The 65820-nt window shown below is 34.7% G+C and overlaps 10 protein-coding genes across 14 annotated transcripts; 7 read left to right on the top strand and 3 right to left on the bottom strand.

The window, feature by feature from the left end:
* Positions 1–7732: 7732 nt before the first annotated feature.
* On the bottom strand, positions 7733–11146 carry LOC118032038 (probable glucan 1,3-beta-glucosidase A). 2 transcript variants are annotated; one of them, XM_035036605.2, is made up of 8 exons: positions 10896–11146; positions 10461–10580; positions 9857–10048; positions 9304–9465; positions 9016–9182; positions 8742–8891; positions 8268–8620; positions 7733–8125 (listed from the first exon to the last, which is right to left on the bottom strand). In XM_035036605.2, the coding sequence occupies exons 1-8, from the start codon at positions 11055–11057 to the stop codon at positions 7944–7946; spliced, it is 1488 nt and encodes a 495-aa protein (XP_034892496.1). In that variant the 5' UTR covers positions 11058–11146; the 3' UTR covers positions 7733–7943. The 2 variants fall into 2 exon arrangements, with proteins under 2 accessions (XP_034892496.1, XP_034892506.1); XM_035036615.2 differs by lacking the exon at positions 10896–11146 and adding an exon at positions 10705–10873.
* Positions 11147–11504: 358 nt separating this feature from the next.
* LOC118032049 (uncharacterized) lies at positions 11505–12892 on the top strand. Its single transcript, XM_035036626.2, has 3 exons — positions 11505–11660; positions 12073–12384; positions 12523–12892. Exons 1-3 carry the CDS (start codon positions 11520–11522, stop codon positions 12646–12648), a joined length of 579 nt encoding a protein of 192 aa, XP_034892517.1. The 5' UTR covers positions 11505–11519; the 3' UTR covers positions 12649–12892.
* Positions 12893–19979: 7087 nt separating this feature from the next.
* LOC118032594 (protein SOSEKI 2) lies at positions 19980–22750 on the top strand. The gene is made up of 5 exons (XM_035037333.2): positions 19980–20309; positions 20411–20480; positions 20571–20683; positions 20781–21558; positions 22395–22750. The coding sequence occupies exons 1-5, from the start codon at positions 20111–20113 to the stop codon at positions 22507–22509; spliced, it is 1275 nt and encodes a 424-aa protein (XP_034893224.1). The 5' UTR covers positions 19980–20110; the 3' UTR covers positions 22510–22750.
* A 1242-nt stretch (positions 22751–23992) lies between these two features.
* LOC118032563 (protein DOWNSTREAM OF FLC) lies at positions 23993–24928 on the top strand. The gene is made up of 2 exons (XM_035037290.2): positions 23993–24273; positions 24409–24928. The coding sequence occupies exons 1-2, from the start codon at positions 24126–24128 to the stop codon at positions 24732–24734; spliced, it is 474 nt and encodes a 157-aa protein (XP_034893181.1). The 5' UTR covers positions 23993–24125; the 3' UTR covers positions 24735–24928.
* Positions 24929–26314: 1386 nt separating this feature from the next.
* On the top strand, positions 26315–32462 carry LOC118032600 (2,3-bisphosphoglycerate-dependent phosphoglycerate mutase 1). Of its 2 annotated transcripts, XM_035037346.2 has the most exons (9): positions 26315–26467; positions 27091–27387; positions 27642–27865; positions 29018–29136; positions 29245–29401; positions 29558–29659; positions 29743–29862; positions 31782–31842; positions 31963–32462. In XM_035037346.2, exons 2-8 carry the CDS (start codon positions 27117–27119, stop codon positions 31824–31826), a joined length of 1038 nt encoding a protein of 345 aa, XP_034893237.1. In that variant the 5' UTR covers positions 26315–26467; positions 27091–27116; the 3' UTR covers positions 31827–31842; positions 31963–32462. The 2 variants fall into 2 exon arrangements, with proteins under 2 accessions (XP_034893237.1, XP_073265160.1); XM_073409059.1 differs by lacking the exon at positions 26315–26467 and having other exon boundaries at positions 26477–27387.
* Positions 32463–35390: 2928 nt separating this feature from the next.
* Positions 35391–38522, top strand: LOC118032541 (type I inositol polyphosphate 5-phosphatase 5). Its single transcript, XM_035037258.2, has 7 exons — positions 35391–35599; positions 35718–35822; positions 36027–36597; positions 36998–37191; positions 37292–37400; positions 37887–38035; positions 38120–38522. The coding sequence occupies exons 1-7, from the start codon at positions 35568–35570 to the stop codon at positions 38340–38342; spliced, it is 1383 nt and encodes a 460-aa protein (XP_034893149.1). The 5' UTR covers positions 35391–35567; the 3' UTR covers positions 38343–38522.
* Positions 38523–42290: 3768 nt separating this feature from the next.
* LOC118032474 (uncharacterized) lies at positions 42291–46545 on the top strand. Of its 3 annotated transcripts, none has more exons than XM_035037199.2 (6): positions 42291–42476; positions 43073–44219; positions 44382–44459; positions 44814–45028; positions 45366–45589; positions 45768–46545. In XM_035037199.2, the coding sequence occupies exons 2-6, from the start codon at positions 43127–43129 to the stop codon at positions 46420–46422; spliced, it is 2265 nt and encodes a 754-aa protein (XP_034893090.1). In that variant the 5' UTR covers positions 42291–42476; positions 43073–43126; the 3' UTR covers positions 46423–46545. The 3 variants fall into 3 exon arrangements, with proteins under 3 accessions (XP_034893090.1, XP_034893082.1, XP_034893074.1); XM_035037191.2 differs by having other exon boundaries at positions 42291–42914; XM_035037183.2 differs by having other exon boundaries at positions 42292–42899.
* Positions 46546–46801: 256 nt separating this feature from the next.
* Positions 46802–51089, bottom strand: LOC118032493 (acyl-coenzyme A oxidase, peroxisomal). The gene is made up of 7 exons (XM_035037209.2): positions 50555–51089; positions 49939–50054; positions 48433–49313; positions 47949–48128; positions 47682–47848; positions 47474–47597; positions 46802–47266 (listed from the first exon to the last, which is right to left on the bottom strand). The coding sequence occupies exons 1-7, from the start codon at positions 51004–51006 to the stop codon at positions 47111–47113; spliced, it is 2076 nt and encodes a 691-aa protein (XP_034893100.1). The 5' UTR covers positions 51007–51089; the 3' UTR covers positions 46802–47110.
* Positions 51090–52442: 1353 nt separating this feature from the next.
* On the bottom strand, positions 52443–56658 carry LOC118031758 (nudix hydrolase 2). The gene is made up of 10 exons (XM_035036249.2): positions 56325–56658; positions 56122–56213; positions 55678–55894; positions 55506–55571; positions 55232–55369; positions 54835–54912; positions 54709–54759; positions 54563–54597; positions 53712–53820; positions 52443–52915 (listed from the first exon to the last, which is right to left on the bottom strand). Exons 1-10 carry the CDS (start codon positions 56400–56402, stop codon positions 52730–52732), a joined length of 1050 nt encoding a protein of 349 aa, XP_034892140.1. The 5' UTR covers positions 56403–56658; the 3' UTR covers positions 52443–52729.
* Positions 56659–59636: 2978 nt separating this feature from the next.
* On the top strand, positions 59637–61772 carry LOC118031744 (uncharacterized). Its single transcript, XM_035036240.2, has 4 exons — positions 59637–60713; positions 60829–60882; positions 61010–61194; positions 61477–61772. The coding sequence occupies exons 1-4, from the start codon at positions 59981–59983 to the stop codon at positions 61564–61566; spliced, it is 1062 nt and encodes a 353-aa protein (XP_034892131.1). The 5' UTR covers positions 59637–59980; the 3' UTR covers positions 61567–61772.
* Positions 61773–65820: the final 4048 nt, after the last annotated feature.

Genomic DNA, 65820 nt, shown 5'->3' with positions numbered 1-65820 from the left:
AACGCGGTTTGCACCGCGTTCCCAAACGCCCTCTTAACTTAAAAGGATCAATATCCTTCTACAAGTCTTCATGGTCAATTATCTCCATGTCTCTATATGATCAATTATCTCCAAAAGAATCAAGGATCCTTCTTTAGGCTTTTGTGACTACTTATAAGACATTTCCCTCTAAATCCATCTTTAAAATCATACACAAGCTATAATATTTACTTTTTTATTCATCTTATTATATTATTATCATATTGCCTTTCTTACCAATTCTTACATTTAAGACACTTCCTAATAAGTTATACATGGGGGATAGATAAGTCCAGTAACATGCCATGTATAAGACACTTATACTAAAGGGATAAACAGGTTTGGTAACATGACATGTATAAGTCCCCCTTATTTCTAATAATTAATTCTTCCAAACATAATAATTTAAAATAGTTGAGGGAAAAAATGATGGTGCACTACAAAAACACTTAAAATGACCCAATCAAGGTTGTTTGTTAATGATCTAGTCAAGGCCTAAACAAGGAAAGACAAAAGGCTAGAGGACGGGAGGAAGTGGTAAGAGAAATGGGTAGCTTGAATGGCCCAACCACACCCTCTCAAATTTATCCAACCAAAGCTATGAAGATCAGGCCTAACCGAGCCAAAGTTTAGGTCCAATCGAAACCCTTCTTGGCCTAACTAAGGCTTACACATCAAAAAACAAAAAAGAAGAAGAAAGTTGACTTCCATAGGGAAGAAGAAGAAAAATGTGCATAAAAAGTAAGGCAATAAGAAAAAAAATGAGGAAAAGGAAAGGTGGAAGGAAAGCATCGTCAAAGCACCATCGTGCGTTCATTATATGTACATACCACACTATCATGAAGCTACCAATGAGATAATCCAAACAACACTAAAACAAACCATTATAGAAGCTTGTATTTCGTTACACATAACAACCTCATTTCACATGTTGTTGCGTGTGTTACACACCCCAAATATTATTATTTTTTTTTCACTTTGATCATTTATTCTTTAATAATTCTTTAATTTAGTTTTGAATTTCATCCCAACCAAGCCCAATTTTGAACCCAACCTAACCCTTTCTGTCTTAAGCCAATCCAACCCTCTCTTTTCCAAGCCCAATTTAACCCTCTTATCTCCAACAAAACTCTTTCTAAACCAAGCCTAACCGACCTTTATTTTAAACCCAATCAAAGGTGGAGAAAATAAAGAGAATGAAAAAAAAAAATTAGTCCAACCAAACTATGCACCTAACCTACATTTGCAATGACTACTCTCTTTCACTAATAACTATCCTTCTCAATCAAACTATCTTATGCCAAGTTTTTCACCAATGATTATATCTAAGCCTAACTTTGAACTAAATCTCTTGGCTTAGACATGCTTTACATCAATGACTTACTCTTAAGGACCAACCTATCATCTAATGGCAAAACTGACATAACAATCATTAACTTAATTTTTTTAAGAAATCAGGTATTCTCTATTATTTTTTCCTTTCCACTAGGTAAACTTATATGACATCTGATATTTATAAATACCATAGGTCACTACGTAAGAAAAGAGGCTTAAGCAAGTTCAATGGACTTCTTTGTGCTTTTGTTTCACATACAACATTGTTCTCCCTGACACACATTAGCTCTTTTCACATCCACATTTCACTCCTCTTACATTTATTAACTTAAGCATTTGGGTCCTTTGTCATGATAAGGCATTTATTTTACAAGTCAAACATCAATGTACCAGACAAAAAAATAAAGTCAAGACTTTATTTGAAGTTTTTCATGACTTCATAAATTATAATTTATATAGAAAAAAAACTAATTTAATATTATGATACATATTAAGTTGGTGAAATCATTGATAGAATAAAAACATATCTTTAATGTGATTTATTATAGTTTTTTATTTTAATTTAAAATAGATCTTAGTTGGATATATCTTCTATCGAGAGAATTGCATATGTTTGTTAGGTATATATCGAAGGCTACATTGTTTTCTTTTGGTGAAAAGTGGGGCTTAAAGCCCAAAAACTAAATTAGACAAGTAGTTACAGAACCAATCAAGTCATAATAAAAAAAATTAAAAATCCTAGTCATCTCTAGACAACAAGTTCCTCCTCATCCCGAAATTAGCCAACCAATCTGCCACAACATTAACTTTCCTATAAATGTGCTTTACTATCACCTCTCAGTTCCTGTTAAACAAATATCGAGCTCTAGAAATCATAGCATAATTACCATTCACTTTATCATCTTTCTTTTCAATAAAATTCACCACCAACAAAGAATCTGACTCTAAAATAATCAGGTGGATTGAAGCTTGCTTGGTCTCTTGAGTATTGTAAGATTATTTTAAAGACTAAATTATTACCGCATCTTTACACCTCCAGATCATTTTACTAATTTAATGAAAAATATTTATTTTAGCATATTCTTATTCACGATCCTCATGGTGTAATTATCAGTTGTTAAAAAAATTGACATATATTTGTGATTAAGTATATATTATTTACGCGGTGGACAAATTTCATGGCAACTCTTCACAATATATATATATATATATATATACTAGTTACAAGACCCGCGTAATGTCGCGGGTCATTTTATTTTTTTTGCATAAAAATATATAAAAAATTAAGATTTAAAAGTTTTAGATTTTTTTGCAAAGCTATACCAAAGAGTCTTGGGTTTGCTACAACACCTGACCTAAGAGTAATATTAATAATAACATTAAACTTGCATGACCCAAATTTAAGTGAGCCTAGCTGCAATACCGGAGTGTCATAAAAACTGTGATAATTAAATAGATTAATTAAAAAAAAAAACCAACATGAAAAAAAAACTAATGAAGAAAAGAAAAAAAATTGAATTAATTGGGTTAACTCTTTAAACCAGGTTATCCCGTAAAACCTGGAATTCACGCCATGAAAATTTGATAACTAAATAGAAAAAAAAAATTGACGAGTTTATCCAGAATTAACTGGATTAACCCATCAAACCAAGTTAACCCGTCAAGCCTAGAATACATGTCATGAAAGTCTAATAATTAAATAAAAAAAATTTAACATTAACAAACTAATACTAAATAAAAAAAATTAATTAAAACAAATCCGAGTTAACTCATCAAACCAGGTTAACCCATCAAATCCGGAATTCGTATTATGAAAATCTGATAACTAAATAAAAAATATTTAACATTATTAAACTAAATCAAACAAAAAAAATTCATTAAAAAAACAAAAAAATGAAAAAAAAGTTATATAATATAATATAATTATTATAATTATAATATAATAATATATTAATAAGTGAAAGGCGTGGGGAAGCTGTAGTGCTTTCCCCACGCCTTTTAGTATATTGTTAATAATATATATATATATATATATAGATATCCATCTTGCAATAATATCGTGGTTTTTCATGTGGTGTCCAAATTTCAGTGGCAATGAAGGCATGTTCTAGAAGTTGAAGAAGATTAAATTGATAGAAATTAAGAAAGAAAAGTGTAAGGAATGAACCTTGAGGGATGCATGCAATAGTGGAGAGAGGGCCGAGTGGAGCATGGACAGCCAACAAACATCTTTTCACTTTTGTGAATGTTTGGCATTTATTTATGCCACCAATCTCATGTGTTTTCTGATGTCAGGCCACCCAATACTACAAGCTTAATACGTTTTCTTTCCTTTTTTCAACATTATAGCACTAAGAACATTCGAATTAATCTTCCTTTCAGATGACTTTCCTTTAATTTTAATACAAAGTAACAAAAACATTATTTTTATGGTTTTGGAGGTAGATTTATCCTTGGATACTTTTCTTTTTTTTTACTGATATTGACACAAAATAACAAAATAACAACACCTAAAAATGACGTGGTTTGAGATGTGCTCAATTTAAATCTAAAAATTAAATTATTAGATAAAATTTCAAGAATGCATTAAAAAAAATCGTGTTTAAACATAATTATTAAAAAAGTGAGTTAGTAGCTCAACTGGTAATAATCAAGTGGTAAAAAGTCAATTAGAAAAAAAAAAACATTTTTAGTTAAATTCTACCATTTACAATTCTCAATCCACATGTAAGTATTGTGGAACTAACTAGGAAATTCGAAGCTCTCCCTTGTATTTTAACTTTTGAGAGTTGCTGTTTATTTGTAACTCGCGTCCAAAAATATATCAATGATACACACACATAACAGATATAATTATAATTATTAGGCACATTCGATGCATAATTAAAAGTGGAATACTTTTATTTTTAGGTTTAAGACTTGGTTGAAAAATGTTGTTTAATATAAGTACTATAATATGAAATATTAAAATATCTAAAACCAATTATTAATGAATAAAAAATTAATTTTAAAAAAATCTTGATGAACTTGGTAAAAAACCAAAATCCAATCAGAAAATCATCTCATATTGGATAGAGATTTTTCGAGGCTTATATATGTGTGCATAGGATTTGTTCCACGTTGAAAAGATAGAAATTATTCTACTATTTCAAGGCCAATACATGTGTGTATAGCCTTTCTCCCTGGAAAGATAGAAATTCTTCTTCTTTTTCAAGGTTTATATACAGAGGTCTTAATTTGTTAGTTTATTGAAATCAAGAAAAATAAAGTTCATAATTCTGAATTATTTTCCTCTACTTTTATCTTCTGTATATATTTTAGTTTTCGTGCAAAGAGAAGGTGAGCCAATTTTTCTAAGCTCACTTAAATTTCATGTTGAGGCACATTAAAATTAAGCAGTATGATTGTTGAATTCTCGGAAACAATTTTCATTTATTGCTTGCACAAATTGCTGGGCAAAATTTATCTTAAGAACAAAGAGTACAAATCTTGTGGCAATCACCTGCTTCTATTTTTTCAAGGTGTGCTTCAACATTAAAGCGTGATTTGATTTGATTTATATTTTATAAATTTTTAAATATCTTTATTAGTTGAGTTGTTTTGTATGTATGTCTATTTTATTTTTTGTAGTATATAATTTGTTGTTTAATCTAATATTTAGATTTAATTAATAATTAGCTTCAATTTAAATAGATTCAGTTTTATTTTCTATGAAAAACTTATTTAACTTTAGTGGAATTTAAATCCAACATAATTGTTTTATATTATTTTACAGTATATTCTCTAAAGTTAAAAAACTTTAGACTTGAAATTCATGATTACTTGATAACATTTATGAATCAATCCTAACAAAGATGAATCCCACCACTTCTTATTTTAAAAGCTATAAATTTATGGTTTTGTAATTTGTTTTATTTTTAATTATTTTCTCCTTTTTTTATTATTACTATGCATATAACAATTAACAAAATATTAAAATGCATGGAAAAAATACTATTTTTCGTGTCATTATAACTCCCCTCACAATTTACTATGTATTCCTACAATGAATTTCTTTTTATTTAGGTCATTTAAATTATTTTTTTTTATTGGTTGCATCTTTTTATGGCTGAATTGAAGGGCAATTGCTTCGATTTTAATTGGTGTAAATAAAAAATTATTGAACTTTGATTAAGTTCATGAATCGGGTTATATATTTGGCTAATTAATTTTGAAAATTTATATTTTTTTATCATGTAGTTAAATAAAAATATTTAAAAATTTTATTGAATATAATTGAATCCACAACTTTATATTATGGATTTGATTGGTTAACTTTGATTAATTAAAAATAAAGCTTATTAATTTATTTTAGGTGCACTAATAATTTTCAAATTATTTAATTAAATACTTGCTTAAATTTTTAAATTTAATACTGATTTTTATATAAGAAACACGTATAAAGTGCTGTCATGTTTATTTTTTATGATTAAAAAAAACTATCCAACCCCGAAAAAGAGAGTCAAATAGCTAGTAAAGCATTTATATTTCGTGGGCACACCCTGTGGTGGATGTGCCAATTAATCTCGTGTGTAAAGTTGTGATTGTTTTTCCATCAAATAAGGTTCGGACAACGACAATTATAAGCAATAGTTACAATCATAGTTATCGTGATTCGAATTGGAAAATGTTTAGACCGTTGGTTTCGTGAGTTAAATCAGTTGTTTATTGACAATATATTATTTTTAAATCATTTCGTTGTTGTTATTATTATTATTATTATTATTATTATTATTATTATTATTACCGAAAAGAAGTATTATGCGCAATTTCTGTCAATTGTTGGGTCCCTCGTGGGTCTATAGCCCGAGGTTTACCCGCCACTCATTTAAGAAGATAACAGGCCTGTTTTGGAAATCAGATATAAATTGTTTTTTAAAATATTTTTTATTTAAAAATAATATTTTTATATTCAAACATCAAAATAATAAAAAATATTAAAATTATTAATTTAAAATCTCTAAAAAAAAAAAAAAAAAAAACGTTTGTACAGCGATCACAATCAGGAAGCAGGAGATACCAATAATTCATTCAGAATATGGGCATTATTGTCATTTAGTGGGCCCCACCAACATCATTAACCAAACTTGTCTCCAATTTCCAACTCTCCAACCGGACATAGAGATTAGTTCCTTTTTACCCTTTATTTATTTATCTTCTTAACTTTTGTAATTCTTTAATGATCATCGTCCTGCAATTCCTTTAATTCTATATATTTAACTTTGAAACTTTCACAAATCCTTCCTTACCTTGTATTTAATTTTAGCTGTTGTGATTTAAAAAGTGCTAAAATAATATATTAGAAACTTAACTTATATTGAAGAATAAAATTGGATGAATTAAGAATATAAAAATAGTTTAATTAAATATCTCAATATATAAAATATATTAAGTCATTAACTTTATAGCCATTAAACTAAGATTGTAGCTTACTTTAAAATGCAGCTGTTAAGTCTCTTCTAAGACTCCACTAACCTAAAGGCTTGGCATATAAATATCTCAACATATAAAACAGATTGAGCCATTAATTTTATAGCCATTAAACTAAGATTGTTGCTTACTTTAAAATGTAGCTTTTAAGATTTTGTTTGGAAATGTAACTGTAGTTATTTTTTTAAAAAATGTTTTTCATTTTGAAATACATTAAAATAAATTTTTTTTTATTTTTTAAAATAAATATATTAAAACGATCAAAATATAAAATAAAAAAATTAATATCTATTCATCTCAAAAATCAACTTGTTCTCTCTTTTAAAAGCCGAATTAAATATAGACGTTGATCATCATAATTCTAGTTCCATGTCAATCGGATAGGAGAAAAGAATTGACTCAATTGAGTAAATCTCATCCAGCCCAAATGTATGGGACTCCTTAGATTCAACCATAATATCTTCAGCCTCACCAGAAATTTTCTTTTCATTAGTAATATTTGTAGCATAATAAGTTTTCTCTTTTTTTTCCTTTTATCTTTCCACTTGGGATAATTCTTTCTAAAGTACCACACTTCATAACATTTAAAGCATTTATATTTTCAAGATTTTAATTTTGATATAGACTTGACTCCATTACACGAACCCTTATTATTTATACTACCCCTCGTAATCAAATCATATGCATGATCAGCATTATAACTCTTCAACATTCATTTTTTCAACTTTCGCAGGGTTTAAAAAATCTTTAACATTTTATGAACTAAGATAATCCCTTTCATACATTTAAAGTATCAATAAAATAATTATAAAATAGAGGTAGCGAACACAATAGGTTTTTTTTCTTCTTTTTTAAATCTCACTTAGTCCTTTTTCCATCTACTAGTTTTGATCCAATTGTAAGTAGTAACTTAGAAAATATATGCAGAGGTCTATTTCAAATCCTCAGCTACCCTCGATGCTATTTGGCAATCAAGATGATAGATATAGAGGTAAATTAATCCCCATTATTAATCTTGGTTACAATTAACAGAAAAAGGAGCACTGTTGGCTTTTTCATGCATAGAAGGAGCCCAAAAGCCAGTTACTACGTCCTGATGTAATAATAGCCATTGTCGGAATCTAGAGCTTTATGTAGTTGTTCTCGATCATCCATTTTAGACTCCAGTAGTTGGCGGCACACTTGTAAGCCCAATATGCCCATCCAAATTGGGCACGCCCGTAGACTTCGATTTGAGCTTCAGCAAAGTTTTGATAATCTTGCATCGATGCTCCGTTCACTTCCCATTCTCCAGTCCATTCCCCTGCAAAAATCTCAGCACACGGTTCAGCATATTACCTTTTGAACTAGTCGGAGCATTATCTTCAATTGCAGTTAAGAGGTAGACTAGGGTTAGGAAAAACTTCAACTGGTTTTGATTGCGTAAACATTGGTTTTGGACTTACCAACAAAAATGGATGGACCATTGGCAGTGGTCAAGGTATCGAGATCACTAGACCGCTGATTATGGATAAAGTCAATGTTCTGTTGCGCATTCATATTACTGAATGAATCTGAGAATAGGTTGTAATAATGCACATCAATGGCTACGCAATGCAGACTGCTTGCAAATGAGAGGAGCTCCTTTGCATCAGCGTTCCCTAGTCGATTGGAGAGGATCACATAAGCATCTTGAGTGTACTTCCTTACGGCATCGTATCCAGCTTGATAATACTCCTTTAGGGTGTCTAGACTGATGCCTGGGGCCATTGGCTCGTTCATCAATTCGATTGCTGCAAGACTTGTATTGTTGGCATACCTGTTTAGTAGCAAACATTACATCAGAATTCAAATAATTTTTCATGTATAAGCAACCTGATTTGATTTGGAAGGTAATTCACAGTATGGAGAATGTGTAGAAAAAAAACTTAAAGTCTTACCTCTCTGCAAGGAAATCTATGACAGCCACAGTATCTTGAATGTTGGAATCTCCCCATTCTTGGTACCCATCTCGTGTCCCACTATGACCATTGCCATTTTGTGAACCTTGAATCGCATGCAGATCAACAATTACCTTCATTCCGTATTCCCTACATAAATATACATGTAAATATGTAAACCATCATCAGAGTTGTTTATAGAACCTGTACAGAAAAAGGTTCCCAAAAACAACATCAAACCTTCAATTGATTTCATTTAGTAAAGGATACTCACTGTGCCCATGTAAAAGCATTGTCTAGGGCTTTCAAAGAGCCACTAACAAAAGGTTTAGGCGGCGGATCGCATGCGATCCACCATCCAACAGGAATTCTGACAGCATTAAGACCATTTGCTGACATGAATCTGAAGTCCTCGTCAGTGATGTAAGAGTTCCAGTGATCCTGGGATGAACAGGTAATTTGCAAGTCATTCGTGGTTTAGTTATACTTATAGTTGCTAAAATGCGAGCAGCCTAGCACAAACTTCGGTTCTCTTGTTTATGCTATGAATTACAACTTTTACCTGCAAGACTTGGGGGGCTCTGTCTGGACCATAACCATTTGTGAGTTGATATTCACCTCGTATGGCGTTGGGATTGACAATAGTCATTTTGAAGACTGATGGATCACCGTCGTCCCAACCTGAGCCTACATAATCTGCAGTTACCAGTGCCTCTGATATTGCCTGAATACACAGCAGAAGCATAGTAATCCCTCATGTAATGCGGATGATATATTAAGCTAACACACACGCATATGGTAATTAAGGGTATTAAACTGATAGTTAGCTACGCCACTTATAGTACAATGATCCAAAGTGTTGATCACTAGCATGTACACTACTGCTCTTTTAACTGATAAGAGCCTGGAGTCACTAAAATGATCGTATTTTAGTCCACAAGACACTTTTCATGGTGTGATTTTCCTGTATCAGATTTATTTTGTACACCAAAGGAGAAATTTACCATCAATCTAAAACAAACTAGTTCGGTGAAAGTTCCAGAGCTCAAATGACAAAAAAATAAAAGAAATTAAAAGTACAATTGTTGAGAAAAAAAATAAAGAATAAGGAAAACCTGAAGGAATTGTCCATTTGATGCTTGGAGGCGAACTATACTCCTATCATCATTTTTCCTTATGATCTGGAACGTTTCTGGGTTTCCAGCAGTATCTGAAACTGCTGTTACTTTGTTTCCTTGATCCTCTAGCCCCACAAACTGCTTGTTGAACACCCTAAAGTTGAAATATGTCTCACTGATCCTCCACAACTGTGTAATAAAATCATCGGTAAAGTAAAGATGAGAAACGTGCAGCATGAGATTAAAATTATAAACAAAGCTTACAAGTCCAGTTAAAAGCACAGCAAAGTAAAGGTAAATACTCATAGATATTATCCAGAACAAATAAAGGTAAATAGTAGTACTAATGTACTAAGTCTAGCTAGATCATTAGTTTAAAGAATTTTATTTTTATTTTTTTGATTTATGTGAGTATTTGAATCAGTTTGCATGTACCACGACTAATCTCATGACTCACTAAAAATCCTGCAAATCCAATAAACATATAAGGCACCGCTACTGATGTACAGAAAGGTTTGAATCCTGGTGCAGAAAAAGGGAACAAGCACCTATCACCACCACTGGGCAAGAACACAAGTGCTAGTTTAAAGATTTTAGTTACTCTGAAAGTTTCCCAGTCCGAGGCTGAGGGCCGATTGGCCACAAGAATGGTTCCACCTCCATTTTCTGAGCAAAGATACTTCTGTAGCCTTGTGGAGAAGAACCGCACTTGAGTTCCATCCTACAGTAAATTTAAAACACAAATTAGTAAAACGACAATAAGATATACGTGGGTGTGAGAGAGAGAGAGAGAGATTATCAGCTTAATTCAAAACTAGTAGTAAATACGACTAAAACAATTATACCTGGTAGTAAGGGAAAATAAAGTAAAGAAGTTGCATGGTCTTTCAAGGACTAAGACGTCGAGAGAGGTCTTAATCAATGAAGTGAGGGCTTGGGATAGATATAATGATGTTGTGGTGGATAGTTCACACATGAGACCTGAGTGATATGTTGATGATCAGGAATCAGGATGATAGAGTAAAGCTAAAATTACCAGGAGATCATTGTTGGGCATCCCATCATAGAGAGAAGGTTCCATCCATCCTTCATTAACGAGCCAATTTCCTAAATTCACAGCTTTAAACGGCTGTGCAAGAGATGGAGATGGAGCACAGAAAAGCAAGAGTAAAGGAAAGACTAGTAAATAGTAAGCCATTTTTTATTCGCACCCTTTGTCTGTGAATGGAAGGATTTTGAGGTTGGACAGCGTTTCAGAAGCTAGAAGCATATGTACCCTGGGCCCTTCCTTTTCTTTTCTTTTTTTCTTTCTTTTTGTGGGGGTAGCCTTGCCCCAAAGACATTGCAAAAGGAGGGGAATTTCTACACCAAGCTTTTGGATAATCAAAGGGTATTTCTCTTCGATCATAAAATGCCTCTTATGGTTATTAATCAATAGAAAAACAAGGAGGTCTACAATCTGCTTTGCTTGCATGGCAGGAGTCCTGAAGCCAGTTCCTTCTAAAGTAGCAGTTTTTATATTTATTATAAGAAAAAATATTTATAATTTTGAGTTTTATCAATCAGGTTATCTTACAGGGAAAAAAATGAAATTGTCGCGAGGAGAAAATACCAAGAGGGCAATGTAAGAACTTAGCTATTAGAAAAATGGGCCGGATCGATGAAGCCCACATTAAAACCCTTGCACATTAAGCAGTTATTTATTTCCCTTGTCTCCTCACTTGGCCTTGGGTTTGAAACTAGAGCGTTTCCAGTTACGAGCAGAGTGTCCTGTTCTCTTCTTGGATCCCCACAGCCTCAGGTACTCTCTCTTTCCCCCTCTCTCTGTCTCAGAGCCTTATCGATTACTGTTACTGGATGCCTGTTGGAAATGAAGAAGCAAGCAAGCTGTAAAATCTAATGATTGCTCATATGGTTTAAGTTTTGATTGCCAAAACTAAATGAAATAAACAATTTTTGAATTCTCACTCAATTTTGCTTAATCAGTTGGTATGTTATAGCTTATCCCATAATTTTATCATGTTATTAGTTACTGAATTTGTAGTCCGTAGCTGTTTGCATCGTATTTTTTTGCTTTCATTTTAGATTTTTAGTTTCTGTTATATGTGAGCGAAAATAGGGAATTTAGGATTTGTGGAGCTTTATTGCTGTCAAAGTGGACTTTGTATTCTTTTTTCATCTTTTAGGTTAAGGGTTTTTAATTTTGTGTCCAGTTCAATCCTGGCACTGCAGGAATCGGCCAAGTTTTGATTTGGGAATTGAAGGTGAAGATTGAAACAGTGCAGCAGCAGAAGGATTTAAAAAAAATGGCGGCAGCAGGTGGTAAGGCAAGTAGAAGTTTGAAGAAAGCAGTAGTGAAGCACCCAGCCTATGCTTCTTGGGGGAGTGTTGTTAATGCCCAAGTCAAAGCCAAGCTGACACCATCCTCTAAGTGCAACTTGGGTAAATTTCTCGGGATTCGTGATCCTCCTGCCTCTGATATCTCCCAACTCATCACCAGGTTCATCAAGCTCAACAATCGTCAGGTTTCTATCTATTGTCACTACCCTCTTTTAGTATTACTAGAAATAGCAATAGGAATGTTGCCGGGAAAATGTTCTCTTTGATGGACTTGCATACATTTCTTGCAAGTGATTGACGAATAATGGATGAATGGCTTGCAGAACCCTGGCATGAAGAAAGATGTTCTTTCAGAGGAGAAGTTAAGGACCATGTTGGAAGGCAAAGAGAGAGTTGGAGTTTCAGAGATTGCTAAATTGCTTGCCCAACAATTTCCTAAACGTCGCTGAGATTTCTCTTACCTTCTCATTTTGTTCTTGCCCAAGCTTTCCAACCTCATACGCATTATTATGAGATTTTCTCCATTTCTTTGTTTGATAGATTCTTAAGACTTGTTGGAATTATCGGGTGTAGAATTGGTAACATCTTTTGAAGACCTGATATTTTATGACACTTCAATCAGTGGTCTTGTGCTGTGACTTTTCAAGTTTTTCTATTGTGAATAAAATGTTACCATCACCAGTTTCTGTCTTTTTTTATTGTGTCAAATGATGCTGTGCTTTTGGGGTTATTACAATTTTTATATATCATGAGTGCTATGGTAAAACCAAAGAAAGATTTCAAAATTTCTGGTACACACCATTCAGCCTTGTATTATGTGTGTGCTATCTATATAGTGAAGGTTCGTTAATAAAGACATTTGTTGACAGCGGTTATGTTATACTGATCATGTTTGATTTAAACAAGGCTAGCAATTCATCTTAATCCCTATGCATTAATTGCACTAACAGGTTTGAAACCCTGCACTTTCAGAGAATCCATCTCTGACAGGCTTACATGTAATTTGCAAGGTTGGGGATAGATCAGGGTCTAGGTGCTTTTGCGGTCTGAGCCTATATAGGAGTCTCCTCTAAAATTCATTTAGTAGTGATCATCCTGCACATCAACTAAATGTAGCTGTAATTGACTTTAAGGATTCTGGTTTCTGAATGAAACTTCATTTAATGGTGTGTGCTGTTTTTTCTAGCTGTTTATGTTGACATTCTTGGCCCTGGCATGTTTATAATATGTTTTTGCATTGTGCTTCTACTAGATTTTTGGTACACTGCTTCCATCTGGGACATGAAGTGTCTAGTTTTGTTCCATTTATTCCTTATCATGGCACGTCAGGGTTCTTTAGTGGTGTTAGTAGTCACATTAACCAATATAGTTTTTAATCGGGATAGGATCTGTTATGTTACAACCTGTAGGTGAGGCATTTGTAGCGTTGGCCAACCAGATATGCGAACTCACAAGATGCCCGGTCCTCTAGAGTGAGAGGCTTGCATGTTTACTGGTAGGAAAGAAGCTGGTGAATCCCAGACTGAAGTTCAGTCCTGAGTTTCAATATAGTGTGCTATATGAAAGAAAATACACGATTCATGCAGCCATTGTCAATATCCGTCCATATTCAACAGCTAATTAGCAAAGTAGTGGTGAATCTATTCAGTGGGGGCTTGCAAAGAGTTTTGTTGTCCTTCTGCCTTAGAAAGTTACGTGTTTTAAATTTTCATCTGTTTTGGCAAAATAAAGATATGTCTGGATTTGTATTCTTTCTGCTTTAATGCACTCTGTCAAGTTTGTAATAGGTTTATTTTTGTTCACTTTTTGGCTTCCTTGAAAATAGACTTGTGGACAGAACCGGTTTTCTCATGGTGTCTTGGATTGAAGGTGGTTAGAGAATTTTGTGCGTGGTTGGTCAATACTAGTGTCCCATAGAATTTGTAGTGAAAATTTTCAATCATTGATTTTGTTTTACATTTCTTCTGCTTTTTTCCCCAATTTTTCTTGCAATAAAGTTAGCATTGTCATCTAATTAATTGGTGAATATGACATTGTGCCATTTCCCTTTGAACCTCTGTTTGGATTTGTTGTGCAACAAGAAATATAAGTTTCTGACTGCAAGAATCACTGGAATGTTTCTTGGGTTGTTCGACTATTTTTGCATTTTCTTATGTTAGTCCAAGCTCCAACTAATGTAGATTGCTTAAAGTAGTCCAATGCATTAAATTATTTGGTGTTAAAATGCTATTAACAATTCCATCTCCTGATTTATTTATTCATTAGTGCAACTCATATAATGGTCTTTAGAGATATCTACGTGTGTTGATGCTCTGGCTCTGGTCATGTCACTTAGTAATGGAGTGGTAATTTAGTTATGCACTTGGTGATATCACAGCAAGTTTTACCTGAATATCTCGCTGTTGCATAAGATATTCATTTTTTCCCTACATTTTACAATTCCATTCTCGCTCACACCCCCAAACTTATTAGCGGCCAAGAATGGACAGGCTGTGCTCAAGGAAAGGAGCTGAAAGCTCTGAGTCAACGGCCATATTACTGCCCAAATACTCTTGTAACTTTGACAGATTAATGTTGGTTCAATCATTCTCTCCTGCAAATCTTTTGATACATGTGTTACAGATCTTTCTCGACCACACCCAAGTATTGGCTGGAGTCTCCACTTTATTTGGTGTTTGCTAGTTACAAGCTGAGAGATGATTGCTGATTAAACTACTGTGTTTGAGACTTTCAGTTTCATGCGTTCTCGTGTCTGTTAAAGGAGAAGAGTAAACCAGGGCCAACGCGCTGAAGAATTTGAAGTGCATCCACAAAACCTTCGCCCCCTTTCATGTCTGTCTTTGTCCTAGTCTCTGTATTTTAGACCCATACGTTGAGCCCGTAGACTGTGTTCTCGGCAATGCCTGTGCGATTAATGAAGACGTCGTTTTTTCTATGTCAAACGAGAGATGGAAAAGGGAAATGAAAAGGATAGGCTTCACGTGTAGAGGCTCCCCCATGGAGGACTCTTCACACAAAGTGAAAGAGAGTAAAGGAACAGGTTTGAGTCACATCTGTCTAATGGCAGACTTAGAAAAGAAATCGACCATTCAATTTGATGCAACCTTCTAAAGTTGCCCTTTGGAGGGAGACCTACGATGCCTAAAGGTCCCTCGCCAGAACGAGTAGTCAGCGGTTCAAACAGGTAAAACGGACTCACAAATCCAGGGCAGCAGCATCTAGACATCATGTAGGCGTACCGCAGCCGAGGCTTATTGTACTGGGTGATTTTTTAAAGTATATTTTATATAAATAATCACCGAATTTTAAGTTTGTAATTCGGAATAAAAAATAAAAAAAGTTCGATCATCGGAGCCCAAGTGCATGCACTCGACAATAAATGTCTATCTCTGCAAATGAAAGAATCGAATTCAACAATATGTGAGCTACGCAGGCCAGAGGTGGTGGCCACGACTTGACAAGTCCACTGCACCCCAAAAAGGAATGGCCTTAGCTCTATCCACGAGGTCTTCTCTGTTCTCTCTCGCCCTTTGCTCTTTTTATCTCCACTCGTACTATTTATTCCATCGTCACTCTCTCAAGTTACTTAAATTGTGCTTGTTTTTAAAATTTAAATTGTGTTTGCCCGATCTAATATTAAATTGATATTTTTTTTATAAATTTCATTTTTTTTATATATCTCAATGAAGAATGGTTTTTTGAGTAAATATAATTATTATTAATTGATCTTTAGAATATTAAAAATAATTAAATAATCTCTTGACCGACATTGACCATCCCTGTTTAGGGATTAAATTGAATATATTTTTCCTGAGAAACCATAAACTAGGAGGATTAATGTGTAAAATCACATGTAGAATTATTCAAGACACCCTTCCATACACATACGGCTAAGTGTCTGTCAAGCAGAGTAGTACTTGCTACCATATTACACCCATGCATGCAAAGCTTTTTCATGCATCCGAGCAAGTACTTTTGCTCGATATTTGGCAGGAAAGAGGACAGCAAGAGCCACTGAATAATTGAATGTTGCCTGCATCACGACAAATCTAGCCTTGCGCAAGAGCCAGGAGGTCAAGTCGTAGTTTTTTTTTTTTTTTTTTTTCAAAATATGGAACTAAATTGTGGAAGATCTATCTCTGCTACATCAAGAAACTAATATTAGATTTGAAATTTAAAAATGAATAGTGCTGTGAGGGCTACTATGATGAAAATGTGAAGTGATTGGAAGAATATGTCACAATATTTCTGGGCTATGATCATGTTAAATAATTTGTGGGATTTTGGGTCATGGTGAACCAATTAGATTGAGATGATTAATTTAGGATCTTGGGTCTACAAACATTCCCTTTTGCCTCGGCTACATTATTGTAAAAAGGGAATTTAGGCCCATTCCCTTTGTTCATTGTTTGATATTTACCATTGTTTTGTGTTGGTGTGGGGCAGATCATGTGAAATAATGGAGGTTCTCATCTTTTTCCTTTCGATTTGATCTGTTTCAACCAAGCTGACGTACGGTCGAATATCATATTTGATTGGACATCTACTCTACTCTTTCTTCTTCTTCTGTATGATATTGGACTGGCATTTACACCATGCCTCCTAAAAAAAAGATTAATGTTCCTCCAATTAATAAATAAAAATAATTATCAGCAAACAATCAATACAATATATACATGAACATGCGGTTATGTATTGCAGTGATTGTGTTGAACATATTCCTTGATGGTAGATGACATCAAACGACGATCTTTGCAGCATAGGACTGTTCGTGAGTGGTGATAAGTTTGTCTCTTGTTATAAGTATGTCTCTTTTATTGATTTCAGCCAAAAAAAAAAAAATGGTGAGGTTTGCGATAATTTTTTTATTAATTGATTCAAATATCAACAATATTTGAATAAAAAAATTGTATTTTATATTATATAATATCACAATTTCATAACTTCTTAATTTTAACTTGTCATAGTAATTAATATTAAATTCATTAAAAATTGATCTCTTAATATAAATTTCATTGTTATAAGTATTTCTACCCTCGTAGCCATAATCTTTAGCATGGAAGACATATCCATTAAAAAAATACTTATTATAACATTATTGATATTTTTGTTCTAGACCAAAGAAAGTAATTTTAAACTTTCAGCATTGTCTTTCATATTATACACCTAGTTAAAAATAACAATAGTTACCATTAAAGAAAAAAGAAATAAATGTATTCTTATGTTAGTTATAAATAATTACAAACATACTTGTGTGTTTTTAAATCTATGTTGTGAATTGTTCATCTTATATTAGAAAGTTTGAGTTCAGTAGGATTTAGATTTTAGAATGATAAGAATTGATAATGTCGCCTAAAAAAAATTTAATGCAAATTTAGCATAAACAGGAAAACAAGAGAAAATAACTCAATACATAAAATTGTAAAATTGATGATGTCACCTTCCCCCCTTATTTTTCTCTCTCCTCCCTTGAAAATTATTAATTGACTCTCTTGGTTGTTAGTACTTCAACTTGAGTTTTTATTCATTTGATTGTTTAATTTTTTGTTTTAGTTATTTTATATAAATTTTATTTGTTTTCAATTTTATTATTTCAATCTTAATTTATCAAATATTATATTCTTCAATTCGATACTCATTATTTGGATTTTTAATTTTTTTTTCTTGTCCTCTTGTAAGAGTTTTATTGTTTTCAATTTTATTTTTCAATTCAAATTAATGATATTATGCTTTCCTAATTTCTTCCTCTTTGTTTTGATTATTTTTTTTTTGACACTTTTGTAAAAGTTATTATTTTTTTTTCAATTTCACACTCGAATCAAAAACATTCTTTTTATTTTTATGTCAATTTTGATTTTTGATTCTTTTTTTTTGTCATTTTACTAAATTGATTTTTCTTTTCAATTTTACCCTTTAATTCAAATATAAAATTTATTTTGTTTTTCTAATTTTTTATCCTCATTATTTTAATTGATATTTTTTTGGGAATTCTTTTATATATATATATATATTTTAAAATTTTTATCATTCAATATTTGATTGGTTGAGAATTGGAATTTTATGGTTTTTTCATGTTAGGTGTTTTAGGTCTAATGACCGGGTTATAAGTTTAAGAAGCTAACATGGTTTTTTTTTTTTTAAAATAAAACTTTATAATCTTCTTTATTTTTTTATAGGGTTATTTTCAATTTTATGATCTGGGCACTTGTTTGACGAGATATGCCAAGTTAGCTGAGCTCTAATTACCTTGATTAACTTAATTACATGTTTTCTATTCTAACTTGGATTAATTGAAACTAATTTTTTTAAAATTAATTTTATTTTATTTCAATATTTGAATATTATTTTTTTTTAATAAAAAAAAAACCTTCAGGACAAAACACAGCTACCAAGGCTGTGTATAACAATACATTTTTATGCGGCATTCCAGTTTTTTTCTTTTTTAAAATAAAAAAGCTAATGAATTCTCTGTGTCATGAAGTCCAAACTATAGAATATTTCATGATCATTGCGCTTGGAAACCATGATTATTTTGACACAACAAACAAATAGCACATTAATTTGTTGTAATATAAAAGCTGAAAGGGCATTGAAGCTATATGAAAATCACTCTCAAGTATACAGGCTCATTGACACCCAAACCATGTAAATTTGAAATTGGATTCAAAATCTCTGCCTTGGGAGTCGCAAAAGCACCACTTATTAAAAAAAAAAAAAAAAACGGATAAGTAATCCTATAACTATTTGATGCAATATTAGTGCTTAGTTAAGAAATTGCAGAGCTAGCAGACAGAGAAAAGAAAGCCTCATGAAACCCTAACTTGGCCAGCCAGGCAACAGGGGGTTTCTTTTGTAAAGTGGTCGTTGCTGGTGGCACAGGCTACAACATTAGCTAGCTAGGATCATTGTGATGCAACGCCTAGGCAATAAAGTCAGTATATATGGAAAGGTGCTAGCGTTCTACAATCCAGGGATGGCAGAAAAAGCTCACAGTCATAGCTTCGGTGCACAGTGACTGGTTTTTCACCCTTTCTTTCCCCTTAGTCAGGGATAGATTAATGGCAGAAACAAACCCAAGTAAAAAAAAAAAAAAAAAAAAAACAGGGATCATGCATTGCAATTGACCCTACACATCCACTTGAACATTCTCTTGCAGTTTAACTGTATTTTTTTTTTTTTAAATAAGTATGTTTTGTATTTTTAAATAATTTTAATAGGTTGGTGTAAAAAGTAAGTTTTCAAAAATAAAAATAAAATATTATTTTAATAGATTAGAAAGATAAAAAAAAAAAAAAAAACTCTGCGAATGTCTGTTTCCATTCACGACACTTCTCTGTTCAAAAGCATCCAAAGTCAAGATCAGGATCCAGATATTTGTTCAGTGGACTTCGTTGTTACCCTTGTAGACTAGCCAACATTACATTTCCACATCTAATGTTTATAATCTTCCTTTTCCATCCTTTTAGTCTCTAAAATGTTACCTCTAATTTACCATTAAATAGCGTACTTTTCTAGTTTAATTGTTGATTTATTTTAAATTTATTTTCTGAAAACAATAAGAGAAAGTAAGAAAACAATTAAAAAAGGGGCCAGTTTTTCATTAATTAGTAGTTATTAGTAAGAGGACAAAACTAAAGCTTCTTAAGACTATGGTGGTAAAATTGGAAAAGAAAAACTTTCAGGATAGAAATAGAACATTGGTGAATCTATAAGGGTAGAATATAGTTCGGCCTTATTTGTACTTATTGTGCCTTTTGATTCTTCTCCTCCTCTCTGTATTTCTTGTTACCTTTCCTTTTCACTCTATCATCTCTAACTCCGTGTCCTCATAAAAGGAGCTGGCCTCTGCGTGTGCATGTATTAGACTTCGAGACCAGAAAGAAAGTGATCTAAAAGGAAGTGTTGAAGAATATGGATCCTCGTTCTAGAAGAGGCAGAGGAGAAAGATCAGAAATGAGCCCAGACAGGGTCAAAGTGTGCATGCAGCAACCAAGGGTCAAACCCATAAAAAAGGTTCAAGTTGTTTACTACCTATCCAGAAATGGCCAACTTGAGCACCCACATTACATGGAAGTTTCCCATTTGGCCAATCAACACCTTCGTTTGAGAGGTTGATCATAACAAGCCAATTGAATTCTTGCTTCTTTCCTTCGTTTTTCAATGTTATTCTTGCCTGTGACTTTCCTTTGTTTTTCGTCCTGTACATGATAGATTTCACGGATAGGCTCACAGTTCTCAGAGGAAAAGGCATGCCCTCTCTATATTCCTGGTCTTGCAAAAGGTAAATGCTGGTGTTACATGTTGACAATCTCTGATTGCTTATGCTAAACTTTCCTTATGGTCTCCATTTACTGTTTTGATTTTCATTTAGGAGCTACAAGAATGGGTATGTTTGGAATGACTTGGCAGAAAATGATATCATCCATCCATCTGATGGAGCTGAATACGTTCTCAAAGGGTCCGAACTCGTTGAAGGATGCCCTGGTCAGTCCCTCTCCATTAATAAATGATTGTTACAACTTACAAGTTGCGCACAGCACTGTATTGGTGGGCTCATTTGTAACATGCATTTCTTTTGCAGAAAGGCTTCAACAACTTCATGTAAGCAATAATAGACAACTAATTCAGGAACCTAATCTCCATGCAAAGAGAAAACAACTTCTGGAACCTATTCAACAGCCCAGACAGCTCGAAGAAACGCATGGAACCAAGTACTATCAAGAATATGATGATGAAGAATCACAAGAATCACAAGAAGAATATGAAGATGAAGAGAAAACAAGCTATACAAGCTCCACAACACCCCACTCTCGTTGTTCAAGAGGGGTATCCACAGACGAACTTGAAGAGCAAGTACCCCGCAAAAACCCCACCACTGAGTCAACCCAACATCACACCCCCCCAGAATCAACACCCTCAATACTCTCCGAGAAACCCCGTCAAAGCACCAACAATACCTCCAAACGTTTTGAAGACGGTGACCCCGTTGCCATCGAGTCAGTACCGGGTCGTAACTCGGTCTTACTCCAACTCATTTCATGCGGAAACTTGACTGTGGCCAAAGCAAAAAACAATGTGCCTAGTTTAAAGCAACCGGCTGCAGCTGTGACAGTGAACGGTCCCAGTGCTAATGTGGTTAAAAGGAGTGTAAGCGATCTTCATAGAGGGGTCTTGTATAAAACTGCAGTTAAGGTTGCTGAGGAAGAGATGATTAGTTACATGTCCGAGAATCCTAGGTTTGGAAATCTACAGTCTGAAGAGAAGGAGTATTTTAGTGGCAGCATTATCGAGTCAATGAGTGAGAACCGAGTTGTGGACGAACCTGCTCTGAAGAGATCAAATTCCTATAATGAAGAAAGGTTAGTCACCAGTCATTAGTGATCCTATCCTGTTACGTTTTTGCAATTATTTCAAGTCTAGTCGAGTTGACTCAGTTCAGGTTGATTCTGACCCTCAAACAGTTTGCATGTTGACCATCCATGTTAGATGAGACCTTGGTAGCATAGTGGACCAGCTGATATGGATTCTAATTCCTTGACGAGCCAATTATAAATTGGTCCCTATACTTATAATAATAATAATAATGTAATCCCCATAGCTCTTAAAATATCTTAATCCGTTGACCTTATCTGGTTGTCAAGTCTGTAACAAAAATCGACGGAGGGACTAGCTAAATGAAATGAAATTATGGAAACACAGGGATTGATTTATTAGTTTTCAAGGCTAGAGGACTGTTATTTCTTTATTTATTAAGACTACAAGGACTGGTTTATAATTTAAACTTCTGTCTTGACCTTTCGAAAATTACCAAAAAAAAGGTCAAATTAGAGCGGTTGTAGTGGAGGCTTTAATTATTAAAGTTAAAGATTCCTATCTTCGACTTTTTGAGGAAAAGAAAGCATAATAACTCCCATGGTGAACGCCCTGTAACAAATTGAGAATCCTCACCTTTTTACTTTAATTAATTGCCACCAAGTGATGATTATCTGGTTGATCATGGCTAGAAACGGTACCTTCGAAAAGAACGAGCAAAGTTGCTTTAATTTTTCGAACCAACTTTTTGGGTTGCCTGTGTTAGTTTTTGCAAGCTTGTCGATCCGCAATGCTTTGTTTTCCTGTAGTAATGTATTATGCTGGCCATTTCTAATCGTAGAATTAAATTTAACGTTTTCCCTTTGTTAAAAAACTAACCCAGGTGCACCAAGGCTGGAATGGAGGATGTTCAGGAAGAAGTGAAGGAGAAAGCAGCAAGAGGCAAATGCATCCCTCTCAAAAAATCTTCATCATCTTCGAAACAAACCAAGAAATGAGTACTGATGCGTCCCATTGAGTGGAAGTGGTTGCAGCATTAATTATTACTAGCAGTAATTAGGGTTTTACCTAGCAGGGTAACTGTGGTGCTGTGGAAATTAATTTGACAAGGATGTTGTAAATCTTGGAGTTGGAGAACGTTGAGAAATGGAAACCATGGTGCTAGCTGGTGTGATTCCATTTATTACTTACTGTTTGTCTTCGTGTGCTTTAATGAGATTTCGATCATTTTCATCATGACTTCTGCCCTTCAATCTGTTTTTCTCATCATTCAACCATCTTTGTTTGCTTTCGCTCTACTGATGCATCTTTGATTGGATTCGATGTTGGAAAATTGTTGAGTGGAGACAGGTAATGCCTAGAATTTCCTATCCTTTGTGTGTTATTATCACTGTAATCATCATACCAAAGTATCCAACCAAATTTGATGTCTTTGGCACTTGTCAAAAGGCAAATTCATGCAATTAAAGGTCCTCAACGTGATCCATGCTGCCTGCCAAAGGATATCAACAGACAATCGTATTCTTTGACCAATACATCTAACCACCATTTGCACCTTCCCTGGCGGGTATTCTTTGACCAACGAGTTCAGCGTCTGCCATTTTCTTCTTTCTCTGCAGAATTCCAGATGAGCTTTTTTTTTTTTTTTAACTGAGATCCGATGTGTGTAGGCCCGAATGGAGTTGATACAATTTAATCGGGCCTGAGTTAAAGAAGTCCAGGACCCAGTATCATTCTGTGTTTTCTCCTGATTAGATCCTTGGGATTCTTCTAATCTCCTTGTCCGATAGACGTAACAAAACAAGTCTGAACTAAACTCAGAAAGATCATGAGGCATCAAGCCTAGAATACATGGGTCCGTAAGGACCTAGCAAGCTTGGGATCTACTAGGCCCAGCAACTATCTTCATCTTGCTGATTGGACTTCCAGAGGCAGTCTGGCTAAACCCAAAATCCAAGTAACTTCGTAAGAAAATAATCAAGCTTTTAATTAAGAAAAATAAACATGAATTGCTGGTCACAGACTACTGCTCATGGCTCATGCAAAGAAGCAGTTTCAATGCACGTGATTTGATTCGATGTGAGCTTAAAGATCTCCCCAAGACAAGGTACTTGATAAAAGCACCCAAGATTTCCAGGGCGTTGCCGAAAACAATGGTATTTCCCCTTAGGATCCACCATAACACATTAAACTATAATTTTTTTTGGGGGAAATTTAGGTCTACCCCTCTTTGTTTTCCCTTGGATCTGCTTTAATTGCACCAGAAATCTTTTAATATTTCCTCATCCATGAGGTCAGCTTCGATTTTTCATAAAATAGAACTTTGATAGAGAATTCTTGGCGCGACTTGAGGAATATTGAAGCAAGCCAACCGACACCAATTAATTCCTAGAGATAGTAATGCCGCAAGACTTGCTGTCCATCTTCTTTTTTTCGTGCACGTGACAGTACTCTTCCCCTCCTCAATATTAGAGCCACTGCTTACTTAGTTTCTCACCCTAAAACGAGCAAGCTCTCACTATAACATAATCACACTCGTTTTACCCTTCACCTTTGTTTCTCATCTTCTCAACTTCTGCTTTCTTAGTTCCTCACTCGATCTTGCCACTAAACCATGGCTAGGCTGTTACTATTTGCCTTGTGTGTGCTCCCTTCACTTGTTAGCGCATGGGGAATGGGAAACCCTTTCCATGTCCGAGGGCGCGTCTACTGTGACACTTGCCAGTGTGGCTTCGAGACCAAAAAAACTACTTACATATCAGGTACGCACGCACGCACTCCTTTTTATCCTCCTTAATTCTAATTATTGCAGCTTTTCTCCATACAGAGAATGGGTTTTATTCAATATACTATAATATCCGATCGTAGTTCTTGATGAATACTGTGACGTACTCCAGGTGCAACGGTTAGAATTGAATGCAGAGACAGAACAGACTTACAGCTTAGATACAGTTTGGAGGGTGTGACAGACTCAGCCGGTGCATACAAGATTAAGGTTGCGGGCGACCAAGCAGACAGGATTTGCCATGTTGTTCTTGTTGATAGTCCTCTGGCTGACTGCAAAATTGCACACCCAGTACGCAACCGTGCTGAAGTTATTCTAACCCGTTCCAACGGTGCCATTTCTGATCTTCATTACGCTAATTCCTTGGGGTTTGTGAAAGACGAAGCATTGCCTGGGTGTGCTGAATTGGTCAAGAAACTTCTAGAATCCGATGAATAGATCAACAATGAACATTCTTGATAGGCTACCTAGTCCCATCTTTTAATTAATTACTTATGGTGTTCTTCTTGGTTTGATGTTTACTTATTTGGTAGCTTGTCTCTTAGCTCATGAGACTACATATGATGTCATTGTTTGTGTTCTCCTATTTCGTTTTGTTTTCATCTACTTGATTAATAATACTAAGTTTATGAAGAGGGTGTCTATTCCTTTTCTTTTGCTTAGATTGGATCGCTTTTAACATAAAATCTCTTTTCTTGAAATGGTAAATAAGAGGCGTTGATATTTAATTTATTTTTATTATATTTTTTAGAAAATAAATTTCATTTAAAATTTAATTTTTAATATTCAAAATGATTTAAACATAAAATTTCGTTAAAATATTTAAATTGAATTTAATTTAAAAAGTATTAAACATGCTATTAAAAAATATTAAAATTTATATTAGAGTCTCATATGAAAACTAGTAGTGGATCTCCAATCAGCTTTTGGAGTAAAGGATGATATTATTTATTTTCCAATATATTTGAGGAAAAATTAATAAAATCCAAAACTTATGAAGTAATTTATAATTGAGTAATACATTTGGTCAATAAATGATTTAATTACTTTTAAATTTTAACACTATAGGTGTTCGACTAATCTTTTTTGATAAACTAAAAGTACTAAGCTAGAATCAACTCAAATTGTACTAGAAATTAAAAAGAAACAAATTAATAAAGACGACGCCGTTTGGCTCTCTGCCACGGCCCTCGCATGACGAACCTCTCCCTTGTCTCGTTCCTTGAAAAAGGTCAGATGGATTTTTATGGTCCTTCAAGTTCAAGACTTTAGTTATATTTACCCCTCAAGATTAAATTTAGTCTCACGAGACCTTATACTCTCAGTTATTGATCAAGTGTGATTCCTCCATGGCTAATGGTTGGGAAGACTGATTAAGAATGTATGTTTTGATTCAGTCATGTGGTAAGAAAAAATAAGAAAAAAAAATTCAGAACCAAAATTTAGTTCCTTTCCTCTAAAAAGATTTAAATAATAAAGGAGAGGAGGGGAGAGAGAGTGAACTTTTTATTGATTTTGTTTGAATTTTATTTTTGAAGTATTTTGTGTTTTTGAAATTTTAGTTTTTTATTTGAAAAAAACTGATTTTTTTTATTCTTTTATTTTTATTTTTATTTTTTTTTTATTCAATTTTAATTCTTATTTTTATTTTATTTTCTAAGTGGGTTTGGTAATTTGTCTTAAGATGTTTTTTTTAAATATTTTTTAATTAAAAATACATCAAAATAATATATTTTTTTTATTTTTAATATTAACATATAAAAATCATAAAAAAATATTTTTTAAAAATATCAATTTAATATTTTTTAAGGTAAAATACATCTTGAACCATAAAAACAAAAAATCCTCTAAATTAATTTCATAATCCATGCGGTATAATTCAAATCAAATCAGTAATTTTTTTGAAATGAACATCATTAACAAGTTTCTTACATTAGTGATAGATTTGGATGGATGGACCATGCATGACAAATCGTTGAAGCACAAGGTTTTGAGTGACCACATTTGAAGTAAAGGAGCTAAAGTGACCACTTGTAATACGTTGAGGGACATTGGAATTTATTTTCACTCCTTTGAAAACGTTCATTTCTGTTCGTGCATCTGTCAACTCTGTCTTTCTTGTAATATCGAGGGAAGAGTTTTAACTTGTTTGCCATTCGCCAACAATCACTGTTAAGTCTTCTTTCTCTACTTCCAGTCTTTTCTCTACTTTGTGTGTGTGTGTGTAATTAAAAAGTTTTGGATCGTGATTCTTTTGCTGATTCTTTTATGGTGCAATCCTGTTTGTCTTTTTGTTGGGGTAGTTTGATTTGATCATAGGTTTTGTCTTTTATTGAAGCTGAATTTGAAGTGGGATTTTGATTTTGATTACCATGAAAACAAAGAGAAACTTTAATTGGTGCCCCCTTTGCATGTGTTCTTTTCCTCTTAATCTTATCATGTTTGATCCACGAAAGGTTTATTTTTTTATGATTATTTGAATTCCATGGAACCTGGAATTGTATTTAAGTGAACTGCTCAATGCAGTATGATTTAGTATAGTGAAGAAAATGTTAATTTTCTCCACGGAGAGGAAAAGAGGAGGAAGAAATTTATGGGTTTCAATGAAGTTTCGCTTTTGGTTTGTGCTTAAAGACTAACTGTGTTTAACGGGGGATCGGGTTCTAAATTATGAGCTTTGTTTCTTTTAATTTTTATAGATAAATAATTATAGTAGCATTTGTTTTTGAGCTTATGCTGTTTCTAGGAAAAACGAATCCATTTATGTTTGCTAACATTTTTTTCCCCTTTACAGTGTTGACATTTTCAGTTTGATAAGGGATGGCAGCTGGCGCCTTGCACAGATCCATTAGGACCATTCAGCTCCATGGTGGTAGCAATGATTCTGCCTCTACTAAGGAATTTGGGAATTCCTCATTGAAATTTATCTCAAAGGGTTTTGCAGTAGATGTAAAGTTTCTCAGCAACAGGAGTCGCAGTTTTAGCCACTGCAAAATGCATGTTATTCGTGCAATTTCTTCTCATGCATCAGTGGTGGATCCAATCTTGTCTACTTCACACGTGACCACCGATTTCAATCAGAACACATCAAGTGAGTGCGATGGTTAACTGTTCTTTTATAGTTGACTGTTGTAGTCTTGAATTTGTTACTTATAATGGCCATCATGGCACATTGCATCATATTCCATCACATATGCTTGCTTAATAAATCTGTTAATGCAATGGCCATTATGAAATATTATCAGATAACCATGGCAGACCATTCTCAATTTCAACTTTGCTGAATAACAATTTCCAATGTCTGTGATGTCAACTAATTACTTGCTTGTGATCTCTTTTTGGCAGTCGAATCTTCCTTGATATTGATCCGGCATGGTGAATCTATGTGGAACGAGAAGAATTTGTTCACTGGTTCTGTTGATGTGCCTTTAACCAAGAGAGGCATAGAGGAAGCCATTGAGGCTGGTGAGCGAATTAGCAGCATACCAGTGAACATGATTTACACATCTGCATTGATTCGTGCACAGATGACAGCTATGCTAGCCATGACTCAACATCGTCAGAAGAAGGTACCCGTGCTCATGCTTCCATAGCACGGCAGAACTTCACTTTACACACACATTTGGCATCTCAAATCATGTGAGCAAGTCACATATAGTTATGTCTTCTTTCCATTCCATTTGTCTTGTATTACAATGCCCACATTATTCAATATCTTATTATGAATGGAGCAAACTCAGCTGATGCAGTTTGAGCTGGCATGCGATATCTATCAGTCATGAATAAAGACTTCACTGTAGAGGGACAGACTGTTCAATCTAAAAAACTTCTTCTGATGCTTTCTTGCCTTTTTTAACTGTTTGAAAAATATTGCAACCCAGCCCAGCCTCATGAAGAATTCCCCTTCTCGATGGTGTCTTAATTTTTTTTTCAAACAGTACACAACATGTTTAGGTCCAAAATCCTCCATGTTTTTAGCCCAGTAACTTTTCTCCCCTTCTCGATAGTGGCCCCAGCTCCCACTTTTACCGGAGGTTTCCTGCCTGCCATAATATGGACACACCATTTGTAATAACAAGGCTTATCCATTGCTGTAAAAGGTGCCATATGTTGGCTGTTTTGTTGTTTTACTACCATAGATGGCCCAGTAATTTTTCTGTTCCTTTCAAAGCAGGCTAATAACATATACGTCTTCATGGGCACACCTTCCTGGGGGCTGGTTGGGTTACAAAAGATGTCTTCCCCAGCACGGCTTGACTGAAATATCAACCTCATATCATCAACTATTCATATGCATGCAGAATTCATCTTTTTTCATTTCATAGATTAGCTTTAAAAAATACAGCATGTGCATTTAAAGCATGGGTGGGAATTCCCATGTCCTTGATCAACATTCTCTGTTCTCTTTTTATTTTCATTTGGGCTGTATTCTCATGAGCTCAGTGAACATAATGTTGCTCATTAGTTCTTTAGGGTGAATTGGAAATCATGGAGCATGTTATTTAGTTATTCTGTCAGTTACTTGAATATAGCGATCACTTCAAAGTATTAGATGGCTAGTTCTGAAGTCCTTGTAGATTTATCTTTGCAGAAAAAATTGTAGGGAAGATAGAACTAGTTGTCTTCGACTAGTATATAACATTCAGTAGTTAATGGAAATGAACCAATAATTTCAGAATCTACAGAATTATATTTTTTAACCTAATTCATGTGTACTGTAGATACCCATTATAATGCATGATGAGAGTATACAAGCAAAAGAATGGAGTCAAATTTTCAGTGAAGAAACAATTCAGCAATCTATTCCAGTCATAACAGCTTGGCAATTGAATGAAAGAATGTATAACCTTTTTACTCCTTTCTGTTTCTTTGCTTTTTTTTTTTTTTTTAAAAAAAAAAATATTTACATTTAAAATTTGCTAGCTACAATGTAATCCATTTTCTTCAGGTATGGGAAGTTGCAGGGTCTTAATAAGGAGGAGACGGTTGTAAAATATGGAAAGGAGAAAGTGCACGAGTGGCGTCGAAGTTTCGATAGTCCTCCCCCAAATGGTGAGAGCTTGGAAATGTGTTCTCAAAGAGCTGTTGCCTATTTTAAAGAAAATGTAAGTCCATAAACATTGTATTCCATAATGCTTCTTATTGATACAAATCTCATGAGAGCCTTGAAGGGTGAAGCATAAACATAATGTGTTAGGCATATGCATACAGGGTTTACATCTCTATGGGTTCATCTGATCCATAAGAAACATATATTGCAGATTGAACCCCAGCTTCAGAATGGAAGGAACATAATGGTTGCTGCCCACGGGAATTCTCTGAGGTCCATCATTATGTATCTTGAGAAATTAACTTCTCAGGAGGTAATGCCCTATTTTCCAAGGATTGCTAAGTGACTAAAAATGCTTTCCTCAATTTGCTCAAGTTTTATTTGTTTGGTAAACAGGTTACCAATTTGGAATTATCTACTGGGGTTCCATTACTTTACATATACAAGCATGGGGAATTTTTGAAGAGGGGCAGTCCTGTTGGACCTACGGAGCATGGAGTTTATGCTTATACCAGGGTATGAACTCTATGCTCTTTGTTGTACCTGGTCGTGTCATTTGTGAATTTTTCACTCTCAAATTTTCAGTTGTTTGTTCAGATCTTTACTTGTTTGTAGTTCTCAATTACCATCAAAGGCAAGTATGATTGAAGAAATAAAATCCTTAAACTTTGTTTGTTTTGTTTGTTTTGCATCGCTTGACTGAAATAATTGGCATCTGATTTTTTGAGTTATCGAAGTCTTTATTCATTACCAAAAGGTCCATCAGTATGTCAAGAATCATGTTAGTTTTTTATGCATAGACAAACATGCTCTGTTGTCCATTTGACCTGCTGTACTGAAAATAAAAAAGGGCATTATCAAGCATTTTCAGTTATTTAGTTCTCTTGTTTTCACTTCTACTTCTAGGTTCCTTATGTATCCATTTCTTGCTCAACCTGTTTATAAGCTCTCTTATATCCCTTACTGGCTTGTCGTTCTCATGGTCACAATTTTTTTGAGTTACATTTCAGTAAAGCAACTTGCAGAAAGGAATCTTCTATTAGCTGTTGCAGTCATTACTGAAACAAGTTTTAAGAGGAACAATACTTGTTGATTTTCTACATAATTATATATGTTTCAGTTTGCCTTTGTTTCACCATTACCACCAGCAAGATTGAGATCTGCATTGATTCAAAGCTTGCTGTTTGATGATCATTGGTATTCATTGAACTTTTCACAATGAAATAACATAGAAAAATCATGTACCATCTTGCCCACAAAGAATGCTTTCTGTCTAAACATGTCAGAAGTGGCTGATAATCATGTGCCTGCTTGCCCAAGGAGATATTTTTCAGTTTTTGATCACTTATGTCTGATAAATCATATACGAACTTTTGAAAAGTACCATTCTAATGGAACTTGAAAATTGGAAGCACGGGCTGTTGTTAGCTTTTAGTGAGGGTCAAGAAAGATAAGTAAACCCAGAATCTTGTCTTTGAGGTTATATAATGGACACGTGCTTTGGATGGACCACAGAGAGGACATGTTTTGGGATGAGAGGGTAATACTGATATATCTAAGTATTTCATTGTGATAATTAGGAGAAAAAAAAAGGAAAGTGAAATCAGTAGAAAAAGTTCCATGCTCTCAGATAGAATGTCCTAGTTTTGCTCAAGTCTTCCTCAGCATGGGAAAAATGAAGTGAAAATGGCTTAAATAACTGTTTCCGTGACTCTTCTTTTAGCTGAGAATGTGTTTGTCATATGAAGTAACATTAATTCATAGCAACATTGGTGTAGACCTTTGTAGGTTGCTTAATGTAGTGTTATCTTTTTCTGCTATTGTTGGCTGTTTGTTTAGTTTGTCTTTTGCATTTTCTGTTGGAACTTTATGCTTCAGTCCTGGTTTTGTCGTGGCTCCTATTGCATATAAGCCTAGTTTTTTATATGGAACTTCATTATTACAAAGAACGTATTTAGTTGAATCAGTTTTTTTTTTTTTTGAACCATCTCTTATTATTAGATCCCATTAATGGCTTGTATGCACGGTAGTTGTTTCTAAAATTTCTTTTTTGGTAGACCTGTTTATACAATATGTTGCGCAAAATGTATGTTACTTAGTAAGCAAAAGCAACGATAGTTTACTGAATTTTTTCAATCTCTAAATGGAATTCATGTTCATGAATTTTCTCATGGCCTTGTCGTCAATGCTTTGGTAATTCATCTTGTGCATTAACTTGTTACCTATATGTTAACCTCATTCAAAGATAAAGAGCAGATGATGCCCCTTCAGCATGTGCAAAATGTTCCTTAATAGCGGTTTCTTTCCCTTGCTTTCTTAGCCTGATCTATCACAATTTTTTTTTGTCCTTCACAATTCACCAGCATATTGTAACATTATCTTTCTTTGAACTGATTTCTGATATCTTATCTGCTTGCTAAATGTTCTTATTGCAGAACTTAGCTCTTTACAGGCAAAAATTGGATGAGATGGTGCAATAATCAATTCGAAAACCTGGTAAATTTCTTGTTTGATTTTAGATATTGCCAAAGAAATGTGTATTAAGGAAATCACTGTTTAACATCTGATGCGCAGCCTCATCTATTTAATGCTCAATTTTTCTCTACGGTTTTGCAGGGAATAATATATATATAATTTTCTCCTGGAGATTTCATAAAGCACTCGAAACTTGCTGATACTTAAAAGAGTACAGTTCTTCACTGATTCTACATGGCGCACATATGTGGCTACTACTTTTTTAGTCAAACCACAGTGGTCGTCAAAATGCTAGAGAGGAGTTCATAAGGTAGTTGATGGCACAATATTAAAAGATTTGGGAATCTTTTTGTACCTGTTCAGGTTGCAAATCTTCTGCTATCATAAAGTGAGATTCAAAGAAATAAATCTAACAAAGAAACTATGGTCTTACAATTACTAGCTTCGTATAAAATGCTGATGATTGTCGATGGTTGCTATTAGATCATCTTTCCCACAGGGATGATGGGAAATCGACGCAATGTATTCAACTTTAACTTTGATAATAGAATCATCTTCTGTTGATGGCATGGCAACCAAGATGCCGCCACACTTGTTCAAACGCTTGTTAAAAAAATACCAAGACCCTGAATATTTATTTCCGTGGGTGGCATGAAAAAAAAGTGGAATCTGTCAAGAAATGCAACGCGTGTATACACAATAGCAAATGTGTGGCCGTTGAATTGCAGTTGGAAATGGGTTTTGTATATGAGAACATGTCCTCTGTAGTTGACCAAAAAAAAATGTGCACTTGGCCTTGTGGTTGTCGTTCTACCATTCCATATATTAATCAAATAACTCCAACTTACGCTAATGAATTTATTCACTCGTAATCATGTGGTAAAGATTTCCTTGACCAAGAAACTGAAATCAAGGTGGACAATGGCATCTTCGTAGTTGACGTTGAAGTGCATTGAACAAAGAAAGCAAGCTAGGTTCAGAAATCTTAAATTTTGTTCATGTTATGAGGGGATTTCACTTTCAAGGGGTACTTGAAGTAGCCTACTGTTAGCGTCCATTGACAATATAGTTGCAGAATTCCTTCTGCTAGTCACGAAGGTGAGGCCTTGGATTATTTGTTAATTTCTAATTCTTGTGATCATCAACGGTGAGGCCTTTTCCATTAACAGGTAAAAACAAATGATGGGTCCTTGTCGATCCATAAAAGAAGTTAGAAGACTCGAATCTATTAAATAAAAGCATTCAAATAAAAGCATTCAGTTGAGTACATTCAATAAAATTGGAAGTGCTTTCGTATAAAAAAAATGGATGCAAGAGCTCCAAGACACAAGTGATTTCAACCCTAATAATATCCGTTCTGTTCTCACCAACTCAGATACGATAGGGAGGTATTGTTCGGTTACTCCTATTGTCATGTAAATGAGGAGGATAGATACGATCTGTTTTCTCATTGTGCCTGCTCAGAAGCTGTGTGGAGTTCAATTCTGCTTGTGTGTATGGAATTGGAAGAGAAGGAACAGTGCCCTGAATCATGCAGATGTTTAGCTACAAAATACAAGATTATAATTTTTCAAGAGGCATTTACGAATGAAAGCAAAGAAGAGCAGGGACTTGACACTGTGCTCCTGTACAAGATTTCAAGCTCAACTCTTGCCGGCTATAAACAATTTCTCGAGGCCATTGGAGTAGGAAAAAACCCATGAAATAACTGTGGTGCACTTGCGAGAAACTTCTTATCAGAGGACCTGTGCACCCCAGTGTTAGTCGGGGCTCCGTCTGGATATCTTATGCTAATAAAAAAAAAAAAAAAAAAATCTAAGAATGAATGCTGGAGTAGGACTCTGCTGTTTGTTGCAACTTGGATGTCCATATAAATTTTATTTTCTTGCAAAAATTGTTATCGATTTTGTTGTTACCAAAACATCTATGGATAAACAGAAGCATATGAATCTTAAAATTTAATCAGAATTTCTAAGGTGCCGATATTCTCTATCTGAGGCTGACAAGGGTTTTATATATATATATATATAGCTGAATATCTTCTCTCTTTTTCACTTTTTTTAGATTGGTTATATTTTATTTTTGTTAATAAAGAAAGTAAGATAAAATCTTAAAATTGGGAATTATGGATATATTATAATATTTAGCTCGGCATTTTACGCATAAACTTGGCCAATTGATTGTGTATCCACCACCGATTGCGGTTGTCCTAGTGACTCCGGTTTCTTCAATAACAGGGAAGACCATCTCCCTTATGTGGCAGAAAGTCTATTGGATTTGGAGGGGTTTTTTTTTAAGAAAAATAAACAGCTAAGAAATTGTAAAGCATGACTCATTGGTTTCTCTTTTTAACAGTCTTTAAGTTCCCCGAAAGCATTGGCACCAAAATCTCATTCTTTCGTAACAAGATCACAAAAACTCATCTTTCCATAATTATTTTGACAGAAATAAATGAAAGAATCCACCAAAATTCTTCAGAATTAAACATCTCAACAAACCCAGAAATCCCCCCCCCTTTTTTCTCTTAAAATCTTCAATCAACATTTTATTTTTGGTAAAGATATTTAATTAATTTAAAATAGGTTCTTGATATGTTTCTAACAGGAACATTTAAAGTTTGACATAAATTCCAATTCGTTTCTATGCATTAATAAATGATTTCAAAGTCAAATAGACAAGCGCAAAGATAGAGATGACCAAAGCCAAAAGCCCTAGCAATGCCACCTCTGATGATTCTGCCAAGAATGAAAAGAAAAAGAAGGTATTGTATTTTTCACTATTTGATCCTTCTTAGCTTGTTTTCTGTCATAATTAATACATTGCTTTTGTTCATTCATTCTCAAATTCTTTCAAACGAGAATAAAGGCTTATATATATATATATATATATATATATATATTGTTTGATTGCCTTGAACAATTCTTCTGGTGCAGTCTATTATTCCAAAGATTTTCAGTTCAAAAAGAAACAATAGAAGTGGTTCCAATGATGATGATATACTTGGATCAGAAGGCAGTGGAGCTTCTCTTGGTATTCCTCTCTTAATTATGTCTTTCTTCACATATAATATAAATTCAATTGATGCCTATATAATATACACACATGATAATGTATTTCTTTTTTCTTTTTTCTTTTTTTATTCTGGGTTTGGTGGGCAGATGTGGATGAGAAGATTGCCGCAAGGAAGACAACATTCACAGAGGCATCCCCCATGATGAGAAAAAGTTTCTCCGGTATGCGTGTATAATAAATATATTAGGTGTATTTACTCATATTTTCCATGCTAATATATGTTAGATGCATGCAAAGTGCTTTATTTCTTTCATAACATAAAGTTAATTGAAGCCACAATTTGAAAAACTTGCGTTACATTAACAGTAGCTGGCTAGGGTTGTCGCTTTTGATTGAATCTTTACATGTTTTGGGTACAAGCCACGTACACATCAAAATAAGTCCAAGTTAGCCTTATCCTCTATTTCACACTATCCTGGTAGCTAACCTAACATCAATGAAGTGTTGGTCATTGGCTTGATATTTGTAAACTAGAAGGAAGAAAAAAAAATGGAGATATGGGGAGTTTTTCATGTATGATAGCGACCCTTTAGTCCGTATCATTTGAAAACGATGATTTTGGACTTTAGGATTTACTCAGAGTAAAACATGGTGTTGGTTTTTCTTATCTGCTTGCAGAACGACGGAACAGTTCCGGGAGTGAAGGCCTAAATTTATCAAACTTTGATCAATCTATGGCACCAGCAACAGAAATTAAAGAACTCAGGTGTGGATTCTTATCATTTCTTGGTTAAGTAAATTCTCTTATATTTCGACCTTTTCTGCTTCTGGTCAGTCTCATGTTGAACATATCTTATAGAAAAAATCATGTCGTTGGATTGCAGGATATGTGTTGCAACATGGAACGTGGGAGGCAAGACACCCGACCCTGGCCTCAACCTTGAAGATTTCTTGCAGGTTGAAGATTCTGCTGATATTTATGTCTGCGGGTATGAAGAACACACGTTAATGATCTATTTAGCTTTTATTCTATGGCAAGGTGACAAAAAGTGACGAATGGAAAACATGCAAAATTTAATGTGATGACAACTTCCATTGGAGTCAATTGATTCTTTCTTGATGTTATTTACTGGTTCAGAATCTTTGAGATGAGATCTGTTTGGTGCAACTTGTCTAAAGTTCATACTCTTCAGGTTTCAGGAAATTGTTCCACTCAATGCTGGAAACGTATTGGTGATTGAAGATAATGAGCCTGCAGCAAGATGGCTAGCTCTTATAAGCCAAGCACTTAACAAACCACTGCATGATTTCACGAACTATTATTCCGACTCAAGCCACGGTTCAAGAGGCCTCAACAGCAATAAAGACTCGAAATCACATAACTTCTTTCATAAGCCTTCTCTGAAAGTGCTTAGCAAAAATTACAGGGCAGATAGTAGCCTTCTCAAGATCTGCAATTGTCACGAAGAGTCCCAGCCTAGAGAGAGGCAGAGAACAAGAAAACTTAGCGACCCCATCAACAAACTAGAATCAGCAAAGGAACTTCATCGTCGTCCAGAAAGCTTTGCCGATGACATGCTTTATATTCCTGACATGCCTACCTCACCTTCGTCACCGACCAACAGGACCTATAACCTTATTGCAAGCAAGCAAATGGTTGGAATTTTTCTTTCAGTGTGGGTTAGAAAGGAGTTGGTGCCTCACATTGGTCATCTCAGGGTAGATTCTGTTTGTAGAGGAATAATGGGTCGTCTTGGCAACAAGGTAAACTGAGTATAGTACTAAATGCTCATCCTTGAGCTAAGCCTCCTTGGCCAAGAAATGCAGGGCCAAATTGGAATATTAAAGTTGCCCCTATCATTTTCTTGAAAAAGGATCATCAATTAACGGAAAGAAAAAAGAGAATTTCCATTTAATATGATTCGATCCTCCCTGTTGTATTAGTTAGACAACTATCATCAAAATCTCTTGATCTTATGATCATGTGTCAGCAAGCCTGGTTATTTTTAATTAACAAAATGGCACGTTCTGATTCAGACTATTAATTTGAGAGGCTTGAGCCTGGAAATATCCAGAGAAGGAGAGAAGTATTATTTGAAGTGCATGTGCAATTAATAAATCTGGTATGCATTTGAAGTTTGATCGGTGCAGTCTTACATTGCAGGGATGTATATCAATAAGCATGTCATTGCACCAAACGAGCTTTTGCTTCGTGTGCAGTCACCTGGCTTCTGGGGAGAAGGAAGGCGATGAACTAAAGAGGAACGCTGATGTAGCTGAGATCCTCAAGAGCACACAATTCCCCAAGATTTGCAAGCATAGACCTCGTCGAGCCCCCGAAAGAATAGTTGATCATGAGTGTGTTAGACTTTTCGTATTATTATTATTCTTCATTTCCAATTCTGTAGGTGTAATATCCAATCTTTTAACTTGGGGCCTTCTGTTTTTAACACTGCAGCCGTATAATTTGGCTAGGAGATTTAAATTATCGAGTAGCTTTGAGTTATGAGGAAACAAAGGTTCTGTTGGAGGATAATGACTGGGACACCCTGCTGGAGAAGGATCAGGTCTGTTGCTTAAATCTATTTCTCAATATCACAAAGTAATAATAATAATAATAATAATAAGCAAGCCGTGAGTCCCCACCCCTTGTCTGTTGTTGTAGTCAATGTCATTTCACCATTAATTTACTGTTGGCAGTAACCTTAACAACAGGCATCCTTTTCTTGACTCTTCTCTGAAACTACACATCATGTTTAATTATTCAGCAATTGTGTGTTGGATCATCCATCTAAAAGTTTAAGAGATAATCTAGACAAGATATCTAAATCAAGTCTCCTTAAATCGTCACAGAGTCACAGGAAGTCAAGTCTGCTTCAATTTGTCTAAAGCTTATTAATTGCACAAGAACAGGAGAATGGGATGATCATGCTCTGTGATTCCTTCTAACATTTAAAGCCTAGGAAATTAAAAGCTTAACAGGAAGGAAGATGCTGTTGTTTGACAGGAGATTTTACATCCTTATTTGACTTGGTTTAATGCATTGACTTCAGTTGAATATTGAAAGAGAAGCAGGGAGAGTATTCAAGGGTTTCAAAGAAGGACAGATCTTGTTCGCTCCTACTTACAAGTACACACAAAACTCAGATTCTTATGCTGGAGAAACTGTTAAATCCAGAAGGAAACGTCGAACACCAGCATGGTAATTACTCTTTTAGTATGAACAGTATAAACTACTAATGAAGAAAAGAACAGAAAAATTCATTGCTTGAAGCTCGTATTTCAGGTGCGATAGGATATTATGGAGTGGTGATGGCATTGAGCAGTTGTCCTATGTCCGCCGCGAATCAAGATTTTCCGATCACAGACCGGTTTGTGCTGTCTTCGCAGCAGAGATTGAAATGAGGAGCAGGACCACTAACAGACTCAGGAAAGGTTACTCCTGCGCAGCTGCAAAACTGGAATTTGATAGCTGCATACCCAAAAGGCATAGCTTATATGAATTCTAATGAAGAACCAAATTGTACATCTCATTAGTCATTTTTCTTTGAAGAGGCAATCAACATAGGAGTATAATTAGGAAACTACTACTTGCGCTTCATAGATTAATGTAGCAAGAATTTACCAATTATGCAATTCATATACAAATTTACTTTGGGAACAAGCACGGCTACTTTGAATAACAATAAATTCTATAATATTAAAAAAATGAAAAAAAAAAACTTGAATTTTCAAAATTTGTTTCAAGCAAGTTCATTCCAAGCAATACAATGGCGAACTTTTTATGTAAACTCATGGCATGGGAGAAACAGAAACAGGCAGCCTATGCTGCAAAAGTACGAGAACCAGTGAATCTTATTGCTACGGGATTTGAAGAGTTTCGCTGTGGCAACCTTTTACTTCCTGTATTTAATGTTGATCCCCAGTTTTTGGCAACTTTGGAGACTCCATGGCGGCAATCGGTTATTATGAATTTACTGGGTAGAAGCGTTATAACCTTCAAATTTCTTTACACCAAGATTGAACAGCTATGGAAACCTACTGCTGGTTTTGATGTACTGGATTTGGGATTTGACTATTTCTTGGTCAAGTTTGATGGGAAGGAAGATTTTGACAATGCCTTAGGAAGGGGGCCATAGATGATACTTGATCATTATCGAACAGTAAGACCACGGACTCTGGATTTTCATGCGTCATATTCCATAATAGATTCTACTAAGGGACCTAGTAAGGCTCAACTGAGGGAAACCCACTTCATCTGAAGCAATGGCCAAAAACAAGGAAGCCCATGTTGATCCAGTGACTTCTTCTTCTTCTTGTCAGACTCCTGCCACACAAAATCACATAGAATCATCGGCTCCGTGTGTTGGTATGTCTATTCAGATCCCAGTGGTGGATCCACAACTTATTCAAATGGCAGAGAACAGCTCAGGTAGCGTTTTCTGCTACTGTAACTAATACAACCTCACATCTATCACCACAACATCTTACAGATAATCAAATTACAGGCAGTTAAAAGGAAACCCCCTAACCAAAAGCCTATGCCCAAACCAGAGCCTCCCAGTTCTGTCCCTGGGCCAGGGAATGATAGGTCATATCCATGGATAGTGAGGACATTATAGATAGTGTGAATATGGCTGATGCTGCAGCTCAGCCTGCGGATCCTGCCGCTTAATGATCATATGGGTATCCTTTCTACATCTTAATCATTTATGTGATGGCTCGGCATTTCCGAGGTGCAGGAAACTTGGACTTTAGGTGTTATGTACATGAATTGTCTCGTCTTCATAAACCTGATATTTTCGTAATTGTGGAGAATCATATAGCAATCCCTACTTTGCTTTCATATATGGAGGGATGAACATCCAAAGCATTGTCGGTCTATAAATAGAGCCAGGGATGAACATCCAAAGCATTGTCAGTCTCTAAATAGAGCCCCTAGACATATAACAAAAACCCTAAAAGGGGTTTATGCACAGCTGTTTTTCCTTCTCGAAGCTCCAAGCCACGCCAGTGAACATCATCTTAACAAAAATCTTTACATATATCTAAGGAAAAGAGTACGTATGTGAATCATCCCCCTTTCATGAAAGGAAATCCCTAGAATTGGAATACAAAACATGTTACTTATTCCATATAGACAAGATCCACGACACCGTAGAGTGTTTTGCCTTGAAAAATGAAATACAAAGGCTTGTAAACAAAGGTTATCTCCAGCATTTTATGAAGAAGAACTCCCAGCTTGACCAGAGGGGGGAGAAGAAAGTGCGCACCATGAGACATTATCTGAAATCAATGTGATCCTAACTCCTAAGCGAGCTATCTGCTAGGAAAAACTCCAGCCAATAAAGAAAAGCAAGTCCTAGCTAGTTACCTCCCGTGCTCTAAACCTATGGTATAAATCGATCATGTTCAACCTAGAAGATGGAGAAGAGGTGGCTCCCATTTAGATACCCCGGTAATCACATTATTAAATATTACGTAGAGGGTACCTTTGCTAGAAAAACACATTATTAAGGGGAAAAAAATGATGAAAGTGCTTAATTAATGCAATAAAAAAAAGTTGGTGTACCAAAATGAGAATTATTAAAGTCTATTATGCACTCAATTGAGATAAATTAAAACGTTATGTACCAACAACATATCAAAATCAAAGGACACGCCATCAAATCATTAAACGATTAACAAAGGTAGACAAAAAGCACTTGGTTCTGGTTGGAAGTTCTAAAGAAATATTGGTGTACTTGAAGGGAAAAAAATATTAAAATTTATGTACTTGATATATATTGAGAAAAATTGTAAAGTTGGCATGCTCTATTTGTATAACTTGTAAAAATTATAGAACATTATCATTTCTCATTTTCAACATATATATGTCTATATTCCTCATTAGTTACTAAATTTGAAATTTTAATTCGAGATATAAATTTATAAGATATTTAAAAATATGATTGTAGTTTTTTTTTAAAGTGTTTTTCGCTTAAAAATTTATCAAAATAATATATTAAAAAAATAATTATTTTAATATTAACATATCAAAACGATATAAAAATATTAAAAAAAAAATTATTTTTTTTTAAATGCTTTTAAATCATTAAAAAAAAACAAGTTATTAATCTTCACATATAAGAAACATGAAAAATATAATGTGTTTTGGCTTTATCGTGATCAATCTTATACATACAAGGAATTTCCTTGAAATTTATAGTTATAGAATTTGGGAAAGGGAATCATAAAAAAAGGGAAACAATTAGAAAATGAATGGATTGTTTTTTATATAAACACCTAAAGGTCAAAATCATAGGATTAATACTTAATTTTGCTTAAATGTATGAAGGATGTGCTTTTAAGATGTGAAAACTATGAATTATTTTGATGAAAAAATAATCGCTTGAAAGTCTTAGTTTTAGTCAAGGGGGTAAAAATTGAAGGAAAAAAAAAAGGAAATAGAAAGTAAGGGAAACAATTAGAATCCAAATAGATTATTTTTATACAAGCATTTATTAAGTATTAAATTTATTAAACCGGTGCCCATTCGTTAGTGGTTTTTCTCTAAGCTGGTGCTGCATGCAGTTTATCCATACCCACGAGTGCCATCAAGCTTTTTTTTTCTCATTTTCCTCTCAGCTATTTTAATAGTATAATCGTAGTATACTTTTTTGGCTTATCTGCAGAATAACCTCTTTTTGGCTGTTTTAATAGTATAATAGGACGCAATATATCCCCTCTTTTTGACTTCCGTTCTCAAGAATCAATAAATTTATCCACAGCACGGCGACATTCCATGCCCGGAAACCACCATCATGTTCTTCCAAGATTATTGAATATTCAAGCACTGGATCCTCGAAACAAGAACACAACGTATTTTTAGCTGTATTATGAGTAATGATTACCTCCTTTATGTATTTTGAGACCCAATGCCAGCACTTCCAGGAAACCCAGCAGGAATCTAAGCAACAAAAAGGGTTATATATATTTAACAAAATATTCAGAGTACGGGTGTTTTACTGTAGCATCAGATGCTCATTGTTTGGAGTATTTAAAACTTTTCTTCTTTTTTTTCACAATTAAAATATTTTTTACCCTTAAAATCAATGGAATTCAGAGTTGTTAATGAGGGGTTTTTTTTTTTTTTTTTTTACTTTTCATAAATTTTTAAATAATAAAAATATTTTTTTATCACGGGATCAAAAAAATGTTGCTATGTTGGACAAGGGTTTTTTTGTTTTCTCCATTCTTATATACAATTAAAATACATATTGGATCTCGGGAAAAAAATAAAATAAAGAAGTAGTGAAAGATACAAAAACATCTCAGCCTCAAGCATCCTATTTTTCCACTCAAGGACCACATGATATTTTACTGTAACGATCCATTTTACACCATATTAGAGTTTTTGTTAACAGGGCAGGAAAAAAGCGAGATACCCCACCCTTAAGGTTTTATCTTTTTCCATTGAAGGGTAGCATGATAATCTTACTGTTAGCTAAACTGTGTAGAGTTTTTGTTAATGTTAATATAGCATTGGTTTTCTCTCCATCAAATCAGTGAACATCACTACTATTATGCACACAAAACGAGAGCTTGCCTTCCTTCTCCGCTCTGTAATCAACTTTTGCAGATACCTATCTCTCTTTCCTTCTGTACGTGCTCTTTGTGCATTTTCATCATTTCACTCTCGCTCTCTCATTCTTACAGTACAAAAACTGCCCTTTTTGAAGTCCTGGTAACTGATGCGCTTCAGTGCCATACCTGCATTCATTGCTTTTAATCTTCCCTTTCAGGTTTCTGTTAATATCTTGAGTTTTTGACTTCCCAGCTAGTGTCCTCTTCCCTTCCTCGTATCTTGTTTGAAAACAAATACTCGTCTCTGTTTTTGCCTTGTTTTGTTCTCTTCTTAAAGAAAAGAAAGTTGAATTTTTTTCTATTACAATTTCGTTTTTCATTACCGGGTCTTGTCTCAATCCTATAATTAAAGCTTTCCCCAAGTGGGTTTGTCGTTTCTTGGAGAAAAAAAACTTTTATGTTGTCATGGCAGGAAAAGCCTGTTCTGTTTCTTGACCAAGGTGTGTGATTTTGAGGTGAAAGGTTTTAGCTTTCTCATACTCTTTGTTTTTTTTTCATTTCCTTAGCTTCTTGGATTTCTCCAAGTGGTTTTATGGGTACTGTTTATTTCCCAGTGCATAAGTTTGGATTTTGTTGAAGCCATTGCCTCATTTGATGAACTTTCTGTTTACAGGCTTGAGAAATGGAGTTGATTTAATGAACTGTATTTTAGTATTTTGGCTCAAAAATGGGTTCTGCGAGCTCCAAAGTTGACAAAACTGAACCTTTGGCTCTGTGCAAGGAAAGGAGGAAATTCATAAAGCAAGCAATCGATTCGAGGTACAATCTTGCAGCAGCTCATGTCTCTTACATTAACTCTCTTAGAAACATTGGTGTAGCTCTCCGGCGATTCGCTGAAGCGGAGGTTTTGATAGAGTCTTCTCTGTCAACAACCTCAGCCACCGAGCTTGACAAGTCTCCGTCACATTCTTCATACCTCTCTCCCTCTCCCTCCCACAATGCGGAGGTCTCAGATTCACCATTGCACTTTGAGAGTCCAATATCACCACCAGTGTTGAATATGAGTTATATGAGAGCTGGTGGAGGTGGTAATGCAGTTACTGTTAAGTTTAATTTGAATAATAGTAGTGATTTTGTAGAAGATGAGTCGTTAGGGTTCTCTATGCCGCCGCCGCCGCCTCCTCCTCCTTTTGAGTCAGGTGGCTCTTGGGATTTTTTTGATCCAAGTGATACTGGTGAGAGTTTTAGATTTGTAGGGCATGGTGACTTGGATATGGAGTTTGATGATATTGGAGGGTGGAATGAGTTTAGGAGTGAAAAGGTTGGTGTTGAACATAGTGTGGTGGATGCAAAAGGAAAATGGACAGAAGTTGGTTTAGATAAAAACAGTCAAGTACATGAAGAAACTTTGAAGCCTGGTGTGGAGCAAAACGGGGTTGAAAATTCTGGCAATTCAATAACTCAAAATGGCAGTTGTAACTTCGTAGTGGAAGGTACCGCCACATCATCTGGATTGAGAGCAGTTGAAGGTTCTAGTGGACAAGTACTTGTTGGGCAGATGAGGCATGTAGAAGAGGGGCAGAATGTTAATGTTTCCACCCTTGGAAAATCAGGTTCAAAGAGGGAGAAAGCAGTAGCGGTGAACAATTTGTCTGCAGAGAGAGAGGATCCGTCGGAGTTCATTACGCATAGAGCTAAGGATTTTCTTTCGAGTATTAAGGATATAGAGCATCGCTTTTTTAGAGCCTCTGAATCTGGCAAGGAGGTCTCCAGAATGCTTGAGGCAAACAATATCAGGGTTGGATATACTGAGGCAAAAGGTAATTACTTCTGTAAATGAGTCGAATGGCAGAGTTATAGTTGGCATATTTATTTGTCCACTTAAATTCAAATGCCATGGATGCTTGTTGGTGCAATTTTTGAAACTTTTTTAGTTACCGAACTTTTGTGCAAACATAGTATAACCACTTCCATTCTCATAGGGGGGTCATCTGCCTCAGCTATTTTGGTGGCTATAAAGTTTGTTTGCTGTCGTGGAAAGACTGCACTTGTTTCTCATGGTAAGATTAGCTTCTGTTGCGAGTCAATGTTTCTTTTTCTTTTTTGTGGGACAGTTCGATCTTTAGGTCAGCTATTCAGAAAGAATATGCAAATTGTCTTGTAGAACCTGTGGTGATTTTGAGGACATAAACAGCTTTCTCAATGTTTTTTATTTTTTCATATTTCTTTCCATTATTTCAATTCTCCATTTCATGGAGTTTTGTGGGCGGCAATTCAATGTTTCAGTCAACTATTGAGAAAGAATTCGCAAATTATCTTATAGAACCTGTGGTGATTTTGAAGACATAAACAGCTTTCTCAGTGTGTTTTTTCATATTTCTTTCCATTATGTCAATTCTCCATTGATTTTGTAGAACCTATGGAACATATGACTAAGGTCATCACATGGAAACGGACAGCATCTTTGAGGTCATCTTCATCAAGAAATCCTCTTGTCACGGCAACAAAAGATGATGCCTCTGATAGTGGTATTGATTTTGTTGAAGAGTTCTGCATGATTGCAGGGAGTCATTCCTCCACCCTTGACAGACTGTATGCATGGGAAAGAAAACTCTATGATGAAATAAAGGTATTTTTTAAAGCCTTTTTGCTTTTATACAATTGTTTTCTTCTTGACCCTCTTGACTTTGTAGTTTTTCCTACATGACACTGTGTGATGGGAAAATGTGTATCGACAATGTTCAGGGCATATCAATTTTAAGGTGTTCATGTCATATTAAGCTCTTATGGGCATTGTTTCCATTATTAGATGCTGATTACGATATAGAATCTTTATTGTGTAATGTAGAAAATCATTTGAATGCACATGACAGTTTAGCTGGTGCAGAATGCCTATTAATTTCTGATGTAAACATAGATATGTGTTCATAGAATAGTATATCTAAAGGTCAGCTTTGTGTCTACAGGCCGGTGAATCTATCTGGAAAGAGTATGATCGGAAGTGTGACCAGCTTAGGCACCAGTTTGCCAAAGATCAAAGCGTTCATGTGATTGACAAAACCCGGGCTGTTGTAAAGGATCTACATTCACGCATAAGAGTGGCAATCCATTCTGTAGATTCAATATCAAAGCGGATTGAGAAAATAAGAGATGAAGAGTTGCAGCCGCAACTTCTAGAGTTAATTCAAGGGTAAATACGAGTTTGTTTTCTGTCTGTCTTGATATAGTTGAGCATAGAAGCTTTACTGCTAAAGTCACTTGTCCAGTTGTCTTGAGATTTATAACCCTTGAGGTTCATACTGAACTAAATATGTGTTAATTCATCACTATTTTCTGGCATTATATTAATGATCAGTGAGCCTATGCAGGTTGATCAGGATGTGGAAGAACATGCTTGAATGCCATCATGCACAGTACATCACAATCTCATTAGCATACCATTCAAGGAGATCAACAGAAACTCCTCAGGGAGATACTCGGAGGCAGATTATGGCTCAGCTTCAGCAGGAGATTGAATGCTTCGGTTTTAGCTTTGCAAACTGGATTAACAGTCATGCTTCCTATGTGGAAGCTCTAAATGGGTGGCTGCAAAATTGCATCCTGCAACCACAGGAGCGTTCCAAGAGTAGGAGGCCATTCTCCCCTCGCCGACTCTTGGCCCCACCTTTATTTGTTCTCTGTCGTGATTGGTCGGCTGGTATCAAAGGTTTGCCATCTGAGGAACTTAATAATGCCATCAGAACCCTCTTAACTGATTTGCACCGCCTAATGGAGCAACAAGAAGAACAGTTACAAAAGGAAGAGAAAGTAGTTGATGTAAACAATGGAGAATCAGGAGGCAAAGAGAATGAAAGGAATGATGACGTGTCATCGAGCTTGTACTGCATACATGCAATTTTGACAAAGGTTCTTGACAGACTGAACAATTTTTCCGAGGCTTCATTGAAAATGTACGAGGATATCAGGCAGAAAACTGAAGCGGCTCGAGTATCTTACTTGAATTGCAGGCCGCTTAGGTGTTAAATTTAATTTGGAGCGTATAAGCATTTCCAAGTTTGTGGTTGGAAATAGAAACTTGTACATACGAAATGAGTTGTTTCAAAATGCTTTTGAGAAGCAATATAATACTTCTTGTTTGGGAGTGAATTTGCAACTTTGGAGAAGCTCTTGTTCCGTAGTTAAAGCTGTTCACTTGACAGCTTGCCACTTCTTTACTCTGCTGTATCTGCTATTGCCTTCGCACCTTGGTTGATGTGTGAAAATAATAAAGCAAAAGTGAAGGTTACATCGAGCCCGTTGGTTGACGTGGTTTCTTTTCTTAAAGAATCTTAATGAGTTTCATTACCTGCATCTTGCTAGTAAATTCCATTACTTTTAAAGTTGAGTTCTAATGGTACCTGTCTTCTTTCTACAATACAGACAGTTCCCCTGTTCTCTCATTAAAAAAATTTGAACCAAGCATTAGCTGCCTTTGGGAAGAGTTTAGTTGAACAAACTACAACAACGTATAGTTCTTTCAATTTTGACAACATTATCCTCACGCACTAGAGGATGCCAGCTTAGGTTTTCGGAGATGCTATTCTACCTTGACCCAAAAGAGTTTTAAGCGAGGAAGAAACAACAAGAATAACGATTGAGAGAATTCATCCCCTATGTGGGGAGCTTCAGTTGTTAACTTTTATCTTTTGCTGCCTTCAGCTTCCTATTAAAATCAGAACCCAACGTACTGTGTGTACTGAGCATAAGCTTCTGACTGCATGGCAATTGGGGCCCTTGTAACATGATTTGGAAGATCAAATGCGTCAACAAGCTCCTTCGCAATATTTCTCACTTGGAAACTTAAGTAATCTGTCAGCTTGTGGATTGCCTGCACAAGGCGATAGTAAAATGAATGAAAGTATGCAGAAGACCCACATGTTCTCCACAATCCAACTCATTTTAACGATCTAAAATGCAGAGATCAGGGGGGAAATTGTTGTAGCACCAATATGGCTTCTGGTTCAAAACATCCTGGCTTTTTTTCTCTTTCCTTTTTTTTTTTTTGTTTTTTCAATTCTGAAGGACATTTGAATACCTTAGCTTTGTTTGGTGCCACATAGTCAACATTTCGATAGGTTCCTATGTCATTCCAGATTTGATTCAAGGCATAAAGATCGCAGACAAGTTTCAAAGCAGCTCGTGTACTTGCATCGGGACATCTAGCACATAAAACGGGAAATTAGAAACTAATTAACGACAATAAAAAAAAGATGGGATGTTCTGTAGATGGGTTTAGGAGGTACTTCTCCACGGTTTCAATGAACTTTGCAAGGATGACAGACTCAATATGAGACTCTGCAAGTGTCAGAAGGTGATTCAAGCATCGATTCCAAGCTCCAAATCCCCCAAGAGTTTTAGAATGCTTGCGAAGTCGAACAGCAGCACTTTGAAGCAATCTAGATGTTCGGTACTGTAAGAAGAAGAATCACAAGTTTTTTAGAGAAAAAATAGAGATGATTGCTGGGTTTATGCGTGTGATTTTTAAGAAACAACCAAGGATAAGAACTCACTCTGAAGGCATCCAGTTGGAATTTAGGATCTCGCAAGTGTTCTGTACCTTCCCAGCGTGCTGTTACAGGATTTGGCTGTGAAAGGTACGTGTTCATTGATTCTCTCAAATAGTTCCATGTAACAGCCAGTGTCCCACCTTGAAATTTTTGCTTGTATTGCTTCAAGAGATCAGCTGCTACCTGTATCAAGTAAACATTCAGATCAAGCTTTCATCTGAACAGAAACAATGCCTAGTAATCTATAATACCAGAATTCTAGAGATAGATAGTAATGTTCATAGTGGTTCTTATTTCATTTTATCCATAAATGAACCTTACATCCAGTTTAGTGACAAATCCATCTCATGAACAGTTCAAATCTTTTCTGTTACTCCTAGAGTTTAGCACCATGAATTTTGGTATCCTCGGGATTTATGCAACAAACAACCTAGGAGTTTGCATTGAGGGTTTTCAAGCAAGGACACGATAAAATGAGATGTGCAACCTGTTGTAGAAGTACTGTGTTATCCCCTTCAAATGTCTGGAATATGTCATGATCATTCCTCAAGATACCAAACCGGTTGACGGCAGCATAACCATGGCCACCACAGGCTTCCCTACAGACACTCAATGATTTTGCTGTATAGGACGTCACATAAGCCTTGAGGCCTGCTGAAAGTGTATGGACATCTCCAACCAATTGTTCAACATGTGTCGTTTTCATCTGAGAATATATTTCTACCAAATACGAAGTGGCAAAATGAAATGCGTAAGTTGAAGCCAGCATTGGCATGAGCTTGTGCTGTTGAGACTGATAATCAAGAATACTAACTTCAGGTTGCTTGGGAGGACCAAACTGCTGGCGCAGTAGAGAATATCGGATGGCAATTGCATTAGCAATCTTGAGGATACTAGTTGAAGAAGACGCAAGGACTACCCTTCCACCTATAAGTTCCCCTAGTGTAGCAGCAAATCGTTTGTTTATGGTTGGAAGACTACTTGTGTACTTCCCATCCCGGGACACATCTCCAAATCGATTGAGAAGATTATCTCGGGGAATTCTTACTGAAGTGAATCTTAATGCTCCATTATCTACCCCATTCAGGCCAACCTTGTGACCACAATCATGTATTTCAATTCCTGGAAGTACCTGATGGGTCTTCAAATCCCTTATTGGAACAATGAAGGCATGGACACCCATATCAGAGACACCTTTAGCATCATGATCAGGCAGCATCAGCTTAGCAAAAACAGAAGCAAATTTTCCATGAACTGCAGCATTGCCAATCCACCATTTGATGGCCCCGTCACTGGGTGTGTTAATTATAAATTCATCTGTAGTTGGATCAAATGTTGCATCTGTTTGGAGACCTTGAACATTTGAGCCTTTGAAGCACAAACGTTGAGTTTAGTTCAAATATGTCAATGTTGCAATTCTAGAAATTTCAAGTAAAACACAGAAAAATGCATACTCCCACGTGACACTCTCACGGAAAAGTAAATAAAAACATAAAAATGAAAAGCTTAGGACTATAATCTACAATTTGTTCTCTTATGTTTTGTGTTTGTTTTTAGTTAATGAATCAGTTCTGCATCATAGTCATGACAGATAACAATGAAGTGAAAACAAACGACAATGCTTAGATGCCCTTCCACATAAAATACTGGGACCTCAGCCATTTCTAACCCAACTCAATAGGGACTATCACATACATATCTTCAGAAAGTTTCACTATTTATGCAGCGCATATGTTTCTGCAGGAAACCTCGTCTACTCAAAGATAATGCTTCAATATTACAATTCAAAAAAAAAAAAAAATATGATGACTTGCAATCCTCCTGAAGTTCGCTACAGGTAGAGCTGAGAACTAGTTGCGATACTCCGTTGATGTATGATACATAACATCAATGGAGAAATATTAAGGTAGCTAATACCACACCATCAGAGGTTTAATTTAATATCAGAAACACAGAGAGAGAGTTACGAAATAATACGGATAGAAAAGATTACCATGATGAAGCTCCGTCATAGCAAAACAACCTGGATACTCCAAACTGTCAATACCTCCAAAGTACTTATCCTTATGCTTTTTGGTTCCTAGGTTGATCACAGAGCCTCCCCAAAGGCTGCAAATTTAAAAAACTTTCATCTAAACAGATGATGAACAATTCAACAGAAAAACAAAGGTCACAAAATTAACTGCTTTTCTCAGGTTATCATCTTTAATATCTCAACACCATGAATGAACCAAAAAGAAAAGGAAAGAAGCAGAAATTTCAAAAGACTACATGAAGAAACATAGAGCTTAACAAATTCTAAAGACAGCAAATGAAACAGAGTAATAGGCATGAACAAGGGAATGACTCAGGATAGATGATCCAAATACCATCAGTATGAAATAAATCATTAGAAAAAGAGAGAGGCATGGCTGCATAAATTGATTCACAGTAGAACCCTCAGTGAATGCCAAGTACAGAGAAAGCAAATATTCAACAGAAATTCATGAATAAGCAAGCATTACAAGACAAAATACCATGTCTTAATTTCCCTATCTACCTTGCAGAAAAGAAGGAAAAACAAAAACAAAGCCCAGAAGAGAAAAACGAAGAAATGATCAGTCACTCACCTATACTGAACTCCCAACTTGATACCAAGAGAGATATCAACAGCACCAGCAGCCTCAACAATAGCAAAATACTTGCCAGGATCTTCAACAACATATTTTAAAGGCCTAATACCAGCTTCTTTAATCAAACCATACATTTGTCTCCAACATAGCTCTCTATGATCATCTTTTGAAATCTCCAGCGGTGTTTGCAGCTCTGGCCTTGCATGAAAATACTCATAAATCTTCTCTTGTATTTCTCTGTATTTCCCTCTCATGTACAGCGACAACTTCTCCGTTTCCACCTCAAGTTTTGCTGATCTTGCACATGGAAACAACCCTAGCTGCTCCTGAGTGTCATGCTCATGCAGAGGGCGGGGTACGGGTGCCAGGTGCAAGGAGACCCGTTGGATTCGTCGAGATACGATAAGTGTTTCGTTCTCGGCCGTGGGATTTTGCTTGTTTTGTTCCATTTGTACCTCTTTAGGGGTTGGTGGTGGTGATCAATGATCAATGAATGAAGGCAGAGGTGAAAGGTATTGCGAGGTTGCTTTCTTTGTTTATACTTTATAGTTTTATACGGGGAAGGGGAGAGGAGAGAGAGAGACGTGGGGCCTATAAGAGTGTACAGGTGGCGAGACGTGATGGGAGGAAGCGTGGCTGTTAACATTGGCGCGCCTTTCAACGTCAAGGTGAGTATGTTCTGATGATGAAACTGAGTGATAAGAACCGAGAGAGATTTTTCGGGTTTTGCCTCTTCTTTGTTGACAGAAAATAAATACAAAAGTAGGAGAAATTCTAAGGTGCATATATGATAATTAAAAGCATCTTCTTAGTTATTTTTTAGAGTTTATTTAAAAAAAAATAGATAGATAATAAATAAAATTATAAGTAAAGATATTCTTGTTATTTTTAAATAGAATATATATTTTTCTTATATATTATATTTTAAAATATATATAATAAAAAATAACTAATAAAATATTATTATTATTATCGAGATAGAAAGAAATCGGCAGAAAGGAGACAAATAGCCTCCACAAACAAACTTTAACGGCAAGGGAGACAAAAGGTTGAACATATTATTTTTATGTTACTTGAAGACTAATACCTCTCTTTTGTTTTTCTGTTAATAAAATGGTTGGGATCTTAGGTTTACCAAATAAACATAAATTTTCTTCGTCCAATCACGTGGGACTTGTTCCTTGATATTTATAAACATGTGGATATATTTATGTATGATTCAATGTGTGTAAATCTTAATAAAGCAGTCTCCACCTGTTTCCATGGGATTGGAGTAGACATCATTTTATTTTTATTTTTATTTTTATTCTAGGGGGACAAGCAACGTCGTGGTCTATCAACATTTATGAGCTATATCTGCAATTGTTTTTTGCTGACAATAATTTATTTTTGCTGACAAATATTATTCATCTTTTCTTTCTTTTTTCTTTTTTTTTAATCTCAACTTCCTTTCATAATCTTTGATTATAATCGACAGAGTTATTATTATTTATCATTACAAATAATTTTTGAATTATTTTATTGAATCCATATATAAGCTTTTCAATTTATAATAAAAATTATTTGATTGTAAAAAAAATACCCTCAAAATTTTCCAACATTCTCTCGTTTCTCGGACTGAAACACAGAAAATAAAATTTGGTTTTTGAAACATGAATCTCCAGAACAATAGGGACCAAATGATAGAAAATCTAAGATTTTTGGGATAGAACAAAAGTTTCCCACACGAAAATCTCAATGAGGAATGTGTTCTTGTTCTTTGTCAAATATGATCCTAGTTCATTTATTTTCTATTTTCAACCCCAATTAAGTTCTGATTTCACACAATCGAAACCAATTCATTTTGAATATCCTAAAAATCTAAGCACATTGGAGATAATGCATATTGAAAGAAAAACAGAAAAAACAATTATATTATAATTTTGGAGGATGAAATTGCAAAAATTAAAAGTTCAATGAACAAAAAAATAAAAGCACACTGTTCATATGAACAGTTGAAGGCAAAGAGGAATGAGTCTGCATGAACTGTGTTTGGTGCTTAAGTGAAAGACCCATATGCTCTATTTATTTCTTTAATCTAATAAACACGACCAAGCCCTGTGAGAATATTTTAGCACATATACGAACTAATTAATTTCTCAAACACGACTATATATTCTACGAAGAATGCTATCACGGTTTGAAATCTTGCCCATTGAAGTACAAATAGGGCTGTTTACCAGATGATGTTAGTGTATGCACTGCTGAAAATCCACCATAGTTACTCTGTGACTTAGTTAAGCATATCTTGGCAATATATTCGAATGGCTTGTGTTCCCGGTTGTAAGTTTGGTTCACATACTCATCGATTGGAATCCACTGCAAACAAAAAACAAAAACAAACGAAAGGAAAGGAAAAAGAAAATGATTGTTATTAGTATAATCATTAGAGATCTCTATGGATTCACATTTTATATTTTTCTCCGATTAATTCATAATAGATTTATCATTGAATGAACTACATTGTTGATATTCAATGTTGACCCAAAAAAAGAAATCGTAGGTATAGCTAGTCCGTGAACAGCATGCCATCACAATGTGAAAGTTGGATAGGTTCGAGCTATAGTCATTAGGCCCTCCTAACCTAAAAAGACCTACTTGTTTCAAAGGATCAAAACAGCCAGTTATCAAGAGAATTCCTTGTCGGTTCTTGTAAAATATTTCATTTAGACAAGGGATTCTAAATACATCATAAGTTAACTTTTTGTGATTTGTTTTCTCTATTATCATGCTAGTGCTTCACTGATTTTCGCATTCATGGATCTGACATGATTCCATGGATGGCCAAATCACAACAATGTAATACTGAAAATTCCTCATACTCGTATTGTGTTGGTTTTTGTCTCTACAAGGGTGCATTCAACTCATAACTATAAGGGCCCAAAAACTGAGTTAAAATGCTGACGCAAAATCAAGTACCAAAGCATTTCATTCACAAATGTCAACCCTCAAGATGGAACACATTACTAGCTTTTTGAAGTAAGATAATGCGATTGTAACTTCAATGACTGGTTCAATTTTTTGAAGAGAATATTTATCCTGTTTAATAGTTGACATGTACTACAATGTCCAGTTCAAGTACAAGAAAATACACTGTCAAAAAGATGAATAGTACCTGGGCTGCCTTAATCTCTGAATCTTGTTTTGTGATGTCAAAGGATAGTGGTTGTAACATGCAAACAAAAAATAAATCTGATTTTCCAAGGAATTGCTGGTGGGTTTGGCTGTGCATAAAAACAAAAAGGAGAAATCAATTAACAGGAACAAGCGTATGTAAATTGTACAAAGACTTGAAACATTTCATCTTTAATGTTAGTATCCTTCACAATTAAAGATGGACGACTCTGGTTTTAGTTTGCAAATAATAGAAAACCGACATCCACTCGCCTTATACTGAGCATGGAGGATCCCCATACTCAAAACTCATGTTACAGCAATCACTGATAGAAATCATTGGTTGATGTCACCTACAAGATCGAAGGATCTTTTCTTATTCAGACTGGGTTATGCAACATGAGTGTATCTACCCTAACGCCTCCGAAATAGACTATTTAATGGAAGCTCACTAATGGGGGTGGGCAGGGGAGCCTGGCTGGCTAAGAGTAAATAGGAGCACATTACACATCCCAAACAGGGTTTCTTCAGCTGGTTTGCTATCAATAGGCGAAAGATTAAGCCTACAAAAAGATAGAATTATCTGATCCTACCTGTCTACTCTGTAATCAAGCATACGAAACTAGAGATTACATTCACTTTTCATGCCCAAACCAACTAAACAGGTTTGCTAAGATAAGTTATGTGTTCATTAAGGCCTTAATATAGCACATCATATCTTGTCATTTTAAAATGAAATTCTTATCTCATGTTTTTCTGTTCCCCTTTTTCTTGGAGTGGAAACATTTGAGTGATAACTTAAAAAGAAAGGAATGGAAAATTGAAGTGATTAATGAGAAGAGATCTTCTTACCTGAATGCTAAAATTTCCATAAATTCTGTGTCAATCTGAACCATTATAAAGCCAAAGATGTTAATGTTAGAAAGATGTGAAGACTTCAGAGGATGCAAAATACAACAGCATTTAATTTTGTTTGAAACCTGTGGGATTTAACTTACTCCTGTCTCTTCTTTTACTTCTCGAATTGCAGCCGCACAAATATCCTCACCCTGCGGATGCAAAATTTCACCATGTGCACACCATGAAAAAGCATTAACATATAACCACCATCATATAATGCTTACCTGATTAACAACGCCTGTAGGAAACTTCCATGCATCTTTACCTTTGAAATATCCATGTTTCTCCTTAACTACCAGCACCTTCCGCATAGAATAATTTGACCTCAACATGAGACTTGAATAATCATGACAACCAACCAACAAAAGTTTCTAACTGAATTACTGTTTTAGCATTTTATTGAATTTCTTTATATTTGCTAACCATACTATGCATTAAATAACTATTTTGTAGCGGCAAGAACCTGATTTGAAGATCAGAAATCACATTTTCAGCCTACCAATGACGGAACAAGAAGGGTGAACTAAGAGAAAATTGAATTTTCCTTACTCGATGACCCACCACCACCTTAAGTTCAGAGAAAAGCATAAATATATGAATGCTACAGTCGAGAAGAAGTACCTCTCTCTTATTGTTCATAACAAAGGCACCAATGCCAACTATATGTGAAGCATTTGCAGGAAGAGTATCAGGACTGTCAGGAATCCAATAGACCAGCATCAAGTAATTTGATTCAGCATGGTGGTACCTAAAACCCTCCTGCACAATTAATTACAAAAACACTCTATCATGCCCAGGAACGCAATGGAGACATTGAATCAATTATAATTGTTTCCAGTTGGAAACATTAAGTGTACGAATTTCAGAGGCATGCCACTTTGCATTTGTGATTCACCTTAACTGTAGGTTCAACAAGGTTAGCTTGCTGAATAGGCAATTTGATCCAAACACCCTTCTTCCCCTTAAGAAAAAATGAAAACAAGTTAAACATGGTGCAGTTAACACGTAAGATCTTTTTAGTAACTAGCCATGATCTTTTCGAAAAGGAGGTTCTCAGTTTTATTTACCTGTTGCCTCCATTGGGATATCGAAGCTCTGAGCAAAGGAACATAGATGTGAGAGTCCATGGGTTCCTTCATATCTACCACAACTCCTCCATATTTATCATTAACTGCATTAAGTAGCCCAATCTGTTGAACTTTATCTGTTGGTAGTGCTGTCTGTCCCTTCAATACACTGGTTGGGGGAGACGACATATTTCTTCTTGAGATTGGGAGTCTATTACTGGACCATAAAAAAAATTAAAATAAAAAAATCAAGAATCACTTGTCCAGTTATGCTATGCCCTTTCGAAACCCAACTAAGAGCCTGCTGGCACAAGGAGAAGTAAGGATTTACAACTGAGTTAAGTCCAGGAAAACCTTGAAATCGCTCTATCTTGCTATGAGAGGTGAAATCTGTCATGAATCCTATTGTATTTGTCACAAAGCAGCCCCAAAACTCGATCTTACCTAGATGAATAGTACGATTGCCTTGAAGAGGTCCTTGGATTGATTGTAAATTTGACTAATCTTGATGTTTCTAATAATAATAATGCAAGTCCCTTTCTCCGGATAGATAAAAAAAATACAGAAACAAGGAAAACTAGAAGCATCTTAGTACGCTCAAGTCAGCTATAGAGACAATAATAACTAAATAAAAATACACTACTGACCAGTCGGAACCCTTCACCAATGATACCTCGCCGGTCTGCTCTAGCCCTTGAAAACTTGCAGAATCGATGAGATTTCATCGAAAAAGGACTTAGGGCATATACAGGGATGTTATGAATGAAAAGCCAAAAAAATATTAAAAAAATATTAACTTAGTTTTCCTGTTTACATGAATGATAAATAAAATATTAAAATATTATTCTTACTTATTCTGGTTTTTTTCTTTGATTTTTGTTTTAAAAAGTATGTTTTTTCAGTTTATTTTTTATAAAATTATTCTTATTTCATTATCCGAGCAACGTTACTAGAGTTTAATATAACATCATCGCAGCTTACTCTTGAGTGATTCTGTGTGCTCATTATGTGTTGCTTGCAGCTATTTTATAATTTTATATAACTCCTCCTCATCTTCTTTGATTGTTTCCCATGAACTCTCGCTCACTGCATGTCTCTAGTCTCCATGACCACTCGTTTCCAGGTAATCATGATCATCCTTGTCCATAAATGTTAACATAGATCACTAGAACTCTTTCACAATCCATCAAGATAATATTTTCATGCACACAAATAATATTTTAGACACCGTTTGGCATTCCGTTTCAAACAGTATTTTGTCTAAATTCAATTTTTTTTTTTATTAAAATTGAGTTCGGTTTATACTTTTTGAATCGTTTTGATGTGCTGATGTCAAAAATAATTTTTAAAAAATAAAAAACATCATTCACATGTATTTCAGCATGAAAAGCTATTTAAAAAGTAACTGCTACCACACTGCCAAACACACTCAAGTATTTCTTTCCCCCAGCTTCTCCTTAGTTGGGTCTTTCGAACGCTTTATTTAAAAAATTGAAGGGAATATGTACAAACTTTTATTAAAAAAATAATTAATTTAGTATTGCTAGGGCCATGTGACACAAGAAAAAATAAAAAAAAAACTTTTTGTCATCTTTGATCCATTTAGCCCAGATACCAATAACTTTTTATCATTATTAGGCATTAACCTGAATAACAACAACAACAATACACACGCGCGTGTAATTATTCGGGTCTCGACCTAAATGATTGTGCCTAATAAAATTTTGTTCTCAGCATATTTTTTTTAATCTCGAGGAGTTAGAATGCATTGTAGCACACCTTTCATAATACTCTTATGATTAACTGATATATTATTTTTGCAAGTATATATTTTTATACACATCACCATCTTTTTCGGTCATTGATAACCACGCAATACATTTTATTTAAGATATGCACCTCTTTCTTAAGCAATAACTATTTTCTTTAATATATCACTATCATTTATTAATTTCTCATCAATGATGGTGTTAAATATTACAATCAATTATAGGCACCAACATTTTTATTAATCACTATGATAACATCTCTGGACACCATTAAAGATGAGCTGACATGATTAAAGTTTATAAATATCTTGAGCTATCAAGTAAATAAAAAATAAATCTTAGACAAAACATTATTTTTTTAACAACTAATTCTACATCTATTTTTTTCTCTCTCATACAACTATTGATTTAAGCATTTAATAATTTGTATTTTTATAATTATCTTGTTTTGAAGCAAACCTCCACCACTTTGTCAAGCTCAACAATCAAGCCTAATTTATGTCTAGTTTTGTAAAATGCAAAGGCCTAATTTATGTGTGTAGTTGTTTTACAGCTTCATCACTTATTTCTTCAATTGTTTCCCATGGAATCTTGCATGTACACATTTTTCACTTATTGGTTGAGGCATATTTATGGCCTTTTTTTTTTTTTTTTATATATATCCTTTTAGGTGCGTATATATTCATAAGCGAGAACATGGAGTCATGGGCCATTTCTCATCAACCATTTAAATCATAAAAGCTCGTTTAATTGCTACCAACCCATTTTTCACGAATGGGTCTAGTTGGGTGCACGAGATCAATTCTTAGGTATTACAGGTATGGATCTAATTAAATGTCCCTTGACTAATTCTTATTATTCTCCATTTAGATGAAGTGTTTTTCAAACAAACAAAAAAAATTTTATTTTCTTATCAAACTATTACATTGCATCGCATCTCATTAATTATAATTAGTCTTTATATTTCTTAAAAATCAACAAATAAATTGAAATGCAACATAGACATTATTAGTTATAAACATAGGGTTTGAATATGTGTTCTATGAAACCATAAAGGTTAATAAACTAATTTTTCCAAGCTACGAGTACTAACTACTAAGTCATAATTAAATAAAAAAACATAGAGTTTGAATGTATAATTCAAGAGTCCTAAATAAACTATTATATTTATCAAGACGGGCTTGTATAATGTCAACTCTAGTTATATTTTAATATAAAAGAGAAAGTAATATTTTCGAGAGACTTCATATATAAATACAAGTATATTTTTTTGATATAAATACAAAAATATTTACTCTTATAGACATAGAATAATCGATTCAGATTTAGCATTTTATTTGATATATTAAAAAAAAACATGAAAATTATATTTTAACGAGACGAATTCCCTAAAAAAGGAACAAAACGATCAATTTAACATACAAACCCTAACTTGCCTTGCCACATGAATATTGAAGGTTTTCTCTAAAATGATTGATTTTTAATAAGAAAACACATTGCAAACTCATGAACGTGGGAAGAGAGAAAGCATCAATGGCGGTGGGTTTCAAAGTTAATTAGGGCTTTTATTTAATTCCTTTTCGTTTTTCTCTGTTTTTTTTTTTCCTGCTGCAGACAGCATCTGCAATCTATAGCTAGTAGTCAAGCAATCAAAGGTTAACATTGATAGCTAGTACTTAGTAGCATAATTAGCGGGATGAGGGTGTCAAATTACCATTATAAAGACTGAATTAACTGTTTCTGTGAAGTTGAGGTGCTAATTTTAGACTCCTTTTGCAAGACAAGTTAATTTTTAGGCTAATTCCTCGTACATGGATTCGAAACAGCAAGCCTCTCAGCAAACAAAATTGATGATGCTCAGTCCGGTCGGCAAGTGAATGTATCCCTCGAGTTATTAATCAAAATTCGATTCTGTAGAAGATCGCACACCCAAAAAAAAACACTATATATATATATATATCAAATCTATTCTCTTCTAGATTTAACCCGGTTAAATTTCACAACATAAAACCCAAACTTAACCAGGCCTCCATGTTAAAAGGTTGGTCGCAGGTTTAATAACACTATCCCGCTCTAGAGCCCAAGTAATTCAAAGCCCAATCAACATGGTTCCCGCCTCAACCGGATTACTACTTACGCCGTCAACTTTTCGTTACCCAAAATTTGCAGATGTTATTTGCCGCGCACATTTTCATTCTTTAATATTTCAAAATTTCACAGATTTTAAGGCTTCGTGCCATTACCATCAATCTTTCCACAATATATGTCCAGATTCAGCATCTTACGAAACAAGGTGTTTTCTTTTTTAGTTGCTTAATGCATTATTTTTACTGGTTACTTTAACGTTGTCTGTGTAGATCTCTGTTGACGAATTCAAAAGTTTTGTTCTTTAGGTCTTGTGGATTAGTGGGTTCGCTGCAAATTTCTTTGATTTTTAGCTAATCGGGGAAGTGGGTTTTTCGTTTTTCTGAATTTGAAAGTTGATTTCGTTACTGGTTCTTTTTCACCTGTTTCTTGTTTCTGTTGGACTAACAATGAGTGGAGATAATTTCACTTCCAAACCGCGTGCCGCTTTGGGGGATGTGACCAATTTTCCGGAAAAAAGGGTGTTTTCATTGATTTCTGGTGATTTGGGGCTTAAATGTAGAGATGGGTGTGGTAAGAACGTGGATAGTGTAAATGGGGATTCAGGTTCTGCAAAACAAGTTTGTTTAGGAGTTGAAGATTTGGTGAAAGAGAAATGTGGTGGTATTGAGAAAGGTTGCAATTCGTTGGCAACTAGCTGGGAGATTGATGTTTCAGACGAGAATGTAGCTGGTGTGTCTGTTGTCGCAGATAGGCCTAGTGATGCTAAGGAAACATCTAATTTGATAAATGGCTGTATTGATCTTGTCAAGAGTGGTGGTGCAGGTACACACAGTATTGGGGAAGTTAGTTGTACATCTAGTGGTTCAGTGCATACGAGCTCTGGGCCGTGCACAAAAGATAGTGATGGCGAAGGGAAATTCACCTCCAATGTTATGCTGATCAATCCAGTTGGTCAAGCATTAGGTGGTGGTGCTTCTGCAAATGATGACAATGATTCTGGTGTTGGTAGGTTAGCTAGAGAAACATGTGGGCCTGTTGAGTGGTCGAGGTTGCCCACTTCACAGGGTTTGAAATCGTTTGAGTCGGAAAAGTGCACAACTCTCAAGGGTGATGTTTGTGCCAATCTGAATGCAGGTGCTGACATGCTCAAAGCTTGCTCCTGTTCTTTTTGCTTGAAAGGTAAGCCCTGCTTTCTTTGTAATTTCCATTATAACTATTGATTACCGAAATTTAGTGCTCATATATGTATGTATGTATCTAAAGAGAGCCTTTCACTTCGCAATTTGTCAAGCAGCTGCTTGTATTTGGTCGGACCTATATTACCAGGACATTAAAGGCCGACAATCTGGTATGTTTGTCTGGAGCAAATTAATTATTGCTAGAACTGCATTTACGTTTTTCTAAATTGCTATGTTTTGTCAATGTGATGCACCTGTTTTCGGCTGTTGACTTCATGTGTTTCTTTTTCCTCGCAGCATTGAGGAAGAGTCAGAAAGAAGCGGGAATCTTGGTTACTAAATATGCTAGGGGAAACGAGGCAGACATTCATAGCCAAGTAAACTCTAACAAATCCTTGAAATTAGTATCTGACCTCACTGATCTGTGGAGGTCCCACTTTCGACACATGGAGGATATGTTTGCTAATGAAAGCAGCCAACTTGTGAGTGTAGATTTTCTTGCTTTGTTAGATAACGTTTCTCAATGAGGAAAATTTGGATCCTTTCCCTGGTTTGTCAGAAGGACTCCCGATTCCTATTGCTGGAATCACGATCTATTGTGTCTTTCCTTGAAATCATTTATATTTTGTTTACCTGAATTTTGATTTTTTGGTTGGGTTTACTCCGTACGAGTTTCAAATCAATGGCCCTGATGACTTATTTTGATCACTCTCTTATTATCATGAACTGTGAATTTTGACTTAAATCCCAAATTTTCCTTGCAGCAAGCTGGATACGTGACACTGAAAGATTTGAGGGACAGCTGCAAGATGGATCTAGAGATGATCACTGGGATGCCTTCGGACACACTTTAGGGTGCTTCTGATGCATCTGATGTTTGTAGGATTGTCTTGTCATTCTAATTCTTGTTATTTCTGCATACAGTATGTGTAATGTACACATGCACTTCTGTGTGATCTTGGCTTGTCTAGCAAAGTTCTCCTATGTTTTACTATTGTTATTAAAAAAAAAATTTATATCTGCACCATTTATAAGATTTGTTGTTGCAATTGCTTTTACATGAGGAAAAACTTCTATGCTAGAGGATAAAATTTCCGCATTTCATATACCTCTTTCTATGGTGGCTGATTATATTGGTGTTCTCAATGTCTTTATCTGGTTTGCTTATTGCTGATTGGATGGGTTTCTTTTATAACACTTATGGCTTGTGATTTTCACCCTTTTGCCAGGTTCCAGACCATACGAAACCTGCTTTTCTTTTACTGCTCGTACTTAAGAGATTAGCCTTCTGACCTTAGACCAAGTCCCTGGACAACTAATGAAAGCATAAATAAACGATTCCCCAGGCCTATTCGCAGTGTATGGTTTGCTGGATAATACTTGTTGGATTGGATTAGATATGAATATATAAATAATTGTTTTTTCATGTGTTTAGTGTGATTTGGATTCATCTGGAAAATTTATTTTATTGTATTACTAGACATTAGATGAGACTTGATTGATTTAAGGTTTAGATTGTTCTAAGTTAAAAGAAAAAATAAGAAATAATTGGTTCTACATGATTCGGTTAAAAATTCAGGTTAACCTGCGACCCGGTCAACCTGAAATATAATACTGCTAAAAAATCTATTGATATTTTTATATATAAATTTTTTGGTCAAAATAAGGTTTTTTTAAATTTTTTTTAATTTAGATTAATCTGAGTTGACCTTTTCAAGCTATGATTTAGATATTACTTTGAGTTGACTTTGAAGTTGAGTTTTAAAATTATGATAATAAATATTTTTATTTTTATGTTGTTTTGGGTCAGTCTGGGTTAAACATCCCGATCCATGGCCTGAGCCTTACACTAAGTTAATCCTTTAGTTAGGTTTTAAAATTATAATAATAATTTTTATTATTATGATGAATCGGGTCAATGGTTAATCTGATATATGACTTGAGTTTAGTTTCGGGTCGATTCTCGAGTAAAATTTTAAAATTATAATAATAATTATTTTTATTTTTATGTTAACCCGAGTTAATAGTCAACTCAACTCGTGATTCAAGTCGACTCTCGAATTAAATTTTAAAACTACAATAATAATTATTTTTATTTTTATATTATTTAAGTTAATGGGGAATTCGACCTATTACCTGGAACAAGGCTCAAGTTGACTCCAAGGCTGAACCAAAATTGATTACCCTTCAAGTCCAATTTATGATTTTTAGAATAGATGAACGATCGAGGAAGGAGATTGTAATTCGCCCAGGGTCCCAGGCTTCTTCTATACAAAGAAAACGAGAAAGCTTTTTATAGAGTAGCAGCTTGAGTGTTTTAATGAAATGTTGTTTGACGATATCTTGCTCCTGAAATTATTTTAGTTTATGTAAAGTAAATTAAAATGGTTTTGCTTATACGTGGGATTCTTTAGTGGTTTAGGTTTAGGTTTAGGTTGAGGTTTGGGTGTATAATTGAGCCTGTCCTTTGCTTTTATGGTGGGTTCTGGTATAGTTAATTACAAAATAAATAATGACCAGTACAACACATTGGACCTTTTCCTTTCCTTTCTGCAAATTTCTTGACTGTACAGTAACCTAGCAGGATTATCCAGAGAGGCCCTAGTTTTTTAACCCGTTACTGATGGAGAGATCGTGGTCGGATACTGACATCATTCAGAGGTTAAGGGATGTTTTCTTACAGTGAGAATTGTTTAAATAGATGAGGCTGGAAGTTACCTGTTTCCAGTGCTTTGCATGTCAGCTATATTTTGATGTTTACGTGAACCAATCATGAACAACAGTGACCTTGGAGCTGTCGCGCCATGGATTGCCATAAATATTGATATATTGTCAGCTTATCACTCAGCCCGTGTGAGCTATTATTTCAAGTTCTAAATTAGCTGACCTTAATTTCTTAATGGTTCTTGACATCTTCGATTGGATAGCTGTTGTGAGACAGAAGAGAATGCTGACTTTCTACTAGGCTGGAGTAGGTTATGGAAACAAGTTGAAAGATTGATTGCCATGACAGAAAACTATAAAGATGGATTTTTTTGGGTGGGACTCTACTCTTGGGAGATGCTTTCTGCTTGCATAAAAGGTGAGAAACTGATTCCTCCTATCAATTAGTGTTTTTGGAAGTAATTTTAGTTAATGGTAATGATCAGCAAGAATACTCTTAGGTGCAAACTGTAGAAAAAGCTAGATAAGAGGAATCATTGCGGCATTGCCTTAGTTTTATATCAGAAGGCAATAACCATGTCCTCAAAGTCCTACGGTTGGACATCTTTTTTCTTCATTTTGGGGGAGAGGTTAGGGTTCTTGTTTAGGTTGGCAATTTTATTCTGTCCAACCATTCATTCTTTCTTATATTAATCCAATCAGGGCCCTTTTCAGCTCTCAGGTTTGGTTTTTTGTGGCCTGGGGAACTGACCTGGTAATTTTTTTGAGTTTGGTTTCCTTGGGTTGGTGTCAGTCAATTGATCAGTTTTGTTGTTCTGTGGTGTTCTTCATTTTAGAGATGGTTCTTACTATGGTGTAAAAGATTCATTAATTTGGTTTAATTTTTAATAAAATGATATCGCAGTTTTCAAGCTTTGTTACATTGATGCTGTATGAGAGCATGTGGCTAATAATCAAAATATACGAGGTTGAATTGACCCAAGTGCCAAGGTTTCTGCTTCTTTTTTATGATAATCAACTGCGAGCTGCCATGAACGCAGTCAAGGCAATGAATTCTATTCTATTGACCAATAATGATTGTTGTTTATTTTAAAGATTCAAAACAATGGATGCATGTAATCTTATAAATGAGTGAAGCCATACTTCTGTATTTAATAATAGTATGTTATTCATCAATAAGCATTGTGACTCCTTGTTTAGACATGTACAAGTGGATTGAATAAATTTTTGGTAAAAAATAAAATATATATACAAGCTTTTTAAATGTGTATTGTTTTAAATAAATTTTAATTATAAATCAAAATATCTATGCATGCATTTAATTAAATACATTGAGAGCTATTTGTACCAATAAATACATAAAACAAAGTATTAACGTGTTTATTCAACTCTCTTTACTGTAGGTTGAATAATTTTTTTTCCTGACATAAAAGAATCGATATAAATGTGTTATTAACGTATTTTTTGATATCAAGTAAAAAATATAATCGTGAATCAAGAGGTCAATGTTTATATATAATAAAATATAGTAAATATCACATGCGTTAATAAAAACATATAAGATCTCAAGATAATTTTTAATATAGCAAAAAAATTGAACAATGTTACAATTGTTACATCATTTCCTTGGTCTTTATATAATAATTTTTCAAAAGAAAATATATAGAAATTTTTTTTATAAAAAAATAGAGATAAGAACAAAAGGAAAGGTAAAATTGGTCAAGTGTAGAGTGATAAATATTTAAAGTATAAAATAAAAAATAATATTTTTTTCAAAAAAAAGTGTAAGGAAAAAAAAGAAAAAACTAAAAAAAATAAAGATGAGAAAAAAATAATGATAAATAGGCCTAGTATAGAATAATAAAAATACCAAATATAAAGAAAAAAATATAAGAAAAAGTTGTTTTCTTATAAAAACAAAATTGATAAAATTTACAATTAAGCTATTTGCCAGTGAAAACACCAATTCCTATATATAAAATAGAGAAGCTGCTTTGACTTCTTTTTTTTCTTCTTTTTTTCTCATAATTTTAATTTCATATGAACATCTTCATGTTCCTCCATTAAAGATTGGTCAATTACCCATGTTTAAGTTTCAATAATTGCAGCCACCCATGGCGGCAGGTGGGGAAGATGTCGTGCCCAACCTCAAGGCGAAGGGTTATGGACCCAGTGGAGAGATTCTGCTTCGTGAAAACAACTACAGTGCAGTACAGATATCATTCAAATTTCATATGTGCATCTGGGTATGCCACGTCTCAACGAGGTTGACATTTGTGATAGTCAACTGGTGGGCTGAGATTGCCTGAGATTTGTGATAATCAAGGCTTTTTAAGTTTTGGTGCTTGTTATGGGCGGTGATCTCTGACGTCTGAACCACCATTAGAGAGGGTTTTGCAATTCTATAGCTCAGCATTTCTATTTTCCGTTTAAGTTTTTGTGAT

The sequence above is a fragment of the Populus alba genome, chromosome 5 (genome assembly GCF_005239225.2).
Source record: "Populus alba chromosome 5, ASM523922v2, whole genome shotgun sequence".
Classification (NCBI taxonomy): Eukaryota; Viridiplantae; Streptophyta; class Magnoliopsida; order Malpighiales; family Salicaceae; genus Populus; species Populus alba.
Note: the sequence above shows the minus strand (reverse complement) of the source record. Positions and strands in the feature narration are given on the sequence as shown.

Coding starts and splice junctions, on each gene's coding strand:
- LOC118032600 (XM_035037346.2), top strand. CDS start 27,117: ATGGCAGCTGGCGCCTTGCACAGATCCATTAGGACCATTCAGCTCCAT. Junction 27,388..27,641: donor TTTCAATCAGAACACATCAA/GTGAGTGCGATG, acceptor TCTTTTTGGCAG/TCGAATCTTCCTTGATATTG. Junction 29,863..31,781: donor GAGTTTATGCTTATACCAGG/GTATGAACTCTA, acceptor TTCTTATTGCAG/AACTTAGCTCTTTACAGGCA.
- LOC118032493 (XM_035037209.2), bottom strand. CDS start 51,006: ATGGAACAAAACAAGCAAAATCCCACGGCCGAGAACGAAACACTTATC. Junction 50,055..50,554: donor AAGTTGGGAGTTCAGTATAG/GTGAGTGACTGA, acceptor TTAAATTTGCAG/CCTTTGGGGAGGCTCTGTGA. Junction 48,129..48,432: donor ACACAGTACTTCTACAACAG/GTTGCACATCTC, acceptor TACTTGATACAG/GTAGCAGCTGATCTCTTGAA.
- LOC118032474 (XM_035037199.2), top strand. CDS start 43,127: ATGGGTTCTGCGAGCTCCAAAGTTGACAAAACTGAACCTTTGGCTCTG. Junction 44,460..44,813: donor GACTGCACTTGTTTCTCATG/GTAAGATTAGCT, acceptor TTGATTTTGTAG/AACCTATGGAACATATGACT. Junction 45,029..45,365: donor AACTCTATGATGAAATAAAG/GTATTTTTTAAA, acceptor TTGTGTCTACAG/GCCGGTGAATCTATCTGGAA.
- LOC118031744 (XM_035036240.2), top strand. CDS start 59,981: ATGAGTGGAGATAATTTCACTTCCAAACCGCGTGCCGCTTTGGGGGAT. Junction 60,714..60,828: donor CTGTTCTTTTTGCTTGAAAG/GTAAGCCCTGCT, acceptor TTTGTCAAGCAG/CTGCTTGTATTTGGTCGGAC. Junction 60,883..61,009: donor CATTAAAGGCCGACAATCTG/GTATGTTTGTCT, acceptor TTTTCCTCGCAG/CATTGAGGAAGAGTCAGAAA.
- LOC118032594 (XM_035037333.2), top strand. CDS start 20,111: ATGGATCCTCGTTCTAGAAGAGGCAGAGGAGAAAGATCAGAAATGAGC. Junction 20,481..20,570: donor TATTCCTGGTCTTGCAAAAG/GTAAATGCTGGT, acceptor ATTTTCATTTAG/GAGCTACAAGAATGGGTATG. Junction 21,559..22,394: donor AATTCCTATAATGAAGAAAG/GTTAGTCACCAG, acceptor AAACTAACCCAG/GTGCACCAAGGCTGGAATGG.
- LOC118032541 (XM_035037258.2), top strand. CDS start 35,568: ATGGCACCAGCAACAGAAATTAAAGAACTCAG. Junction 35,600..35,717: donor ACAGAAATTAAAGAACTCAG/GTGTGGATTCTT, acceptor GTTGGATTGCAG/GATATGTGTTGCAACATGGA. Junction 36,598..36,997: donor TGGGTCGTCTTGGCAACAAG/GTAAACTGAGTA, acceptor CTTACATTGCAG/GGATGTATATCAATAAGCAT.
- LOC118032049 (XM_035036626.2), top strand. CDS start 11,520: ATGAAGCCCACATTAAAACCCTTGCACATTAAGCAGTTATTTATTTCC. Junction 11,661..12,072: donor TTGGATCCCCACAGCCTCAG/GTACTCTCTCTT, acceptor TTTTGTGTCCAG/TTCAATCCTGGCACTGCAGG. Junction 12,385..12,522: donor TCAAGCTCAACAATCGTCAG/GTTTCTATCTAT, acceptor AATGGCTTGCAG/AACCCTGGCATGAAGAAAGA.
- LOC118031758 (XM_035036249.2), bottom strand. CDS start 56,402: ATGAAATCTCATCGATTCTGCAAGTTTTCAAGGGCTAGAGCAGACCGG. Junction 54,913..55,231: donor TTATGAACAATAAGAGAGAG/GTACTTCTTCTC, acceptor TCTATGCGGAAG/GTGCTGGTAGTTAAGGAGAA. Junction 53,821..54,562: donor ATGGAAATTTTAGCATTCAG/GTAAGAAGATCT, acceptor TTTTATGCACAG/CCAAACCCACCAGCAATTCC.
- LOC118032563 (XM_035037290.2), top strand. CDS start 24,126: ATGGCTAGGCTGTTACTATTTGCCTTGTGTGTGCTCCCTTCACTTGTT. Junction 24,274..24,408: donor AAAAACTACTTACATATCAG/GTACGCACGCAC, acceptor GACGTACTCCAG/GTGCAACGGTTAGAATTGAA.
- LOC118032038 (XM_035036605.2), bottom strand. CDS start 11,057: ATGGCTTACTATTTACTAGTCTTTCCTTTACTCTTGCTTTTCTGTGCT. Junction 8,621..8,741: donor ATAGATTTCCTTGCAGAGAG/GTAAGACTTTAA, acceptor GCTACTAAACAG/GTATGCCAACAATACAAGTC. Junction 8,126..8,267: donor TGGTCCATCCATTTTTGTTG/GTAAGTCCAAAA, acceptor AGATTTTTGCAG/GGGAATGGACTGGAGAATGG.